The sequence below is a fragment of the Eurytemora carolleeae genome, unplaced genomic scaffold, assembly GCF_000591075.1.
Source record: "Eurytemora carolleeae unplaced genomic scaffold, Eaff_2.0 scaffold356, whole genome shotgun sequence".
Lineage (NCBI taxonomy): Eukaryota > Metazoa > Arthropoda > Copepoda > Calanoida > Temoridae > Eurytemora > Eurytemora carolleeae.
The window spans coordinates 1-52,960 of record NW_019396250.1 but is presented as its reverse complement, the minus strand read 5'-3'; the positions used below and the strand labels follow the sequence as shown (position 1 = coordinate 52,960).

Sequence of the window (52,960 nt, the reverse complement as noted above, 5' to 3'; positions counted from 1 at the left end):
TAAAAGATATATTCTAACTGAACTATGCAGGATATACTATAGTTGATTCCGGGACCCTGAGATACTAAACCTTCAAACCTTCCTGAACCTTCAAACCTATCCAAGGATACAAATCAGGGATACAGGTTCCTCTCCTTCGAGTCCAGTATTAAATTTTGGACCTTGATCCATATTCTTGATTTAGCAATAAAACTCTTAAAAAACAAAACAATAAATAAAACGAGATGATGCAAGTAAGCGAAATTTTATCCTTGAGTAGTTGCAATATTAGACAGAATTACAATTAGAATCGTAGTTCTTCTTATGATAGGTTTATAAGCCCTATGAAAGTTTTTGCTCCCCTATAATAAAACCTCTTTGCGCTAAACCATAACACTTTGAGTATTCTACACTGATTAATGTATAGGGTTGCCTTCGGTTTATATAAATACTTGTTTGACCTTCTACTATAGAGTCAGGGGAGGGGGGGGGGGTTGAACCCCTTTCCTTAACATTTTGGACCAATTAGTTCATTACAATCAATACTGTAGCTATTGTACTTCAATTTATTACATTTTTGAGATTGCGTTTAAAAATTGTTGTAACTTGAATATTTTTATATTTGTTCAATATCTTCTGTTTTAAGCTTGACTGTCTCTGAAAGATTAATAACGCTCATATTTAACGCAAAAAGGTTCAATAATGTCAGTTAAATTTGAAGGATTAAGTTTCTTTATTAAATATTGTTTAAAAAGTCTTCCTTTGTTCCCCCCCTCCCCCTCCCCTTGCTCTGTTTCAAAGAATCCTTGAAAATTTCTTCTTCAAAGTTTGAATTGAATTTGAATTGATTAAAACTTTAAGAAAAAGAGGTTTAATCCTTGATAATATATACTCGCCTCATTTACACTAAATCTAAGGAGAAAAAGTGAGAAAAATATCAATTTAGAATAACATTTTATTTGTTATTGTGCTAAGTCTCACGACTTCAAGAAAGCGGATGAAATTTCAAGAGTGCTTAAATTCCCTTAGGTTATTTTTCTGCCTTGGCCAATAGCCCTGCCTTGGTCGGTTTCAGGCAGTTGTATGGTAATCCTGGCTTGTTTAATTTCAGGCAGTTGTACGGTAGTCCAGGCTTGTTCAATTTCAGGCAGTTGTACGGTAATCCTGGCTTGTTTAGTTTAAGGCAGTTGTACGGTAGTCCTGGCTTGTTCAANCCCCCCCCCCTGCTGTTACATCTTTTATAAACAGAGAAGCATTTGTGTATAGCATCTGTTCGTTTATAAACTTTCAATAAAGAATCTATTGAGCGCATAATAACCTCTCCTATTGCAAGGTCACCCCCGCCCCCCCTCCTCTAATAATAAATAATGTAACTGATAATATTGTCCGCCGAGTCCGCCTGTGTATGTGTGGAAACGGTTTTAACGTTGTTTTATTGCAGAGCTTGGTTTGCTTGAACGGGGATGTGATACGGCGGGAGACGATATCTGCGATGCCAGCAGGAAACGCCAAGTTCCTCATGGACAGCGTTTTCGAGCTGGCGCAGAGGATCAACAGATTTAGGCTCTCAGATGCCGAGATCGGTCTCTTCTGTTCCGTCGTCATTATTACAGCAGGTATAGTTACTATAAGTTAGATATTTATAAACACACACGGAAATTCCTCTTAATATCTGAAAAATGAATTATTCTATTTAAATTTCAACATTTTTTAACTCTGTATTTTGATTAGATCGTCCTGGTTTGCGGAACCCGGAGCTGGTTGGAAAAATGCAGAGTAAGCTGAAGAATGTTCTCCAGAATATCTTGGTTCCCCAGCATCCACAGAACACAACCATGTTCTCCGAGCTCCTCACCATCATTCACGACCTCAGGACCCTCAACACACTTCATACAGAGAAATTCCTACATCAGGCCAAAGCTACGAGGGACGAGGTCCACGCCGCCACCTCTCCCCAGTCCAACCACTCCCAGGTCATGTACGATAGGGACTGGGAGGACAACAACATGGACCAGGACTCTACGGGGTCCAGGAGTCCACAGTCATCAGATAGTCCCGCTACCAGTCACTCTTTCAGTATGGAGGACCTGAGAAGGTCTCCAATGGGTTCAGTCTCGAGCAGTGAGTCCCTTGGGAACTCAGAACCCTTCAGTAAACTTTCTGTAAATGATTTAAAGATCCATGGTGTTGGATCCGTCCTGCTAAACGCACTTACCTCTCCGGCCCTGTCCCAGGTCGGAGGGAACAGGAAAAGAGAAATGTCCAGGTTGAGTGAAACCGGAGCCAGATCTCACGGTGAACTCGGAACCAGCTCCGGAGAACAGAAATGTCCGTTTAACACGAGAAAACTGGATTCTCCAAGTGATTCCGGAATTGATTCACCAAAGGCACAAGGTTCACAAAGTACAAACACGAGCGTATGCTCCAGCCCTCGCTCCAGTATGGAGGAAGCCCAGGGTGGAGAGGAGGAGAGACATGAATCCTTGGAGGAGCAGCATCCACTGCTTAAACGTGCTCTACAGCAACCTCCACAGCCCTTTAACATGGGTGGAGTATCCATGTTTCAGGACGAGGTATATAAACCACACAAAAAGTTCAGACATAGTGGAAGACGGGACGGAGATGAACCCACCTCATCAACTCAGGACTCATCTTCTCCTGGTCCTAGTCTAGTACACACACACAGCATCCTTGCTACACAGTTGGCGGCTCCGCCCTCCTTTAGTCAGACCAGGAGGTCCCCGCCCCCACAGTCTCTACTTGCTTCTACCCTGAGTAGACCCGTCTCGGTTGCGCGAGCGAAGCGGGACGAGGAACGAAGCGAACTTCTGGCAAACCTGATTCTTGACAGTGGAAGATACAGACCTGGGAAATCACAGTCTTTGTTAATGTGCGCACCTCTACCTGCGCACACAAACATTCCTGAACTTTGGGGAGCGCAGTCGACCAGTCGACATATACCTGTCCCTGTAGCTCCCTCCCAACCTTCATCCTCTACCCTGGCCTCTCCTAGACCAGCCTCAAGACCAATAGAAGCACAGAAATCCTCCCAACTAAGGTCTGCCCTGACAGACTCTCAACCTCTAAACCTCTCGGTTCGAACTCCTCCTCCTCCTCCCTCCAACAGCATACCGGCAGAACGCGCTTAATTCAAATCACAAATGTGTGCATACAGATTTTAAATGACTTTATGCGCTCAGCGCTCTATTTATTCAACCAGAAATACGATCCTTAAATGTTTCCAAGTGATTGGCGTCTATATATATTTCTTTAGTGTCTACTATCCTTACCTGGAGGCCGGTAGATATTCAGCCTCTTCTCCTCATAACTTGGGCTATTACTCATTTCATAGAGGCATTAGAGTTGACCCCTCCTAGCCATAGCGCTGGGTGTCGGTCAACCAACCTTACTGTACAGGATTCAAATTGTAAATAGGTTTACTAGGTGTACAAACACTACATACATATAGGCAAATATCAGCCGTACTCGAGTCATTTGGAGCGGTGCAATAATACCCCCCCCCCCCATCCCACCCACCCTCCATAAAATTGTGATACCAATACAAAACCAATTCTACAAGCTCGGCATTTACAGATGTAGCGACAGATATGTATTAAAAACCACATCAGTCTTAAAAATGCAAATTCGGACCCTCTCTTGATAAAAAATTTATTTTTTCAAAAATCTGTAATCTGATAAAACCATGGAGCAAATGTTTAAAATCCTATTTGATGAAATTAGTATGTATTTACTGGCTCACTGTTGTAAGATGTTATATTACCAAAAAACCGTAATAAATTCAACATTAGAAGTCACTTGAAAAATCTCTTCTCTTAGAAATATTAGTTTTGTTCCCGGTGTCATGTTTTTTCTCTTCAGTTTTCAAACCAGAGTAAGTAAAATTTTCAAACATAATTAGAGTTGAGATTTTTGGGTGATGATTTAGATCTCCTTGTCTAGTTATCTATCTCTCCTACAAAGTTCAGGACTCAGGTTTAGATATTGAGTTCTGGTCAGTGCTGAACTTAGATCTGGAGCTTAAGATAAAAATTAGACCTAGAACTCCAATTCTTAATGCAAAACTTAGACCTAGAACTTTAACATTTGTTAAGTAAAGATCTAGGATGGAACTGAACCTATATCTAGGATGGAACTAAACCTATATCTAGGATGGAACTAAACCTAGATCTAGGATTAAACTTAACCTTGATCTAGGATGGAACTAACCCTAGATCTAGGATGGAACTGAACCTAAGTCTAGGATAGAACTGAACCTAAATATAGGATGGAACTGAATCTATATCAAGAATTAAACTGAACCAATATCTAGGATGTAACTAAACCTATATCTAGAATTGAACTAAACCTATATCTAGGATGGAACTAAACCTAGATCTAGGATTAAACTTAACCTTGATCTAGGATGGAACTAAACTTATATCTAGGATGGAACTGAACCTAAATCTAGGATGAAACTGAACCTAAATATAGGATGGAACTGAACCTATATCAAGAATTAAACTGAACCAATATCTATGATGGAACTAAACCTATAACTAGAATTGAACTAAACCTATATCTAGGTTAGAACTAAACCTATATCTAGGATGGAACTAAACCTAGATCTAGGATTAAACTCAACCTTGATCTAGGATGGAACTAAACCTATATCTAGGATGGAACTAAACCTAGATCTAGGATGGAACTGAACCTATATCTAGTATTGAACTGAACCTATATCTAGGATGGAACTAAACCTAGATCTAGGATGAAACTAAACCTTGATCTATGGTTGAACTAAACCTGAACCTGAACCCGAGAGCGGAGAAGTGTGCATGAAGTGTATTTGTAAGCTTGAGAGTTGGATCTATGAACCTGTCAGTTAAATAAATGTGACTAAAGTTGAAACTAGTTTACTTCAAACTTGGGTTAGTTTCTCGATCTATACAATGCAGAAGGACATATAAAACTTTGGAATAAGAAGACGAAAAGAAAATAATTTTAATGTTTATTTGTTGTTTTACCAATATACGTCCTCTAATAAGATGAAATGGGGGTGTGAACACTACACAATTACTGTGTCCCTGTGTTCATTGGACTAATACATATCCTAACTCGAGTCTAACATTCGTGTACCTATTCCACAGTTTTATGGGTTCTGTAGTGTGTTTGAATAAACATGAGAACTGAGTGAGGAGTTTAAACTCGTCTTTGATAAATGAAGAATAAAGTTTACATGTAAAAGTAAAATATATGCGGCTCATGAACCTCCCAAAATGTGATCTACCATTCATTGGAGGGGCATTGAGCCTTTGCCACAAACTCTGATTTTCAAATCCCGATATATATTTCAAACTATTAATTCTGCTACATTGGATATCCAAGCTTTAAGTTTCAAAGGCTTGTGTCATCAGATGGCAAAGATATAGGGATTAGAAAATTTAAGTTTGTTGCAAGGACTTACTGATCCTTTAGACAGTTATTTTGAACAAATTAAACTGGGATTTTAAAATGCTTTTGAAAGGTAAAAGCTAGGACCACACTTCAGAAATCCCAGGAGGGGCGATCTTTACTTGAATGAATGCAGCTGTTATTAGAATTATCGGAGTTATGTGATGAAATCATGAGTTCAGGGAGATATTGAGGACCATTAAATTTCCACGTTTTTGGATTTACTTTAAATATGGCTTGTGCACTTATTGTTGCAGTGTTGTTAAAACATTAAATTGTGTTTATTCATTTTATAAGATTACTGAGATGGTACCTATATGTTACCTATATGTCAGGGCTACCCACAAAGATTAGAGTGTAAAGACGACTTTAAATATGACGATCTCAAGGTTAATTCTTCTGGCTCAAATAAAGTCTTGAAGGCTGAAATTATTTGGCAAAGAAATACACAATCTAGTAGCAGGGAATCGTAAATGAGGAAGCAGACTGTAAAAATTTCGAACAGTCGTCTCATCCTTTCTGGGTAACCCTGTATACGAGGTGGACAGTGCAAAGCTCTACATTAGGATGTTAAGCGCCTAAACATATAATTAAATTATTTTAAATGATTGTGAAGGGCTTGGATCAAATTCTTATTACAGGATTACTTACAGACGATTTCTAAGAATTATTAAAGCATTGTCAACATTATTCTTCTTAATTATTTTTTAGCCCTAAATGTGTATTTTAAGGTTTTTTTAAAGACTAACAACTTGTAGAAATCCAAGGCTGGATATGAGGAATGTTAGAAAGCTCAGGTGTCGTAAAATCTAAATTTTATGCCATTTTGTCCGATGAGCTGGGCAAGGCAAGGCAGGCTGCCGTGAGCCACCACTATTTTTCCTTTCGTGCCACCACAGTTGACTCTTTTAAATGCCATATTTAGGGCATTAAAAGTATGATTTTCAAGAATCCATGGCCGCTTCACGCAAAAAAGCACAACTCAGACCATTTTTTCAATTCTACATTTTTTATAATATATAAAAAAGAGGTCGTTAGTCTTACATTTTAGCAGGTAAACTAGGTCATTTTTCGTAATGTGGGAGCAGGGAAAAATTGTTCAGAGTAGTCAATAAGAAAATATTATAAAAATCACAGTATTTACTGTCATTACTTACGCGTTACAGAATTTATCAACAAAAAACTTGTTTTCACAATTTTTTCTGAACACAAAGTGTATTTATTTTATGGGACGTATTTTTTAATGTTCATATTGCTCTCAAAAATATATATATGAAGCCGTTTTATATGAAAATCATAATTTAGATTTGCAAATACCTTCAATGTACAAAATGGAGTCAGAAAAGGAGCAGTTTCTTCCCCTGTGCTATTCTGTATATATATTGACAAAGTTATAAAGTTATTACGCTGTTCAACGATTGGATGCCAAATCCAGGGTGTCTATATGGGCATCTGGGTATACGCAGATGATATTATTCTGCTTTCTCCTAGCAGAACAGGTCTTCAGGAAATGATGAAAATTTGTAAAAATTTTGCCGAAGCTACTTAACTGAAATTTAGAAATATTCGAATCGAAAAATGTATAACTAAATGCCTTATTTTTTCTAAAGAAAGGATTAATTTTAATGAAATAACCCCAATTTCATTGAATGAATTACCTTTACCATTTGTCAACGGCTTAAAACATTTAGGAAATGTTCTGCAAAGTGATAATTCAATGACCATAGATTGCAATAAAAAACGAGCTATTTTCATTCCAAAAATTCATTCCCTTAACAAAGAATTTTATTTTAACAGTCCTGATGTTATTTTGAAACTGTATAATATTTATTGTTTTAGTTTTTATGGATCTAGTATTTGGGACTTGAGTTCCCAATGTGTTTCAAAATTGTATACAGCATGGAATACTGATATAAAAATTCTTTTTAATGTACCTAGAGATACGCATAGGTACTTGATTGAAAGTATTTCACAATGTTTACATGTAAAAACTATGTTAGCTAGCAGATGTGTGTCTTTCTATGAGACTATTTAAGCAAGTACTAAGCTTTGCATTAGATTTCTTTCTAATTTATGTAAAAATGACCTTAACACAGTTCTTGCCAGAATTTTATTTTCTATTGGAAATGATTGTTCTGTAAATCCTTCGGATCTTAGTAAAATGTTAGTTAAGAAACAAATGAATTATTTTGATGTCCCATTGGAACATGCATAGAAAATTCCGGTTTTACAAGAACTTTTAAATACAAGAATGAATAATTTATATATTGAAGGATTCGATGATTACGTAATAACTGAAATGATAAATATGTTATGTAATGAGTAATGATCAATGTTGTCTATTTGTGCATAATTTTGCATATTTTCCTCTCTTCTTTTGGAAACCTGTATTTTCAAAAATTTATTTAAACAAATTTAAACTACACCATTTATGTATTTATATCTTTGTGTGTGAATAAATCTTTATAATATAATAAAAAAGTTCTGCAGTTTACGTTAAGAGGAATCATCCTTTTTTATATTAACACTTAAATGTAAAGATTTAAATATATATTTTTTTACGTGACGTGACCGGATTTTTAAAAATCACATTTTAAAGGCCCTAAATATACCATTTAAAAAAGTAGTTTTGGCCGGAGGGGTCAAATGTGGTGGCCCGGAAGGGGAAATAGTGGTGGCTCATGGCTGCCGGATGAGTTAAAAACTAATATGTGGCACGGAAGGGGAAATAGTGGCATGGCTCATAGCCGCCTGCCTTCCCCCCACTCGTCCAATCTTCTTAAGAGCAATGACGAATTTTAACATTGTGATTCAGTAAAAAAAAATACCTAACGCCAACGGTCAATAAAAATTGGCTAAGATCAAATCCTTTTATCTGATACTAAATAAAGCTCAAAATATTTATCTTATAGAATGTAGATTGTAGATAGACTAAATTCTCAGATTAATCGTTAATGAAAAATAAGACCGTTTAGAAAAGCCAGCAAGTATTTTCTAAAAAAATGCATTCTCTAGGGATAAAAAATTCTTTAGAATTTGTCTCGTTTACTATGTTTTTGTATAAAATACTGCAAAGCATTTGCAAATCATGAAAAAGTGTAGGTATGCATTGTACAAGGCCAAGGGCAATCGACGTATCAATTTAATGGAAATCCCCACTGTCTCCATGTCAACTTAAATTAATAACTTGGAATTCGTATTTGAAAGTCGTCTTCATTTTCCAAGTTTCTTTCTTAATTTAACTACCATCAGACCCCCCCCCCCCCAGAGATGTTAAACATTTTTAAATTAAATATCTGAAATAAAACATCCAAACCCTGGCCTTTGGATACTCGTTAAAGGGGCTGTAAGTATGAATTCAAGTGACCCTACACGAAAAGTGGGGAATACCAGATTTACAACTTGAAACTTTTACTGCTCAGCGGGGACAGAGAACTCCGGTGTTGGTCTTCAAAATGGAGTTCAAATTACCGTAGAACTGGATTGTACGCTGGCGCACAGAGTGAACACAACTCAGCGGACGCAACATATATTCTTAGGAAATCCACAATATTCGATGCCAATGCGTTTTTATAAATTAGAATGTCGAGACTTCTTGTTAATAAATATTAATGTTTCTTGAATATATAATAGCTCTGAAACTGTTAAATAAATAAGGAAGGATAGGCCCGTCATCATTTATTAGTCAATGTTCTAAAGGGGACTGTTGAGAATGAGAATAGAGAGTAAAATAAAATTTCCCTTGCAGTCCCTATTAAAAGTCTGTCCCCTAATACAACGTTATAAAACGACTCTCTAGATCAGGGCAACCCGTAAAACAACAAATTTGAAGAAAAAACGATTTTTAAAATTATTATTAAATGCTTTTAAATGAATACTGGTTAACAATGATAAAAAATCACAGATTAAATATTAGTGCAAAGTGAGTTTGAGACTAAATATTAAATAAACGGTGTAAAATTGTTTAGTGTTTTGTGTGGTTTCAATACAGAACAGCAAAGCAGATCATTACATTTGGGGTTCGTTAACTTGTTAAATATTAGGCAAGCTAGTATTAAATAAAAATAACGGCATTTTAAAGTAAACCACATGGTATCATTAGGGTATAGTTTTGTCAAATTTATTCTAATGAGGCGTTTTTGAATTGTTATCTTGCCTATGTATTTATTAATACTAGACAAGCAATAAAATGGCAAAAATTCCACACAAAAAAACGAAATTACTTACATCTTCAATCAAATTAAAGTAGGGAACTAGCACTTTTAAATCGAGTACAAGGTTGATAGTTCTGAAAAGCAGAAAAAGCACAGCCTCCGTTAAGCACTCCACCATAATCCTCTACATTTCACCCTCGGAGAGATCGAGTTCCTCCTCCGGAAAGTCGCCGACCTCCACCGTGTTTGGTTTCACGAAGCCTCCGTATTTTGCAGTACACGTGAAATATCTGACGTAAATGGTTTATCTCAAATACTGTCAACAATGTCGAGAAAATAATATCCAATCTAGAAATAGGAGAAGTTGAAAGTAAGCCTTGAGTTTGAGCCAATTATTATAAATATTTAAGGTACAGATGCAATTAAAGGGAATGTAGACGACATTTTATTTGAACATTCATTTGAAAAGTGGCATTGTCGATTCACAATCATACAATTTTCAACTAGAAAAGAAATTCATCAGGTTGTAAGTGTACCGTAGTGAATCGGGCATGTCAATGAGATTAAATGAGAGTAACCATTCCTTTTGCCGCCGACACTTCCATCATTCTTCCCTGTAGGTTCATCATACTGTACCCCAACCCACCAACCAGGCTGGAAATGGACTTTACCAACAAACCTATATTTAAAGAGCATCAGAGAGGAGAACTAGAAACATAAGAAATAAGATACACTTGAAGGCTCCGTTGCAATTGCTTCCTAACAAAGTTTGATTACATTTGGAAACAAACTAACTCATGTAAGCGAGTATATAATTACACATCACAAACCAATTGTTGTAAAGTCAAAATTGTCTTTTAAATATAGGTAAATATGAAACAATAAAAAATGTCATATATTGTCTTTTTTAAAGCACGTTATATATAGATTATAAATATCCTCTGATTTCTCTATAATAAACATGTTAAAACATAAGAAAGGCAATTCAATTAAAAAAATCTGCTTTCAGGTGAAATGACACGTTTAAAAATGTCAGTTTGTAAAAAAAAACAAATTAATATAAAAACCTGATAGCTCCTCTTTTCGGAAGTTGGCCTGGAACACGAACCTAAAATAAAATCAGTAATATATTTCTTAAGTTAATTACAAAACTGTTGGATTTTATATAAATTTTTATCTAATTTTTTCCTCTCTATTTTAAATCAAGTTATTGGTATATGTGACAGAAACATAAATTAAAAAAATGTTAAAAAATATTTTTAGAAATCCTTACCTCACATCTTGCATCAACTACCAACCCTCCACTCTCAATCCTACACAATGAAAACATTCAATATATGATCAAAACAACATAGTTTTTATTTAACAAAAAAAGATGTTTAAAGAGAAGACCTAAAAAAACAAGATTCAAAATCTTTAAAATAAAATAAAAGATATATCCTAAAATAAAATAATAGATATATCCTAAAATAAAATGAAAGATATATTCTCAAATAAAATAAAAGATATATCCTAAAATAAAATAAAAGATATATTCTAAAATAAAATAAAAGATATATCCTAAAATAAAATAAAAGATATATTCTAAAATAAAATAAAAGATATATCCTAAAAAAATCTTTAAAATAAAATAAAAGATTATTATATTAATTTTTAACACAAAAAGATGTTTAAAGTGATGAATTAAAAGAGAATAAGATTTAAAATCTTTAGAATATACAAAAAAATATATCTCATAATTTTTCACACAAAAAGAAAAAGATTCAAAATCTTTAAAATAAGATAATAATAATAAAAAAAGTTTAAAGCTACGAACTAAAAATTCAAGAAAAAGATTCTGAATCTTAAAGATAAGAAAAAGACAATTGCAATTTAGTTACAACAATAAATTAAAAAAAAAACTAGTTAGTTGTTATCTAAACACCTTTTTTCTTCCTCCAGTTCCTGGTTTTCCTTCTCCTTGGCCATGTTTGCCATCTCCTCCTCGTTATACTTCCCCAGCTTGTTCCTCCTGCAAATAATATTAATAATAATATAAAAATAATAATCAATATTTGTTCCCGGGGATGAATAAGTTTATTTTTTTTAACTCCGAATGGTCTGAAAAGTATAAAAAAAACTGTTGTTTACTTGAGATATGCTGCAACTGTATCCTGTTTCTTATTATATTCTTCTTTAGATAATTCAAACTTCTCAACTGCTGCAGTATTCTCAAACTCACCAGTAATTCTGAATAATAAGTAAATATAATATTTATACGAGATGTTTTTGTTGAATTAAAACGATTTTTTTTTAAATGAGCGATTTCGTTAAAAATAAGCGTTTTTTGTGTTAAAAATAAGCGATTTTTTGTTGAAAATAAACGATTTTGTGTCGTTTTTTTGGCAGTCACCAACTTCTTCTGCAATATAAGCGATTTTTTTGTTGAAACAACCCGATTTTAAAAAATATATAAGCGATTTATGTTAAGCGATTTTTTGTCGACTGATTGGGTGCCATCCAACTTTTTCACCCGATTAGGCTACTTTTTATCGCTTAATTACGACTTTTTAATTTAGAGTGCAGAGACCTTAGATATTACAAACTATGAATTCTGTTAGATTGAATAATCTAAGTTTGATATATCAAAGGTTTACCCCGTCAGGTTGCATATATATAGGGATTAGAAAATTTCAGTTTGTGACACAGACTAAATTTCTTAATATTGCCTTATAAAACAAGAATAAGTCTTAAAAATAAAAATCTTACTTAGAATCATCAATGACATGAAGCCTATGACCAGATTCTACAGGATAGGAACCTAGCAGTGCCTCGTTATTGTCGAACTCACAAACAGCCTGAAAATTATTAGTTGCCAATCAACTACGATGGTAAGCGATAATAACAAAATAATGAAGATTATTTTTTATTTGAGTTTTAATTTTTAACAAGCTTTTTTCAAATTACAAGTTTACACACAATTCCAGAGTCTCCAGAGAAGCTTTTTCAATTGAAAGGTACTCTCTGTTTCCATGTTTATCATTGCTGTTTAAAAGCTTGATACAAATTAAAATTGAAAGTTGTATTATTCCGTGGAAATGAAGTCAGCGCAACCATGAAAACAAGATAAGATAAATAATAATAACGTTTACCCAAAAGTGGCCAATACAAGAAGTTAAAAAAAATCTCCTCAATGGAATTATTATTATTTATTAACAATAACCAATAACAACTTTGGGTTAATTTATTTTTCACGAAAAAAGAAAAAAGTGGAGCGAAAACTGTTCATTTAGATTTTAAATAGAATAATTTAGATGATCAATAACCAAAGTATAAAATTAATAAAAAACGATATTTGTTCCTGTCACCTTATCATCTTTATCAAAAAGTGAAATCTTCATATTTGCAGCAGTTCCTCCAGTTATCATTTCTAGTTTCATCTTCAGATCAGCAATAGTTAAACTCTTAATGAGATAATCAGTTTATGTACAGTTTAACCCAGAACTTAGGAGTCATCGAAATAATTTATAGAATGTCGTCTTGACAATTTTGCAATGGGTTTTATAAAGGGATAGCCACTAAGAATGAGAATGTAAAGACGACCTGAAACTTATATACTGTGACGATACCTAGGTTAAATGAAGTATTCTGCCTGACATATAATCTTTTAATGGCTTATTTAATGATTTGGCAAAGAAAGAAACAAGTTCACAGTTGCAGGGAATCGTAAATATTAGGAAACGGACGGTAAGAAATCTGAACAGTCGTCTCTTAAATATCATTCTTTGTGGGTAACCCTGTACTACCATACCTGAATCTTAGTAAGCGTAAAAATAAATAAATAGCCATGAAATATTCGGGAACGGGTTTAAAAAGCTCAATATAATTATTCAATTAAACAACTAAATATCTGCAGAAAACGACATTTCTTCTTTCGATGTCTCCGAAGCTCTATAAAGATATTAATGTTAAGATTGTTATCTATAAAGGCCAGCACTAAAATTCGATTTATATTGATTTAAATTCCGAACATATCTGGAATATTCTTGATCAAATCAAATCACATCACAGGTTGTAGGGCTGGCCTCAGACTCAAGAAGTGAATCGGAGTTTTAAGTCGGTTTCATGTCTTAGTTTTTCAGCCCGGTCTTCTATTAAAACTTTTTTCTTTTGAAAGCAAAATTCTGATTATTTGCCTTGTCGAACTTCTTCTGGCTGTTGAATGATGTGATGTTACTGCTGATGATGACGTCCACCAGAGACTCCGTGATAACGCTGTACTCGGACATCTTAAATCTGGAAATCAAGAATAAAATGTGTATTTAGGTTTATAGAGAATTGGGAACTAAATCAAAGCTTGAAAATATCGTTTTCACACAAAAATTAATTCATTGATGTTTTAATTTTATATTTCTACCACAGACAAGATATATTTTTAGAATAATTATAATCACAGGTTTTATCTTTCATTGAGACGAACACCAAAGATGTCGATAAAACAGTTGGACCACAGTACTCAGTTTGCCGACAAACGCGTAAAACCAATAAAAAATTGAAGATTTTATTTTAAAAGTCTCTAAATTACATTCCTTAGCTTCATCAATCATCATATATATATATACAAATATTATTAACGTAAATGTTTAACGGAATTTATACGATCCGAGCCCGAATTTAATGAATTTGAGCAGCGTTTCAAATCAGTAGAAAACCGGTTTTAATTGAGCCCCGGCTTAAATTTTAGCCGCAGCTCAAATTCTTTAATAACGTCCTCAGGATTACTGAATTCATAAAAATAATNTCAATGACTAAGTGGACCAGAAACATACTGAAGCTAGCATTATATAATATATATATATGGTTGCATCTTGGAAAGATATTTAAAGCTTGAGTATAAAAATTGTGAAGGAAATTTTGCTTGAAAAATCTTTCCAGACAATTAGTTTATATTATATTAGTACATTTATAAATTAATCCAATATTTGATTAAATGGAACATAAAGGAGGTTAACAAGAGAAAAAAATGGCGAGGATAATCCTCGATGAAATTTAGGATTTGTCGTCTTCTAGCACTCGGTGGAATATGCCCCGGTTTAGGATGCCCAGGCAGCAAGCTCCGCCATATCTGGATCTTCATCAACCGGTTTCTTTGCCTTGGCAGCTGCTCTTGGCTCTGATGTAGGCACCTGGCAGTAATTTCAATAATTAATTGATAAAGTTTTTGGTGAATAAACTTTAAATTAAGGTTGGTATGAAAACAAATTCACCCATCTCCCCAAAAAATCAGTTAAACTATTTATAACACTGTTATTTTGGTTCGCAGCGTTATAAAGTTTTTGGGACAGAAATTTTCGCTTTATCGAGAACCTTCGAGATAATGAAGAAAAAATTTAAGTCCAAAAACTTTATAGCAAGTTGTGCCAAAATAATGGTGTTATAGTTAATTTTATGAAACATTTGTGTACTAGTCTTATTTCAATGTCTGTTTCTAGATCAAATAAGCTTTGAATCAAAGCAGAAGTCATAATATAAAGTTGATTTCAATTTCATTTTAATTTTAATTGAAAAAATATGTTGGAAATATCCAAATTTTTTTGGAAAAAATTCGAGAACCAATTAAAACTTTTTTGCAGACGTGCTATAATGTACAGGTAATTTAACTTTATAGCACGATGATTACTCTAAAAATGCCTTTTACCCCTTAAATGTTTTTAATCTAAGACTGTTTTTTAAATAATATCAATTGTATGAATTAGACGTTTTAAGTGATTTCTTAGGTAATCATTATAGATTTATAGATTTGTTCTTATTTTTAATAGCATAAAAAATCGAAGAACACCACTTATATTTTTCCAACCCATTTTCAGACAAATCTGTGTAATGTGTATTTTATTAAATGTTTCAAGTAATTTTTTCGTAATTTTTTATCATTGGTAACATTTTAAATTGTGTTACGTTAAAATGAACTAGTTACCTCTGGTAAAGCTGAAGGTACAGCTGGACCTACATCTAGAAGTTGTTTGTCTAATTCCTCCTGCTCTTCAAGTTCTAGTTCATCTCCTAGTGCATCAAGTTCAGCTTCTAGCTCATCCTCATCAAACTCCTGACATAAAAAACTTTTTCTTAAAAATGCTTGTACAAATCAGAATTAAAAAAATTACGAAAATCTTTAACCATCGGAAATTTTATGACTGAACTCGGAGGAATGAACATATTTTTTTTTAATATTTCCCTCTTGCCCCCCCCCCCTTAACAAAATGTCTAGTTGCGCGCCTGCATCTGACTGCCCCATATTTTGTTAAGGAAAAAAAAACACCTTTTTGTTTGTTTATTTTCTTGAGGTTTTAAACATTTTTTTAATATTTATTTTGATGGTAATTAATATCATATCGTTAAAACTGACGAGGGTCAACCCAGACCGAAATATATTATCAATAAAATGTGACTATATTAACTCAATGAGGCACGGGCGGATACAGGATATAAGCCAGGGGGGTTCTAGATTCTTTTAGGTACAAAAAATATGGAAGTAGGAACAATAAAGAAATTTTTTTGGCCTGAAAAACTCAAAGAGGGTTTAAATTAATGACCAAAGATTAAAAAAAGAGATTGTTGACTGGTCACAAATCTTTTTAACCACTAGCCAATACTTATTTTTGATACAGGGAAAGTAAAGAATGTAAACTGTAAATGCCTGTAAAGATCAAAAAAGCTCAAATCTTAAGTTTTCCCAAAACTAAAATTCGATAAAAACTTCCCGCAAGCTTGAGGATGTGTACAAACAGCTTCTCCTAAACCTATCCATTTTTATATATTAATCATTAATCTAATAAAAGAAGGGAAAAGGATAAGCTTCTCAAAATACAAAAAAAATTAAAACACTATCATTTCGCAAGACAGGATGGAAATAAAAATTCCCAAATAACTTATTTCAGAAAGCACTCAATTTTCCAAAATTTAAAGAAAAAATAATCATTTACACAAAAAATAGATTTTATGCCAATTCTCTCTCTCCCCCCCCCCCCCTCCAAATAATTCTAGAAATAGGAACAAAAATTTTCTGAAATCAGAAACCTGAAGACTTATATTATAATATTGTTCCTTTTATACTCATAAATCAAAATTCAAACAATGTTTCTAATTTTAAATTTACGTGCATATAATTTTCCTAGTAATTTTTTTTTCTCTTAACTTGCTTTATCTTCTTATTATCGACTAATTCATGTACAGTATGTTTCTTTCTTTGTAACCTATAAAATTCCTAGTTCTTTCTTTTTAGACCTGTTTTTGTTCTTTATTTTAAGTACGACATTTTTTCTTATATATGATTTTGTTTTTGTATTTATTATCATAATTCCTTCAAGTAACTTGAAAAATGGGTAAAAACGATTAAATAAATTAAGAAAATAGTTTAGCAAAATAGGAACATTTTTTGCCTCACAATTTTAGCTGGGGGGGGGGGGGCGAAGATACCCCCCCTTTGTACCCACCCTTGCTATGAGGTCCATCATCAACACCCAATTTTAAAAATTAAAAAAGTTTATTACTCACCCCTCCGAAAGCAACCGGATTTGAAATAGCTTCTGAAATCTCCTTTGCTACATCTTGTTGTTCAGCAATATCATCCATCATATCATGAACCTAGAAAACAAAACAATATTTATCAAAAGATAATGGTTTCAATCCAACAAAATCCTTAGCTTTATTTATTTATAACTGAGGGTCTCATTTGTCCTCTAAGTGGCCTTAGAAAAAACGAGTAACCCCGACCCGTCAGCACCCCATTAGAACTTGTTCTTTCTGGTAAAAAGTGTAAACAATTTAATTTGTTCATTTTATACATCCAGAAAAATGCATTTACAATTTAAGAAAACTAATATTTAAAAGTAATTATGAGAAAGCAAATAAAAGAGGAAAATAAATCGTAAAAAGGAATAACAATAATCAACTTCACTCAACCAGATTTTCTACCAACTAAAATATCACAAACCTTATCCACGTCTAAATCTGCATTGGCTTTCTTCAAAGCTTTCGCAGCGTCGTTCATTGTTGTCAAGACCGCCGTATTCGTGTTCGCGGATTCTAATCAATAAAAGATTTATTATTCAACGATACAATATAATAGTAATGAACATTGATAAAGCATGGAATTAAACTAGAAATATTTTTCTTTTATAATTATTCTTTGATAAATATTATGAAAGGAAAACAGACGTTGCAAGGGCAAAATATCTCTAATTTTCTATTTGAAATTATTTTTTTTTCTATCATATCATATCATATCATACAGCTAGGGATGCGTCCAACAGCTCCTTGACCTACAAGGGGTATGCCATCACAATCCCCTAATTGAAAATTTATTATTTTTAATTATATTTAATTGTGATTTACACTTGCAATGCTATAGAGACAATGAAGGATATTGCTAGAATTCAACACTTCTTCTTCTTCATTGTTTAAAGGATACCGGACATGTCCACCATTTAAAGGAGGGAAACTGCAGTTTCATTCAGAAGTTAAAGTAAGTCATAAGAATTCTCATCAAATCACGTCTATCAATTAAATTCAAAACTAACTAACCTAAAGCTTCCCTTTGCATCTCTATAGTTGAGAGGGTTCCATCTATTTGCTGAAGTTGTTTCTCGTAACGTTTCTTGCGCTTGAGCGCCTGAAGTGCTGCGCGCTTGTTCGTCTTAGCATTTTTACGCGCAGCACCGATCTCAAGGTCGATTTTTTTCTCAAGAAAATCCTGCTTTTTTATCAACATTTCTTCAGTTTCTCTCAGCTTTTGAATCGCCTCACCTTAAAAAGTTAAAGAGTTAAAAAAATGAAGTCAGGGACAGAATGAATGTTTACTTTTAATAAATATTTGTATAAACCGGTTTACAAAATTTGCTAAGCGACCCGAATTAACTTAAAGTGTGTACGCTGAAACATTATTCACGAATTGGAATAAAACCTCATCTTTGGCGTAAACAAATCTGGGGATTTAACCAATGATATCAGTTTAAGTTTAATATTTTCCAATCATTTGAAAGTTCCCAGCTAAGACCTCTTAAAAGTTTATGTATTATATTCTTCATTTTATTTAAAGTTTCTACCTGTGGTGACCGGCGCGGCTTTTTCTGATTTCCCGAACAATTTATTGAGGAACGCCATCTTTTATCTGCAAATAGAAAATATAAAAAGGCGGACGAAGGTTATATTTTTCTACATTAAGGTTTGATTGCAAAACAGCTTTATTGTTAAGTATTAAGTACTTAGTTTAAGAACAAATTCTCTTTTTTTAATTAAAAAAATAAATTCAATACATTTGCTTTGTTCAAATCCCAAAAGAAAAAAACTTTTACGAGAAACAATCACAGTTGAAAATAAATACAAGAAATTGTTTATGAATATAATTTACAATTGCTGATTAAGCTCAATGAAGGCACTGTTGTCATAATTTTAAGTGACTTTCCATTCAAATAAAAAGATTCCCTGGAAACCTTAACCTTTTAAAATAATATGGTTTTTCTGGCTTAAAAAAATTGTTTAATTTCTTAATTGTTTCTGAAGCAAGAATTGTGCAAATCACAATTAAAGAGAATTCAATAATTAAAATAAAAGTTTTTAAAACACAAAAGCATAGATATCTCATACTTGATAAGTAAAACTTTTAAGGGTGCCGTTGTAAATCGGAGGGTCACTTGAAATTACGTTTACAGTCAGTCCCTTTGAGCTAATTTTTTATGTTAAAAAGTATATTAATGAAGAGCTGAAATGTTTTCAGTTGTATATTCATATGCAAATTATTCTTTATCAATAGCACACTAACAAGGTTATTGTGACACAATGTTGCTACTTCTTAATTTAAATTGCAAAAACTTTTTTATGCATTTACATTGATGACCAGTATTTCTTGTTAAATACAATTATCGGCAACGATAGTTTGGTAGCAAGTAATGTTGTGTATTGTGTACCCTTAAAGCCATGATTCACATGTTGCGTCATGTACGCTTATCACTATAAAGTTTTTATCAAAGTAAATATTAATATTTAATTCTAAAAAAGAAATTAAGATTACATAAAAGTGAAATGTAGACAAAATGGAAATCTGAAGACTATCTAAATAATTGGAGGTATCTTTGATTGTCTACATATAATTCCTAACATATTTTGTTAGTATGTATTATGAATCATGATCATATTAATAATGATAAATGATAATAATAATAATAATAAAATAAAATAATCAATTATTCTGGTTGTGAGAGGGTTAGGAAAACAGGAATACGTACAGTTGCTGTGTGAATCTCCTTCGAATCTAAATATATTGTATATATTGTTCAATGGTCATGTGATAATAAATTAGCACAGAATTTAATAAAAACATTTAATAAAATCTTTATCTATTTTGTACGTCCAATCGTAACTCATTAACCCCTTGACCGATTTGCCTCAAATTTTGATTGGGTAACTTGGGAGAACCACAGGAATGTTTTTAGCTAGGTTTTAAGATTCTAAATTGTGAGGTTTATGTAGAAAAGCGGTGGGAGTATCTATGAGTACCCTAGGCAATATAATACCCGAAATTCAATCTTCTAGAAAAGTGAAGAAGCCCATTAGGCTGCAAAGATATAGTGATTATATAGCAAAAACTCAGTTCCTTTGGATAAATCTATTTGACGTCCCCACTACTCTAATAAAGTTTAATACCTAGAGCGAACACAGTGTTTGTGTACTGATATTGAATAGCAAACCCAACCACAACCTTCTCCATACTAGGCTTCACACCTAGCTGTATACCAACCTGCATAGGTATCATTATTATTATTTAACCAGTAGTTCAATGAAGTTGGGGCCGGTACTCCTTCGTTTATACGGTGTACAATTGTTTAGCACAGATAAAATCCTCCTAAATTATCCATTCTGCAGTGATGATTTTAGGAATTTTCAGTCTCTCCCTTTAGAGTATCCAAAATGATTTGTGATTATGACTGACCTTGTTACTTTTCCTCCAGACGACGACTTCCCTGTTATCCACATGTCCTGCTAGGTCTACAGCACCGTCATCAAACTCAGCAGCATCATCCCTGTGAATACAAACTATGAAACTGAAAGATTTGAACAAAAATTTACTTGTGGAACGAAGATTGATTACGTTCAATGGAAACAGTTCCGTAACCAGGCTACTAACCAACCATCAAACCAATAAACTACCCCACCAACAACCCAACCATCCAACCAACCAACCAACCAACCATCCAACCAACCAACCAACCAACCAACCAACCAACCAACACTAAACGAGTTTCTTCTGATGTATTATATTATTCAAAAGGTACAATACAAAAGGCAAAATAAACATTTACACCAAAGGATATAATATTAATAGAATATAATATGGCAACGTAGCGACGCAAAGAGACCAGATAAATAAACGGACCGTAAATATATTGAGTTCTAAAATAAAACATGGAAAAAAAGCTATATCTTATATATTTGGTTTGATTGCTTGGTCTGAAAGTGGAAGACGACAATCTAGCTCTTCCATAGGGGTCCCCCCAGCATCTTGAGAGATTGCAGAGAACTAAGATGCTTATCTTTAACTATTCTTCTAAAAAACTCCAATGTAGGAACCTGAGGCATCTACAGAGATGGAAATCCTGGCAGAATGATCTGGGTGCACAAGGGTCGGAACACGAGAGAGAACTGATTTGGCGGATAGAAAGATTGGTTCATACCCACTGACCCAGTGTCCAGGAGAGAGTTGAAACCTATTCTTTCAGTACTTCCGTCAACTGAGCAAGAATTCCTGCAGCTCCCTTTAAATTGAGGATACCAATGAACAGTAGAAGGCCTTTCTTGTCCACAGGGTGAGGGAAGGCGGATATGACATCAGAATGCTTCTAAAGGGGAACCCATCCCTTGCTGGAAACCCTCATACCAAGATATTCAATCTCAGGCTTGGCAAACTCGCACATATAGCAGGGTTAATGCTGAGACAGTGGAGGTGGAGACAGAACTTGGCGGACATGGCAGAGGTGAGATTCTGCATCAGGACTGGCAATGAAAACGTCATTTACAAACACAAAACAGTGAGGAATATCACCAATAATCTGGTCCATCATCCTCTGAAATGTGCAGCCGGCAGCCTGAGCCACCCAAAGCGGCCAAAAGAAGTTATCACTGCTGTCTTGGGAATGTCTTTTTTGGACATAGGCACTTGATAGCAGCCCTTGAGGCGAGATGTAAAATCAGCAATGTTGGTGAGAGGGTGTTATTATTATTATTATTAAACAGAACTTCTGGGGTATTTTTAATCCCCGTATGAAGCCACACCCATCAGTACTTCCCCTTACGATACGTGTACAATCACGCCTGGGGTCGTCTGTTTGTAAACCGCCTAGGGCATGTTCTATTATTGAACCCTGGATGTTAGCGTACCGGGTGTTGGGATTATCGGGAACCTGAGTAAGCCGAACCCCTAGGTTGACATCCACCAACCTACCCACCCCCAGTTGGGACATAGGCCCAGTTCAGAGGGTGGTTTATTCCTTTGTAAAATCAACAATGGCATTCTCAATTACTTGAGTTTGGTCTGACATAAATCATTTGTATTTATATTTCAAGTTTGGTTTCAGCTAAATTAACCCACCTGCTATTTATTTTAATATATTATCATACTTCATTGAGCCCAACGTCCTGTCTGTTAGCACTGCAAACTGGGCACATTTTCCACTGTTACCCCGTACTTATTTTTCATGAGATTTACCAATAGCAGGTTGCCAGACCTGGCCATATTCAGAATTTTACTTCGTACATAATCGTTGATATGCTCTTGAAATAACAAATGTATTTCAAGGCTTATATTAATCTATTTCACACCAGAGATTAGGTTTTTATATACTCTCCTGTTTTCACTGTATTTAAAGTCTTCTACAGATCTAATACACACCATGGATTAGATCGTTAACTAAACTCCTGCTCTGTATCTCTGGTCTTCTACTAATCTATTTTACAGCAGGGATTATGTTGTTAACTACTCTCCCGTTATCTCTGTATCTAAGGTCTTCTACTAATCTGTTGCTCAGCCAGTATTAGGTTGTTACCTAATCTCCCCTTCTCTCTGTATATTAGGCACTGTCTGAGTGTTTAAATCGCTGCAAGGGCACCAGGAGCCATCAGGTTTCTGAGCCATGTGTAGAGGACTGGCCCAGCTAGAGTTAAAGCGTCGAATGACACCTGCAGCTTCCATAGCAGCAAACTCCTTTCTGACAGACTCGAGCTTCTCAGCGTCTAACCACCTGGCTTTAGCAAAAACCGGTGGTCCAGGAGTTATGGAACAGAATGACAAACTGGATGCTTAGGAACAGTAGCACTAAAACCTTAAGCAGAGATTAACATCTGGATATTCAGCTAACAGATCTCTAAACTCTTCTGAGGTTGATAACAGTTCAGCATAAAGTTCTGAAGGTTTTCTGACAGGAACACTGTTTGGTTGCTTAGTCCGGAAGTGGAAGACTACAATCTAGCTCCTCCACAGCAAAGTATTTCTATGGAGACTTTTAATCATTTTTCAATTTATTGATAAAGAAGTATTCATAATTAACAAAAAGAAAATTCCTACCTTGGGGGAAGATATATTTGTCCTTTTGGTAGCATAACTTCAGCTGTAGCAATATCCATATTCTGGTCGGAGGCTTCAACTTAAATATATAAATATAAAAATAAACAGATAAACAGATAAACAGATAAACAGATAAACAGATAAACAGATAAACAGATAAACAGATAAACAGAGAAACAGAGAAACAGAGAAATGAAGAAATGAAGAAATGAAGAAATGAAGAAATGAAGAAATGAAGAAATGAAGAAAAGACTTGGTTGGCGGAGAGGATTAATGGCTGAAGCTGGTTTCTCCTCTATCTCCCCCTTGTCTATTTTCTCCTGCCTGATCCTGGCCTCCTCCTCCACCAACTCCTTGTACCTCGACAACTCAATGAACTCCAGCACACTCCCACTGTTAGTTGGGTTCACCACCTACAATATCCTTCACTGTAAACTAGAAACAAGTAGAAGATCAACTTTATGCAACAATACTGGTATCAGTTTATGAGTTTATGAGTTCAATAGTTTTCATTTTATGCACAAGTGATAACAGCAAATTTATTCGATTAAATGAAAGAAATTCAAAACATTTTTGTTTTCCTTGATAGCTTGATAGTTATGATTGGAAACATACAAGATTTCAATCTCATGTGAAATTAACGTTATGATAAAACTTAAACAGAAAACTTAATTTTATTCCAGTCGGACCCATAAAACAGTGGGATAGAAATATTCTAACCAAATTATAAAATAAAAATTTATAGGTAAAAATTATTCCCCAAGGAGAAAAATCCATGATATTTACAATGTTATTTTTATAATGTATACAAAGAAAAAACGGCAAAATTGAAGATGCATTTATAAGACACACAAAGATGACAGGAAAATAAAAACTACACCAACAACTGTACAAAAAACAGCCACCTACTGACCTTAATGACGAACTGTGAGACCTTGTCCTTGACGAGGGTGTCGAGGCTGTAGATGATGAGCTCCGGGACATGATAGTAAGCGGCCAGCTGGATCTTAAACTTGATACTGGTCGGGTTATACTCAGGTTTACTTAGGTTATGCTCACATCTAAACAAACAAGATTAATTTTAAGTAATTTTAAGTGACCTTTAATAAACAGGATAACATGTCCAAAGATGGAAAATAAGAGAGAAAAGTTGTTGACCTAGGCATTGCTGGTTCAACTATCTTTTCTAATAAGTTTTTATTCTCATTGACTAAAGTGCAAGGTTATCAGTGTCAACCCTGACATCCTATATGTTTTTGATTTGAATAGATTTCAGAAAACTAATGAGCTTCAATCAGAAATCAAAGTATTGATTTTTGATTGTAAAGCTTTAAAAATTACGAAATAAAGTTATGAAGAAATTATCAAACCCACAATTCATGTATTCATATAAAAAGTCCAACAAATTAGTTTTTTCAAGGACAACAATTTCAAGTAAGGAATTGAACTAATAGAAAGATCTTTTAATCATAAGATATTAATGGGTTGGATAAATCTTATCGTATGTATTAGGTTGCTACTTACTTCCTGCAGCGTTGAGATCTTTTAATCATAAGATGTTTATGGGTTGGATAAATCTTATCGTATGTATTAGGTTGCTACTTACTTCCTGCAGCGTTGAGATCTTTTAATCATAAGATGTTTATGGGTTGGATAAATATTAATAAATGTTTCAGGCTGAAACTCAAGCTGGGCAAACCTCTGCTCTAAGGTTGTCACCTAAACAATATTTGTCTAATATCTTCCTACCCAAAATGTTCCATATACAAAATGTTACATGTCAAATCAAATCAAATCAAATCAAATCATGTCAGACTTTAAGGGGTTTTCTATTCTCTACACCCCAGACTTTATCTGAATATATAAATTAAAGAATGAAGCGGAGACTTATTTGTAGCTTGCGATTATTAATTTTTCATTTTGATACTTAATAAATGTTAGTAGAAATATTAGGTAATTCATTAATCTTTCTTTTCCTTATTGGGCACTGGGCACTGGGCAGTCACATATACGAAATGTTAAATATGTAAAATGTTACTTTTACAAAATTCGTGCATAGCAAAATGTTGCCATACGATGTTACACTATGTATACAAAACTTTACATATATGTATATCAAACAGAATGCGTCAGCTGCAAATTTCACCTCTTCAAGAAATCGCCAATTACATATGTTCCCTATACAAATGATCTAAATAAAACTGACTGGGTCTTGGTAAAAATAATTACAAGTGCACAATATTATATATCAAAACATAATACTAAATTTTCTTACGTTGAATAGTTTTAGTTCCTCTGTGAGAAGTTCTGTCGGAAGATCTGATATTTCATTTAAACTAACTGGTTCAGCTGGGGTCACCTAATGTTAAAAACTTTGTCATCTTAGTTACCTCTAACTCTGTTTTATTATCCATTTATCTCAGCAACCTGAGCTGAAAACTTCAGAATAGGATATCCTTAATCCCGATCGGTTAATTAATCTACAGATTAATAACAAGAGGAGAACAAGCATTATTTAATCTCGAGATTAAGAAAAAGAGTGGATCAAGCATTAATCCCGATATCCACCATTCAAAAGTTCCCAGCTCTGATATCTTAGAACTAAAAAATCCGCATTATACCATCAGGTGGTAAAGATTTGGAGATGAGAAAATTAGAGTTTAAGTTGAGTATTCAGAATGAAATTTTCTCAATCCTAGTTGATTTGAGGGAAAATACTGGCGGATATCTCTTCGTTTTCCTCCAGGTTGTCCCAATTAACATGGGAATTCAGTGACGAATTCGAAATCGTCTTTGTTATGAATTAGCATTGTAATACCTAATTTGAAAGCCATAATATTATGTCTGCTAAAGTTTATTTTATGAAAGCGGTAAATGACTGTAAAGATGTGTTAATAATGTATCCGCATAATGAATAGTGAAAACGGACAAAGTTTACTCAATTTACTCTGTTTGTATACTGCAATTTTCTTGTTTTACTAAGTACAACTGTAAGCAGTCAAAAACATAAACTTGTAAACATAGTAGACGAAAATCTTACGGATTAAAGCTTTCTCAGTAGGTATCACTATATTAAATTAAAGAATTACTTTTAAAGACGATATCGAATTCGTCACTGAATTCCCATGTGACACCCTGTGTTTAAAAAAAACTAAAATAGCTACTAATGATATTTTACAACAAAGACGAGAAAGAAAATGGCTAATTCATTCCCATTAAAGTAAGAAAACCGACGAATTCTCCCAAAACAGTTTCTCAATGAATTTTATAATTAGAGTTTTGGGACCGAATTTAAATTTGAGAAAGGTTGCTGAACTACTTACAACTGGTTCAAATCCTGAATCACGAATTCAAAGTTTAAGATTATTGAGGATGTAAATTCAGGATTTGAACGACCTCTCCAAATCATTAAATTCGGTCTATGAATTAAAGGGTCTAGTTAAATATTCTTAACCCCCCCCCCCCCTTCTCGGAGGGGTTTCCTACCTCAACATATCTGCCTATATCCTCCCTACCCTGGATACCTCCTCCTAGATTCAGAGAACTCAAACCAGATCTTTTCCTGTCAATAAAATCAATTTAGAACAACACATACAATTATGTGTCTCCTATATCTCTGTTTGTAAAACCTATACCTAAAGCCCTATTTAGGAAGTGACGAGGAGTGACTAACCCAAACCTTGAACTACAACAGGAGCTGGATCCACATCTAATCATCAATCCTCATCTTCAAGCTCCAGAAGTTATAAAGTACTTTCTATTTAACTCTATACTTAGCCATGTTTAACGAATATTTTACCTTGTTGATTGAAAGCATATTTAGCCTAATTTTATTTTATAACTGAAAGTTTTATCTAAAAAATTAAAGAAAAAAGATTTTAAACTTATATATATGAAAGGAAGCACGCGCAATACCATCAATCTTAAAATGTAACCATGTATGTGTGTAAACATATTTACTCAAAAACATTCATTAAAAAATATTTAACTAGAGGCCTTTTTCAGACCAAACAATATGGTCATGTTTGAATGCAAATCCGAATAAATTCTCTACGATATAAACAAAAGGTTTGAGAAATACTATAATACTGTACATTCCTTAACGTACTGTATTACTTGTACATGGGAACAGTGTACACGTTGTTGTACCCTGATCTCATCCCTCCCCGGTGCATCGACAATATATACCCCTGTTCAGGAGCTGAGGACAATATCGTTGTATCCTGACCCCAGCTGACCGGTTTAAGAGAAGGAAGACAGGTGTTGCTCTGACACTTGTACAAGAAAGCTATACTATAAACAGTAGTTCTGGAGCTACTGCTGTACCTGTACCTCGACGGAAGAAGATTGTGCTTGTACTATATAATCCTGGTTTGACCTGGATAAGAAGGAGACGCTGTACTCTCTGGACCTGTAAACATGAAGCTGTCCGGTTATTGCAGCCATGAGTTATTTACAGGTGTGTTTTATCTCACGTACTGCTGTACCGTTGCTGTACATAGTACTTGCAAGCTTGACTATTATCTACTCTAACGTGTTCAGGACTTGAAGGAGAGTGTTGATAGTGAGTTGAAGATTGAAGGGAGATTGTTGTTCTTAACCGCGGAGTTGACAACCTGTTAGTTGGAGCTGAAGAGGAGTATGCTGAACCTGGGGTGAGAGCCAGATATTCTAAAACCAAGAAACAGATACCCTCCTGGTCTAGTGAGCTCTGACCAGAACGATAACAGGTGTGTTAAACGATGATTTAAAGTGAATTTAAATCTAATACAAACTATTTAAGGAGTAAACCTTTGGAGATAAGGGGATCTGGTTAAATAAACAGTCTCGTCAAGAAATATACCTTCGTGGACGGTGCTCCACGCCCTCAGTCGATGCACCAAATGTAAGCATTCTTTTTAACATATTTGTGTGATTGATTGATTGTAAAATAATGATTAGTTGATGGTATTGCTTTAAAATTTGTTAAATTATATGGAGCTGATTAATATTGTGATTTATTTTTTCAGTTTCCACCGCAAGACGTGCTTTCCTCGTTCCTAGAGTATAAATGAACTGTGGATATTTACAGAAACAAGCGCGTGAGAAATGGGTATGATGACTGAGCCTGCGTCCGGCATTTGGCGTGAAGACCTAATTGAAAATTAGGTGAGAAATGCACACTGTTTGTCTGTCTGGTTTTTTTGTCCGACCATAACTCATGAACCCCTGGACCGATTTGCCCCAACTTTCGATCTTAAAAACCACAATAATGTTTTATGCTTTAAAAATTTTATGTTTGGGGCTTTGAACATTTTTTTTTGCTGGGAAATTTAAATAAAAAGTACAAAATTAAAAATACAGAAAACAAAACAAATGTTTAAACCCCCCCCCCCCTCAGTTTGCACATTTAACTGTTTTCCTCACCTTGACACTGCGGATGAGAGTCCGAATTTATCTGAGAGTTGAAGATATGAGAGTTTACGCCCCGGGAACCTTCGGGACTCCTTCTCCATCTTCTCCTTCTGAGCTATACCACGGTAATAATCCTGCAAATATTATCAAATGAAAGGGAGTGCCCACCCAATTTAGAGGGGGAGAACGACTAGACAATAGACATGGTAGTTGAGCTGAAAATACAATGTTGTAGAGAATACTTTAGAATTCATTTGATACCATATTAGGCATTTTTATGGTGTACAATTTTTAAATAAGAGTGTAAAGTCTTATGTAATATTTCACCAGTCAGCAGAAAAGGTGTTTTGACAAATAGTTAATAACCCGGACAAAACATGTAAAGATGTCTCATTGGTATCAAATGAATCCTAACGGTTTTCCTCTACAATACTGCACTTTCAGCTCAATTACATGTATAGCAGGTCTCTTCCTTTAAACAAACGTCGCAATAAAATAAATGCTTTCCAATTATAAACATGGATATATAATTCATACTTTAACAGACAAAGCTTCTAAGGGTACTGATGTGAATCGGGCATTGTCATCTTTGCATGGAGGGTAACTTGAAATTAGGCTTTTCTAAACTTGTTAACTTTAAGAACTTCTTTATCTCATTTATTTAATATTTTCTTTAATAAGTCAAGCGATAAAAGCCTGTGCAAATAATAATTAAATGGGGGGGGGGGGGCTGTATACCTGGAGAGCGTTTACTCGTTCCGAATATGGGTTTGCTTGCTCCGGCCAACCCCCGCTAGCAACACCTTGATCCTAACAATTCATAATATTTTACTACTTATAATAAAATAAGTAAAAAAAATACATAACTTTAATTTGTTACAAATGTTACAACTTTATATTCAAAATAGAATCTAAGCCTTAGTACTTGTATTTTCTAAACTATTATGGCACGAAAATGTTCTACGAGTATACCAATCAATGCTTCAAAACTAAAGTTAGAAACATAAGCTTTGCACTCGCAGTTTTAAAATCTTTATATCTGGGGCTGTGAAAAAGTATTAAACTAAGTTAGAAAGGCCATACCCTGGGTCAAGGCCTGGCAACAATTAAAAGTTGGGCCAGAGTCATTTGAAGATTAAAATTGTTCATGACGTAGAATTATTGCTAAGCTCTCAAATAAAATCATTGTGTAAATTAATCTTACTGGTAGTCCAATATCCCTGGAGGTCCATCTACAAAAAGCACAGGCCAAGTAGTAAACCTTCTTAGCGGTCATCCGGGTTGGATCTTCCTAGATAACAACGCAATATTGTAATCAAATTAAAACAATTTTTTTAAATGATCTAACATTAAATTGAACCACGGTTAAAATCCACATATCACTTTTCAAAATTTTTAATTATCACGTCATGTTTGGAAAAAAGCGGAAAATCTGAATTTTGGTGGGTTATGTAACCTTTCCCTCCCCCCCCCCCTTCAAATCTTAGTGATAGAATTAGTTATTTGAATAGAAACCGCTACAGAAGATGCTACCCCCTCCCTCAAATCTTAGTGAGCGTATTAACTACCTGACTAGGAACAGCTACAGAAGCAGCCCCCCCTCAAATCTTAGTGAGCGTAATAGCTACCTGACTAGTCTAGCTAGGAGCAGCTACAGAAGAAGCTTCTCCCTCCTCAAATCTTAGTGAGCTTATTAGTTACCTGACTATAAATAGCCAATGAAGAAGCTCCCCCCCCCCCTCAAATCTTTGTGATCGTACAAGCTACTTGGCTAGGAACAGCTACAAAAGAAGCTTCCCCCACCACAAATCTTAGTGATCGTAGCTACCTGACTAGGAACAGCTACAGAAGAAGCTCTAGTGTTCATTGTATGGCTGCAGTGTGGGCAATCAAAACAGTTGGCACATCTAAATATTTTGCTATTATTTTTAACTCTCTCTATGACCTGGTTTATAGCTAAATAATTCTTTGTTTTTTCATTTGTTTATCAAATCATATTTAACCTGGAGTGTTTTATACAAAAATCGATTGAAAATATTAACATTTGAAGATTTGTGAAGTAAAAATTAATTAATCAGATGATTTCAATCTCCTAGCTTTAAATCAAATAGTAATTTATCAATTCTGGAATTCAGCTTTACTCCTACCTGAGTTGATCTCCACAACCTCTGCCTGAATTGAATTGACCTCTACCTGAGTTGACCCCTACTTGAATTGAATTGACCTCTACCTGAATTGAATTGACCTCTACCTGAATTAGCCTCTACTTTAGTTGACCTCTACCTTAATTGACCTCTACCTGAATTGACCTCTACCTGAATTGATCTCTACCTGAATTGATCTCTACCTGAATTGATCTCAACCTGAATTGACCTCTACCTGAATTGACCACTACCTGTTTTTCTTGAGCCTTGCTTCTGCAGATGGCATATTCTCCATACAGTTCGGACAGTAATGACTGTCCACCTCGTGGCTTACACAGAACCCGCATCTACAAAAACACTAGGTTTAACCTGGAGCAGAGACAAAACGATCTTTAAAATAAGAACTTCAGCGAGGCCCATCAAACCGTATAATTGTACAACTACTAGTGGACTAATGTTATGATTTCAAATAGTCCAATTAACATTAAACACCACAATTGTTCAGTTTATACTGATCGATTTTTCAATTTTAACGATGATTGTCAAGCCACTGGTTACAACATTTAATAAACATTTCTAGAATCATTTTTATTTTGATACCTTACCTCAGATCTAGACAATGTCGGCAGAAGTATAAACTTGAGATTGGTTTCCTAGTTCCACAACTACATCTGATAACAAAAAACTTTTTCCCCCAATATATTTAAAAAATGTTTTAATAAATTTGAGAAAGAAATCAATCCCAAATTAACAATTAAATTCAAAAAATTTTCAGATTAACACACAATCTGCTTCCTTAAAATTCATAATTTTGTAGATTTTAATTCATGGAAGTAATGATAAGGTTTACTAACCTGTATAAAACTCTTTCTAGAACCTCACTATCAAAAGGAGACATTATTCTCTGCAAAGTATAAACATATAAATAAATATGCATAATTACGTGAAGAATGAACTGCAAATTCATACTGCTTTGTATCATGTTTACACGGTTTTTTAGTTTTGTACTATTAAATGAGTACATGGACTGCCTTGACAGATTCTGGCAATTTTACACAAAACTTTTGTTCTAAATTCAGGACAAGAATTTCTGTCTCAAACTTCAGGACAAAATAAACAAGAACTTTTGTCCTAACCTTCAGAACATAATTAGCAAGAACTTTTGCTCACATGAGATCCTTATTCAGAGAGTATAGATCAATCTTAGACTTCAGGAATATTGAACTGTATCTCCAGGTTTGGATTAGAACTGTTTCTCAGGGGTTGGATTTGAACTGTATCTAAAGGAAAGTATTAGAACTGTATCTCCAAGTTCAGATTCGAACTGTATCTCCAGGTTAGGATTAGAACTGTATCTCAAGGTTCAGATTAGAACTTTATCTCAAGGTAAGAATTGGAGCTGCATTTACAGGTTATAGCCAATACTAAAATTAAAACTCTATCCCTGGTCCTCCCAGTGGACTATTAGGACCGCTTCCTGAGCTGCTTCCTCCAGAACTCAGTCTTGAAGATCCATCTTCCTCTTTTCTATCCTCCTTCTTATGTTTATGCTTTTTCTTCTTCTTCTTATCTTTCTTTCGTTTCCTGCTCGATTCCTGTCCCCAGGGATCCCCCATGTGTAAACCTTGAAGACCCTGCATGCCAGGGAAGGTCTGCATGCCCGGTAAACCCTGCATGCCTGGCATTCCTTGCATTCCAGAAAAACCTTGCATGCCAGAAAACCCCTGCATGCCCGGTATGCCCATCATGGGAGGCATGAAATTGGCGTTGGCATTTCCTTCCATCAAGAACTCCGGGATATCTAAACCTAAAATCATTCAATTTAAATTAAACTGATTTTTTGCTCAATTACTACATTTACCATACTCTTGTCTCCTGTATCCATGTTGAAAATGAACAGACATCTAACTCCTGTTTTATCTGTTTCCCCTGTATCCACCTACCTGATATTGAAAATGAACGGACATCTAACTCCTGTTTTATCTGTATCCCCTGTATCCACCTACCTGATATTGAAAATGAACGGATATCCAACTCCTGTTTTATCTTTTTCCCCTGTATCCAACTACCTGATATTGAAAATGAACGGACATCTAACTCCTGTTTTATCTGTTTCCCCTGTATCCACCTACCTGATATTGAAGTTGAACGGATATCCAACTCCTGTTTTATCTGTATCCCCTTTATCCACCTACCTGATATTGAAGATGAACGGATATCCAACTCCTGTTTTATCTGTATCCCAGGTTCCTGTTTAATCTCTGTTTTTATCTCCTTCTTCTCAGTTTTCGGAATCACAAACTAAAAAAATAATTTCTGTTTTAGAACTATTTAACAAAACCATGATCAAACTAATAAAGTAAGAAAATCTTGGATCCAAAATTTTAAAACTAATTCATAATACAAACCTTTTAAATCTTGTATTTAGTTGGAAACTATGAAAGATACAATTTAAACAATTTAGTCAGGGGCCCTAGCTCATCATATAGTATAGTATAGTTTAGTCTTACGAAACAAAACGAAATAAAAATGTTTCTAAATAATAGATTTCTGCATTTTCGATATTTACCTGAGATTTTTTAGGCCATGTTGCCCCCATAGAACTTCCCATACTTGGCCCCATCCCCATAGAGGCCGAGGCCCGGCCTAGGGCCGCCAATTCAGGTATTGGGAGACAGAAGGGTCGACGTTTAGAGTAGAGGATGTGGTAGAGGTCAACCATATCACAGCGCAGTCGACTGTCATACCAGAACTTAGAGTTTATCATTCCCCACATCCGTTCTACCATTTCCGGTCGGTCATTCCTAATAATAGAATACACTGCTCAGGTCAAATTTCTTCGACATTACTGATACGACTTTGTGACCTCGTAGCTCCTCTAGTTTTGAATTTGCGTACAAATTTTGACAGTGTTTAAATTGACGTGGTTAGTGGACAACTTTAAACTCCTCTTATTGTACATATAACACATGTGAGAATATCCGGTTACATGTTAGAAATTCAAACATGTTTGTTCTTATCAATAGCTTTTCAGTAATAGGAGTTATGATTGAAAATGAAAACCAGACAGACAGATGGACAGACAGACAGACAATGTAAGATTTCTTACGTTAGTTTAACATGAATCAGAATGACACTCAAACCAAAACATCATGAAAGTTCAAATATGATGTCTGGTACAATTTACTTGGTTGAAAATATTAGAAATTCAAAACTTTCTCAAATCAAATCAAATCAAATCAAATCAAATCTTTTCAGAATGTGGGGTAAATATTAAAAACATTTAAAATTTCCATTTAGCATAAATCTCCATTAAATAAAACGTGACGAGAAAAATATAATTTAAAAAATTGAAGCTGTCAATGGAGAAGTAACTAAAAATGAAATTGAAAAAAAATTGTACGTGTACGCTTTAAACCGAAGAAGAATATACAGTACACTAGAACTCATTTTTTTATTTCTACCATTCAAAATAAAAAAGTGTATTATATAAATGTATATTTCATTTAGATTAGCAAAAAAAAAATAAACAAATTTCGTGATTTTAAAATGTTCATAAAATGTTTCCTAATAATGCCGGAAAAAATGTGCAATTTCAACAAACAACATTATTTTTGAGTGTTGTATACATATTTTTGATTATTCACCTGTGGTTTCGTCCCTTCTCAAACGGAGGATTGTTGACCATCATCCGGACGAGTAGGTGCCGGATCCCGGGATCCGGATCCTTCTCCACCATATCGAGGAGGTAGTTGAGATCCTCAAACCTGCCCTCCAACCTTACATAGTCAACCAGGCACTCCAGGGCAGCCAATCTAGAATATACAATATACATTCACCTTCATTTTTTTAAATTTTTTTTTTTACAGAATTATAAAAAAATTTACTCTCAAACCCCAAATCTGAACTATTGAAAAAGAGAGATTATAAAAATTTCCTGATTTTTGAATGGTTCATCAAGTTTAAGCATAAAAATAAGCGAAAAAAATAAGAAAAACAATTTGAAAATTCTGCTTTGTTAAAAAATATTTCAGTTATTATGGAAATAACCTGGAATCGGATCCATTTTTTTCCAGTGCGGATCCAGGATCCGGATCCAGATCCGCATCAAAATTAATTATTTTTATATTTTTTGTAAATGTTTATGAATAAAAAATAATGGATAGATGAGAAAGGGAACTAACTTCAGACATGCAACATACCTAACATCCTGGAATTGTCCATGCTTAGAATAATCCTTGAAGAATTCAGGATTAGGGGGAAGGTGACCAGTTTTTTGCAGTTTACGGATTGCCTAAAAGAAGATAATAATGAAAGGGAATGTCGACTAAAATTTAAGTGACGCTTAAGGTGAAAAAAAAGTTACAAGTTCGATTCCCAATGGTACCCTTTAAACCCTTTTTTGATAAAGGTTAAAGTTATCCTTCTCTGTCCATCTGAAATTTACACGTGACTTGCGGATTAATACAACGGATTTATCATTTAAAGATCAAAAACTAAAATTTCTTCCATTTTTTATCCAATAATTGGCTAAACTTGGAAGAAAAAAGATATAAGAAACATTTGTTGTTGATCTTGATTTAAGACTTTTTCCTTATATTCCTTTTAAGAATCTTGGATTCCGGAAGGCCGAAATGAGGTGGGAAGATGATTAGAACAGAGAATAGAAATAAAGGGAAAGGAAATGGCGCTGGTCCAGCATAAGAAAGCCAGTCGCACTGCTTTGCAGACGAGTTCGTTAATCCTTACACACACTTTTTTGGTACATACACACAACATGACTACAGTTAAGGAAATTGCAGAACAATGTCGTCAATTATAATTAAGCTAGCATAACGGGTAGTTTATTGTAAACTTTAATCAAATTTTATTCTTTGCATGAAAATTTGGCTTATAGTGTTGACTTAATTATATAAATAATATACTACACGTATATTAAACTTATTTTTAAGTAAACAATTAATAATAAACAAATGTATTCTTCTAGACTATACAAATACCGAGATTCTTATGTACTGTATAAACCTACAGTACACACCATCGGTTCGGTATTCCTTACACACACTCTTTTGGTACAGACACACACACATGACGTTTCCACCCCCTGGATTAGAACGATGAAAATGATCATAAAGGATTAAGTTAAATAAATAGATTGAGAAAACTTACTTTTAAACAAGCAGTAGTAACTGTGTGTCTGTAGCAGGGGAGGAGTTTATCCATATTCAGGTACCTTAACAAAATATATATCTTTGGGTTTACTGTTTTGGCGTATTTGGAAATATATTAGTTTCTCTAAAATGATACACTAATGATATTATTTAATTATTATGGCAATCCTAAAACCACGAATGTAGTTAGACATCAAGCCCGTCAGGCCCCCCCCCCCCCCCCCCCCCCCAGGGGGGGGGGGGGGGTAGTCTGAAAAATATTCACCCCTGCATTTATTCAATGAGAACTATTACCTCGTCTACAGTAAACTCTAGCTTCCATGTACAAGGTTCACTAGTAGTATCTATACAAGGGAACCAGAGTCTAGCACTGTTCTCGTGTCCGTAGGTGAACATATGAGCAGATTTCTCAGCCAGTGTACCCTCACCCTACAAAATATATCAACTTTTTATCATATTTTTTTACTCCAAAAAATGTATAAATTTTTTTTCTAATTAAAAAAATTGACATTACAGAAAGAAGAATTTAATTTAAGGAGGAATTTTAATGCTGATTCCACACTCAACTAACTTTCAGTGGGTACTACAGTAATCTGATTGAAGGTATAGTAGCGTTTACAGGACAGTAATTCGGTTCACCGACATATGGTTAAACGATCTAGGGTCTTGCTCATGGATATTTTATTCAGGTTTTGCTAATTTCTTTTGCCAAAATTGTTTTTTAAACCTAAATCTTTCACTATCACTTATTAGTTTCACCATTTATTTTTCTTCAACGGTTTGGTTGATATTTTGACACTTGGATCCGGATATCAGCATATTATTGCAGGCCCGAATCAGGATCCACAGATCTAGTATAAAGTGGATACAGCGGATCCGGGACTGTAAAAACGACTTGAATTTCTTAAAATATGACGATCCTAAGGTTGATTAATTCTTCTGCCTTAAATATTGTCTTTTGATGGTTTATTTAATGATTTGACAAAGAAAGATTCAAGTTTATGGTTGCAGGGAATCATGAATATAAGGAAATAAACAGACATTACACCACATTCGTCATTGAAGACCATTCTTTTATGGTAACCCTGTATACAGTAAATCATTAACAGCAGTTTATAAACTGACCTCTGGTAGAACGAAGTGAACTCCTCCCAGTGGATCTTCTAAAGAGAATTCTACACGAACTCTGATAGGTTTACCCTCTCCTATCATATTCTGGCTAAACGCCTAAACAACAATATCAACTGATTGTACATAAAATGGATCCTCGCCACGAATTAGAATTTTCTTTTACGTATATCTTTGCAACCTGATATTTATGGGATTAGAAAATTACAAATTTGTGGCAAGTGTTCACTTAATTCGCACAAGCATAAGTGACATGTTCGATGGATTCTCTGTAACAGTGACTTGCAGATTTCAGATCAGAAACAATGGAGGAAGTTGTTAGAAGTGTTACACTTTAACGTAAAAAACGACGATATCTCCAACATTATTTATCAGATAAAGGTTATTTAAACGGTACCTTTCAGAACCTGCAATGCCCTTATAAAATGGTGGGTCACCTAAATTACAACGACAGTCCCTTTAAGTTATTTGAATGAACAAATATTAAAAGAAAGTAAAAGTATCAAATCAAGTGGGAGATAACAATGAAATAAAAATCAAAATGTTTATTTTAGAAGGACAATTATCTGTAACAAACCTCTGATGGTATTTTGATGTTGAGCTCTCCACCGTTAAGATCCGGATCCACCAGGTTACATCCGGATAGATGGTTTTCAGAGTAGGTATCCAGGTCCCTTCTACAATACAGTAATATGTGTATACTAGCTTGGAAACCCGGCGCTGCCCATATTACTCGTAGTTATTCCCTGCGTTTATCTTCACTTGTCTTAAATCATGATTTTACCTATTTTTCCCTATTAAAATCGACCCACTCAACTTTGAACCTAAGAATAATCCCGTGGTTTTCCCGACTTCTCCAATCAAAATTTGTGGCAAATCGGCCAAATAGTCCAAGAGTTATGATCGGACACCAAAACAAACAAACAGACAAACAGAGATTACTACATGTTAAAAGGATCTCATCAACAAATATTTCCCCCCCAAGAATGTTCCGAAAATTTGCATGGAGTTGCAAAAAGTTTTTTTCCAACTTTGGGAAACGTGATTGTTAGAATTCATATCTCCCAACTCGTCAAAACATTTTCCCAATAATTTAAAACCCAAATAGTTGTCAGTTACTGAGCACAGGACCCATGCTGCAAGCCTGCAAGATAAAGGAAACAAGGGAAACGACATTACAATTTTTAGAATATGGATATAGTGGAAGAAAATATCCTTTTCCAATTAAATTTGAATTGGACTCACTTTTCCACATTTTGTTGACAAACTTCTAATGTTGGATCAAAATATTGAAAACTAGCTTCCACTGTCCCGTTCAAACAAACACTAACATTCACATTTTTTAATCAAATTTTAAAAATGTATTTTCGTTATGTTTGATGATAATATAATGATTTTCTTGTCACATCAAATTGAAGTAAAATTCACGCTAGATTGAAATCTTAAATGTTTTCAATCATAACTCTTCTAATTGAAGAACTATTGAGAAGAACAAAAAAGTTGTGAATTTCTAGTAGGTAACCGGATAAAATACGTTTTCTCATAAGTAATGATGAAAAATATGTTCCTGTATATTCTGAGTTGTTTAGCATTGAGTCGGATATGCTTGAGATTATCTCTGGACGGTATCAGGGTCAATTCAACACACCTAGAAAATAAACTTTTAGTTAAAAGTCGAAGCCAAATCCAACGCCAATGTCGGGGCACCCTAATTATCATATAAGATTGTCAAAATCTTAACTCAAAATGAATTTACAACGTCAGGACTGGAATAAGGTTGTATTATAATTATTATTATTATTTTTGCGTAGTTTTCAAAAGACAACCCGTCATTCACTGTTTAATGGTCAAGGTTATGCCTTTATCGAAGTCTCATATGGTTCAAGCAAAATCTGATTTTAGAATAATTAAATAAATAATCAATATGTAATACAATTAACAATATATACAATATAAAAAAAAATATATACCAATATGGAATACAATGTACAATGTAAAATATAAGTTTAAAAACTTACCCAATAATAGATTTAGTCTGAAAATTGATCCCAGTGAGAGATAGGATCTGATGGGACACTCTATAGTGTCTAGTCTCTTTCTCCTTCTTAGTCATTCTAAATAGATAGATAGATAGATAGATAGATAGAAAGATAGATAGATAGATAGATAGATAGATAGATAGGTAAATAGATAGAAATTCATTCATTTATATAAGTAAATTAATAGATGTAGGGGGTGGATAGAAAAAATGAATAGATAAATCGATAGATAACCAAATAGATGAGTGGATATCTATTTATCCATATATGTATCTAAAAAGAAAAGATACATAAATAGATGAATAAATAGTATTAATAGACGGATACAGATTCAGGTAGATCGTGATTCGTCAAATTCAACTTATTTATTTATAAATCACCTGAATTATTTCTTGTTTACATTAGTACCAGTACGTTAGTCTGCTGGTCTTCCATTTTATTCTACAGGGTACAGAGACATGAAATATATATGCTTTGGTTTGATCAAACATAGAAATAAAAACACTCCGAATATCCAGATATTTAGATAAACTCTTTAAGTTTTTCTTTTCAAAACAATTTTAACAGTTTTACATCAGTTTTGAAAAAAAGATAACATTTTGTTTTGTAGAGCAAACTTAAAATATTGTGCAAAATTGTTTTTATCTAATTGCCATAATTTTGTCTCAAATTTGAGATCCAATATAAAAAATGTAACATTAATATTATATATCTTTATGAATATATGCACATTAAACACGGATATAATAATAATAGTTGTAAATACACTGAAGTAATATAAGCTTATTTAGTATTCCATTTTGAAATCTTCAGGTTCAAAGAAGATCTTTTTTTTAATACAGACATTCATAAATTAAAAATGGATAGGTGGGTCAGTGGTGGGCCATGAGCGTCCCAGATTTCCTATGCAGTACAATTTATTGATTTAAGTGATACCTTTTTTTTGAAAAATTGTTTTGTTTAGATAAATCTTTTAATACAAAATTATTGTTTTTTAGAACGATCGAAATTAAGAAAAAAAAATCAACAGAACATGTATTCCTTAAATCAAATATTTAATCAAATCGAATTCATTTTTGAATTTTTTTTTATAGTATCTTCCTTTTCACGTCTTGATGTGAATATTTACTGCAAAGCGGGGGCTCGGGGCTGCATAGAAAATCTGGGAGGCTCATGACGGCAGGGGGTTTCCTCCCTAGTGCGGGTTTTCATGAACCTTTACATTTTACATTGTCCAATGCTAAATTCAGTTTATAACATATAATTAACAATAAACATTTCTGATAGAACATTTAACAATAAGATATAAATATGTTTTTCAGGGTTTAATATTCAGTCCAAGTAAAAGCATTAATTTTAATTTTAAAAAATGTTAAGATTATATAAATAAAATACACCATGGAATATAATAGTATATGAATGCTAAAACCATAACAATATCGAAGTATTTCTTTTAACACATGAAATTTTTGAAATTTTATGTAAAATAATCAGTTTAAATAAATAAATATCAATAACTAAATAATCGATAGTCTTAATAAATGAAACTAAATGAAAAAAGTCTTAGAAATAAAATTATTGTATTTAACCCAATCTATGTCTAATAAAAATAAGTTTTTATTTTAGAATCGAAAAGTGTTATGTGGGTAGCCTACCCTGGTGTCTGATATTAATAACAGTATGTTGTACATTTAAACAACAAGTTTTATAAAAAGAAATAACATGAACAGTGTTGTATTATTATTATGCGTAAAACAGCGTGTAATGTATTGATTACAGTGATGAATTTCAAGAACAGTGTTATGTACTGGGTTACCCACAAAGAATAAAACTTCAGTGATAACTGTATGCGGAATTTATTTGATCTTTTAGCTTGCATAAATGGTTTTAATCATCTGTTAACTTGTTTTATTTCGTGTCAAATCATTTATTTCACCAATGGAAAATAATGTTTAAGGCCGAGAATCAATTTCAACCTTCAGATCGTCATATTTTAAGAGTTTCAGGTCGTCATTAAAGTCTCATTCTTTGTGGGTAACCCTTTATCTACACTGGATTGTTATACCATCAGTATTTCTAGAAATTTCTGGAGAAAAACGTTGATATAACAGAGCTTAATACAAGAGAACAGTTAGTTATATATCTAAAACAGGTTGTTATATATATATCTAGCATAGATTTTTATGTACCTAGACCAGATGTTAAACATCTAGAACAGGTTGTTTTATATCTATTACAGATTGATATACATCTAAAACATAATATTATACATCTAGAACAGGATGATATTTATCTAGAACAAATTGATATATCTAGAACAGATTGATATACATCTAGAACGGGTTGTTATGTATATAGAACAGTTGTTATACATGTAGAACAGGTTGTTATATATCTCGAACAGATTGATATATATCTCGAACAGATTGATAAATATATATATATCTGGAACATAATATATATATCTAGAATGGAGTGTTAGCACACTTCTCTGTTGGTGAGGACATTGCAATAGAAGTGAGACTGGAACTGAGCTTGATGTTAGAACTCACGTTGATGGAGGAAACTAAAAAAATTGAGTTTTTGCTACAAACTCTGATTTTTAATCCCTATTACTTTGCAACCCAATGTCGTAGATCTTAGATATTTGAAGCCATGCATTCTGTGTGAAAAAAAAAATTAAAGCATGAAATACCAAAAGTTTCCACCATCAGGTTACAAAGATAAGATTAGAACATTTGAGTTTGTGGCAAAAACTTAATTCTAACTATGAAGTCTAAAAAAATATAGCACTCGTCCAAAATATTACTTATATTTAAATAGATCCATGTTAGAACTATCGATCAATTTATCAATATCAAAACTTTCTGAGCGATCGAGTGTTCATTCCCAGATTACGAAGATTGACAAAATAAATAAATATTGTTAATAAAAATACCAATTTTGAATTTAAATCAACTACATATTTTAAATTTAACTTTGTTAGTAATTTACAATTTCAAGATTCACATAAACTCAAACGACCACAAAATAAATACATATCGGTTATTCTCGACTTTTGTAAAACTTAAGATTTAATCATTACTTATCTTTCTGAAAAGCTAATGAGAAAGACAAAACAGTTTTGAGCTGGGAACTATAGAATGGTGGATACCGGGATTAATGCTTGATCCACTCTTTTTCGTAATCTCCAGATTAAATATTGCTTGTTTTCCTCATGAATTTAATCTCCAGATTAATTAAAAGATCGGGATTAAGGATATCACATTCTAAAGTTTTCAGCTCAGAACTTATATTATGCAAATAAATAAAGTAAATAGCTTCTTATTATTTGGGTGAAAAATTAAAATTAGATGAGCTAAGAGGTCACAAAGTTATGCCAGTATTTTCGCATAAGTTTTACAGCTTTCCTATCTCTAGATTGGAAACACTTGAATAGAGGAACTGTCTCAGAATTAAAGTAAATCATTATTATCATTTTTATTATTATTAACTTTTATTATTATAAATTTAATTATTATTATAACTTTTATTATTATTTACCTGAGAGCATACTAGGATACTGAGCTAGTTCATGATCAGTTTCATCTCTGGGTAACCATGTCTCCACCAGGACCTCGAGGCAGTTCATGAACAGATCCACGTTCTCCGCGTTACAGTTCGACTTGGTGAAGTAACCGGCAAACCTCCACAATCCACCGAACCCACAGCTCTGAAGGAAGTGAAGTTGTTGCTGAGAGGTGTCTTCACAGGATATCATGTTCTCTAGGATAATACAAATATTTATGGGACTGTATTCCTTAGATTTCAAGTTACCCTCCATGCAATGCCCATTTAACATCGTAACCCTTAAACCCATAATCTGATAAAAATTATGGAAGATAACCTCATTTTTCCGACTCTAAAGTTTATTTATTCTGTTTCTTATGAACAAGAAATTCGCAGGCCACCTTTGAAGAGAAACCACAAATCAAAATAACCAGTTTTCAAAAACAAAAACACCGATTTCTAATTCATACATTATCAGACAAAGCTTTTAAGGGTACTGTTCTAGATCGAGCATTGCCATCTTTGTATGAAAGATTGCGCAAAAATACGATTACGGTTCCTTCAATACTACATTTTATATTAAAGAAATTATATTGTTTGAATTACAATACACAGCCGTGGTGCTCGGCCCTATAAGTTGTCTTGAACGAGTGGATATTAAGGGTTTTATGAATTGACGTTTATTTCTGAAAAATTTGGTAATTTTTGTTGCTTTGATTACCCCATATTATGGAAAATTGGATATTGGCTGAAAAACAAAAATAACCAAAAAGGTTTTCTTAGCAGAGGGGTTGTTAAAGTGATCCTTTTTATAAAGAATATTTGAATAGGCAATAGCCTAGAGTTCTTTCTGTCAGATATGAAGTAAATATCTGTCAAAAGGAATCAAGTTTTCTAATCCTTGTATATATTTACCTATAATTGCCTGTACAGATGCAAGAATGGTTTTATCATGACAAAGACTGAGAACATTTGTAATTTTAGCGTCCAGCAGAGAATGAATTACAGGGAACACCTGAATCAATCAATCAATCAATCATCTCAGCAAACAAACAAACAAAGAACAATAAATAAATCAATAATTCAAGCAACCAACCAATCGTTCATTTAAAAACTTATTCGAACACTGGTTCGATTAATCCATAAGTCAAACTGTCTCTTATTACAAGTTTACAACCAATCAGTCAATCAATCAATCAGACTTTTAATCAGCATTAGTTAAATTTATACATCCATATATCCATATTTATTACCCCAAAATTACCAACAAAAAGGAGAATGTGCCAAATAAATCAAAATGATAAAAGACAAATACAACAAGAATAAGAAGAATCAAACCCCCATCTAATAGCAATCTTGTATTCTACCTTGGGAAAAACTACACTAGCTTCTGCCAGATATTCATAGAGAATCCTAACTTCATATTCGTCTGTAGTATACTTCACTAGTGTAGCTAGAACAGTTAGAACAAGAACCTCAAATAAAAATATATAATTCAAAAACTATTTTTTTTAGTAAAAAGTTATTATGTATGGTTAACAATACTTTCTGAACACAGAAAGTAAACTATTTTGAACATTTGAAATCTTCTGAATCAAATCAAATCAAATCAAATAGGTGTTAATGCTTAAAAGTTAAAAACTAGAGTTTCTTTTGTTAACGAATAACATACTAGAAGAGCTCATGAACCAGTTTATTGTAAACGATAACACAGATTGTAAACAATGCTTTGTATTCTATGCACTAAGCAGTGAGCAGTGAGAAGGAGGGTGACACTTTATCGGCTTTACAGGGTTACCCACAAAGCATGAGACTTGAGAGGATTTTACAGAATTGATACTGTCTGTTTCCTTATATTTATAGTTTCTGCAACTTTCACCTTGTCTCTTTCTTTGCCTTATCATGAAATAAGCCATACAACACAATTTAACCTTGGAATCGTTAGATTTAAGGAGTTTCAGGTCGTCATTACAATCTTATTCTTTATAGGTAACCTTGCATTATTCATTTTGGATCTTGAATCATGATCTTTATCTTACCTGGGTAACATGATCGGTTAGTATCTCGGGGTCCAGTAGGATATTGTTCTCATTGGATACACTTCCCCTAGCCTCCATATTCTCACTTACTAGAACCTGGATACAGATATAAATATATATATATTATCATTGAATACACTACCCCTAGCCTTCATATTCTCACTAACTAGAACCTGGATACAGATATAAATATATATATATATTATCATTGAATACACTACCCCTAGCCTTCATATTCTCACTAACTAGAACCTGGATACAGATATAAATATATATATATTATCATTGAATACACAACCCCTAGCCTCCATATTCTCACTAGCTAGAACCTGGATACAGATATAAATATATATATTATCATTGAATACACTACCCCTAGCCTCCATATTCTAACTAACTAGAACCTGGATACAGATATATATATATATATTATCATTGAATACACTACCCCTAGCCTTCATATTCTCACTAACTAGAACCTGGATACAGATATATATATATATATTATCATTGAATACACTACCTCTAGCCTTCATATTCTCACTTACTAGAACCTGGATATAGATAATCCTCAGCCAATGATTCACTTGTGATGGGACCCTCCTGAGCCAACATCGAGACCACGGGAGTCACAGTCTCACCTGGTTTTATGAATTGTAAACAAAAAATCTTTTAGAGGCATGTCCGATTCATAGCGTTACCATTCAAACTTTATTCTTACCATATGAGATATACTGATTTTCCTCGAGAACTGTTCATTTTTAATATGGGTTCTTCTATTTAAGTGACTAGCTAAAGAGACAGTGCATGGAAAGTGTCAGAACTCAACATGTTTTAAGAAAGAAAAACGACGATAACTTTCTAATTTATATTAAATATAGAGGTTTAAATGGTACCATTGTAAATCAGACATACCAATCTTTATATAAATATTTATATCACTTGAAATTACACCTTGAAGTCCTTTTAAAAGTATCCCACCAACCTAATTCCCTACGTTTTACTCAGTGATTCCGGGCCACTACTACACACCCCTGTTTATGTTTATGTTTATGTTAGGATTATTTTCAGGACTCCTGGCGGAGTCTATAAGAAAATTTCCGATTTTTGTCATGATATTCATAAGGTTGCATATATCACATTAATATAAAAAGTATATTATATTCAATAATTACGAGTATCCAGTGAATCAAGATTAAAAATAAGGGACATTTATTTTTTTCTTTTGGTAGTTTTTATTTTTTCTCTTCCGACATTTTTCTTTTTTTTATTTTTTGACATGTTTTTTTAATTTTTTTCATAAATTATTTTTTTTCTTATTTGGCCTTTCTGTTTTCTTTCAAAGTAATCTTTTTTTGGCTCCTTTTGTCCCAACAAAATAAACTAGATCACTGTTTGCACCCTGAAAAGCCTGGGCCTAGGCAAACTTTTTAGTATCTCACACTTAGCAAAACATTCAGAACATTCCCTTAACTATACAATCTCGCCAATAATGGATTGAATACAGTGTTGTATGATGATTTTTGATGATTTCTGGGGACGAATGAAAAGTTGGGCATCAAAAAGCAACTTTTTTCATTCTTCTTGATTCTTTTTACCCAATAATTCATTGAATTTCCAATTAAAATCATTTATTTACCCCGTCTCAGCTAATGAAAATCTAAACAAAAATGTCCGCTCCGCGCTAGCACATATATCTTCTAGCGGGGAAAATAATATTTTCAAAAGGGGGAGAAAAATAATATTTACCAAGTGCTGTGACAAGAGCAGCTCTATAATAGTTATCACTGAAGGAGTTCTTACTGTTGTCGTTGTACTTGAATAGGTTCAACAGGAACTCAAGCACCTCATTCGGGCAGATCAAATGAGAGTTCCTGATCAAGCAAATTGATTTAGATCGATTAAAGAGTTAAATCAAATGGGATTGTCAGATCAAACAAATTGATTTAGATCAATAAAAAAGACAGATCAAATGAGAGTTCCTGATCAAACAAATCAATTTAGATCAATCCAAGAGACAGATTAAGTGGAAGTTCATGATCAATTAAGTTGATTCAATCTATTAAAGAGAATGATCTTATGGGAGATCCTTATCAAATAAATTGATTTAAGTCGATTAGAGAGACGGATCAAATAAAGTTCACCAAACCAAGATTCAGATTGATTAAAGAGACATATAAAATGCGAGTTCCTGATCAAACAAAGATTCAAATCGATTGAAGAGACATATCAAATGCGAGTTTGAAAAATCAAACATTTCTCACCGTAGCCCTGCCATAGCCTGAGGTATAGCGCACTGTAAAAAATAATTCTGAAGGTTGCTGAAATCATTCTGTTTAATGATGTGCCCGACGGCGAAGCTGCCGAACATGTTCTTGAAGATCAACATCATGGCCGGGGGTCCGTCCCAGGTCTGCACCATCGCGTTCGCTACCTTAGTCAAGCAGTTTGTAGCTCGACATCGGACCTATCCGGGCCAGATTCATTAAATAAATTTACAAAAAATATGCATTTCGGTTTTATAAATTTTTTTTTGATTTGGGTAAAAAAATTATGATAGATCTTTAACAGTCTTTTAAAATAATCAATTTAGAATGCTAGTAATTTCCTTTTGGTGGATTTGAAGTTTTCTATTCTAATTTTTATTTGTCAAGACTATAATAATTTTTATAAATGGATGATGACAACCAGAACTATGTGGCAATTTTATCAATTTTCTATAGTCTATAGAATGAAGAGTTCTTATGAATTCATTTATGAATGTCTTTCCTTGTAGTAGCAATGCTCGTTTTTTATTGTATCTGTGAGAGCTGCGCGCGTAGTTGGAGAAGGAAAGAATTCAAGAGCATTAACTGCTTCGGTCTGTGCCGTTACATCACGCTCGTGTCTAAAAATAATTAATAAAAATAACAAGACAAAATATTCATCTTACAGGTGACCCTTCCTGCAAGGATGCAATGCTCGTGCCATATTTACAACATTAATCTGAACAAATAAGCTGAAGATACCAACGTTTTTCTGACTCGAAGGGCTTAATTTTGATAATTTCTCCATTGCTTCTTATAAGCAAGAAATGCGCAAGTCACTTTCGTAGAGACCCCGTAAATGAAAATAAACAGTTTAAATAAACAAAAACATTGACATCTAGTTCATACTTTATCAGACAAATCTTTTAAGGGTACCGTTGTGAATCAGGCAGCGCGATCTTTGCATTGAGGGTCACTAGAAATTACACTTACAGTCTCTTTAAATTACCTTAGCTGATATTGCCATTGGAAATCCGGTTGTACAATCTCGACGCTCCGGATGAGTGTAAAATCAGGATCCAGCCGGATCCAGAGAACCGGACTGTCGTCCATCTGTGAGAGGTCCATGTCGACTTCCTCGTTGTTGACGAGAGGGATCTTCTTCTTCTTGTTTCTCCTGGATTTACTGTGACATGTGATATCATGTTTACTATTAACTCGTTCTACCTAAACCAAATTCATTTTAACACCGATGAACAGGAAAACAAACAAAAACAAACAAATAAAATAATTTAACGACATTTTCTTGATATTTATAAAAAAAAGAACCTGAAAAGTATGTGGAAATTGTCCATCTAACTCTTGCAGAGCAATCTTGACCGGTCCAACGTACTTTCTAACCCCCTGCTCCATATTGTTTGCCGCGTCCTGGTTTATCTCCAGCTCCACCGTGTTTCGTTTTCGATTGAAAACAAACTTGAGCACAAACTTAGCGTGACCGCCCATTCGCACCCATTGGTCAACAAACACCGTCATATCCTTCCCGGTCACGGAGAATATAGATTTGGTGAACGTGTTTGTGTTCCAGACCATATTGCTCCAAGCTCTAGGGTCAGCTTTAGTTTGACGAGCATTGGATGCTAGAGCTAGTAGTTTGTTTAGCACCTGGAGAAGTTGCTGCTGACCCAACCTGAAACAAAAATTGATCAACTTTGTGAATTCAGAGACACTTTTCAAATTAAAGGATTTCACTCGAGTATGAGAAGATTTCTTGTAAAAACAACAAATGGTCGACAAGGGGACGTCCTTGACAATGCACGTCATAATTTCAATTTATCAGATGAAAATTTAACGTAAGACATCTAGCGGCTAAACAATTGTCAGTACGTCATTAGTAAAAACCGTATTCTGCCAAGAAACATACATTAAATCAAGAATGATTTAAATGTCGTCAATCAATTTACATGATTAAACCCTTCTCGAAGCACCTGTGTTCCATCATCCTAATGACAAGATGGGACTTTTTCTCCATGATTTCCAGGTACTCGGGGGAGCAGGTGTGCAGGTTACTCACAGGGAAACAGAACGGGTTAGCCTCAACCTACATAATAATCAGAGTTATATCAGAGTTTGAAACTAATATGTGAGATAGTGCATATCTGCAACGTTTGATCTTGAAATCTACTTTTTAGATTTGTTTAAATCTAAGGGGCATCTGCTTGATCCCTTAATATTTGCTATCCCTGCTGGATTCAGACCAGTGACACAGGATATAAAAAGATAAAGATGTCTGTTTAGAAGTTCTAACCTCAGTAATAATAAAATTAATCGTAGGAAACTGGAGTTCTTATAAGGTTAATGGTTTGTAATAAGTTATTCAATTAGTTATTCAAATCTTATTATTACAGGGTTACCCACATAGGATGAGACTGTAAAGACGACCTGAAACTCTTATAATATGATGGTATCATGGTTGAATCAAATCTTCAACCATAGATGATGATATAGCCTTTTTGAAGATTGAGCAAAACAAAGATGCAAGGTTTTAGTTGTAGGGAATAAATATGTATAAGGAAACAGACAATATAAATTCCGTTCAGTCGTCTCTGAAGTCTCAGCCTTTGTGGGTAACCCTGTACGTCTAAAACCAAACATCAAGTTCGTGTTCCATCAACGACGAAAATGGAATTATTGATCTGCTGAAGTATGAATAAATAATATGGAATTATTTCTACCTCGGGGTTTTTAGAAGATTCTCCCTTAATGGTGACTACACTGGCAGGAGCCTGGCTGGAGTCTAGTATTATACCACCATATTTACTCTCATATGCTACAACGTCGTTCATGTACTAAACAGATTATTATTTAGCCTTCTGACATGCTTTTGTAGACTTGACCGTTGTAGTAGCGTAGGAAGTATTGTAACTTCCGATGGGGATTCAACATAAAGGACATAAGGGAAGGATCGCCATGTTTGTTTGTCAACATCAGCAAAGTACATAGTAAAATATATGATCAGAGCTGAAAACTTTAGAATGGGATATCCTTAATCCTGATCGGATAATTAATATGGAGATTAAAAATGAGAGGAGAACAAGCAATATTTAATCTCGAGATTAAGAAAAAGAGTGGATTAAGCATTAATCCCGATATCCACCATTCTAAAGTTTTCAGCTCAGATTGTTTTTCATGTAATTAACAACATATCTCTTGAATTGAATCGAATATTTTATGTACTAAGCAACATATCCAGCATATCTCATTACTTTAATGAAGGGGTGTTTATTTTCCTAAAAATCAATTCCACCCCCTTCTAGGAAAACTTTTTTGGCCCCCTACCCTTTCCTAGCCGCGGCGCTCGCCCCCTAGCCCGTCCTAGCCGCAGCACTCGGCCCAGAAATTCTCTTAATCTAACCTAACCCTCAAATAATAAAAAATAAACAGCTGTCGTAGGTCGGATGTTGCAGTAGGTCGGATGTGCAGTATAGCGGATCAACATTACCCTTTAATTCTATCGATGCTTTCTTGAGAGTCACTTAAAATTACATTTGCAGTCCCTTTAAATAGTAAATAAGTACCTACCTGATGAATCATGTCTCTGTACTCGTTGTTTCCAAATGTTTTCTTCACCCACAAACTCATCAAATACTTTGGTATACCTTGATAAAAAATAATAAGTTTAAATTATTTTACTAATACTTACTGTTCTATGCATAGAATCTCTTCTAAAACCCTGTGGATTGACCCGTGAACAAAAACATTTTGCTGTCAAATTTAAGATTTAATCAGATTAAAATCTCCAGGCATTTCACCATTCACCTTTTTTAATCCACCTGTCCGACCATTTCTCCGTGCTAACATATGTACCAAAGAATTGTGTGGCTAGTGCCTCAGTTAAAACTTTCCTATTCAATCAATCAATAAGAAGGAAGAAGACAACTTGATAAAACTGGCGAAATAAAATGAAATATTAGATTTTAGATCTTTTTAAAATTCATTTGTATTAATGATTGATTCCTGGTTTCATACTGCTGATCAATAACAGCTGTCGGATGAAGAATGTTTGTATTGAAGATAGTTAAGGAGGAGTAGCTGTTCATCGTGGGGTACACCTCGTCGACAAACACCTGCTTGTAGTTGGAGAAGGGGAACTGTGTTCCCAGGATGGTCTCGAAGTACTCGAACCCCTCGTGTAGAAGCCTGACAGTGGATTTCAGGACCGGAAGTAGGTGGGGGAGACAGAAATGGGTCACTTCGTGCATATTTGGATCAACGTAGATCTGGAAAGGTCCGACGACCAGAGCAATGTTTGGTGCTGCGGTGGGGGTGTTGACATGGTAGTGGTAGGTCTTACGGCGCATATCCTGGGTGTATACCGTGTCATACAGTTCTCCACATGATATAGCGGTCATACACTACAACATTGTATTACTAGTAAACTGCAAAAGGAATTCAATCTACTTTACAATGATTGTAAACTTGAGCGGGTAATTTTTTTAAATTGGAATTGTCTTCTAAAACTTCATTTTTAAATTTTAAAAAGTTAAAACCCAGTTGACTATATTATTCCTGACCTTAAAGTTAATTTTCACCTACCTGAAAATGCATATTGGACACTCAAATTAGCGGAAATACTTAAAAACTGAACATTTTTTAAAGAAACACGGAAAATATTTTTGCGGAAAGTAATTCGCACCACCAGGAACATCGTTGAGCGTTAATTTAGCTTAGTTGTGCTCTCAATTAGGGTATTACGTGTATTCGGGGATGTAAACTGCATAATTTTTCTTCAACCCACTTTTCAAAATCAAATGTTCTCCCCCAGAAAATGTATATTGTTTCAGAGTATTGAATGATTCTAATGATGATTTTTATACTCTTTTCTCTCTCTTATCCCAACTTAACAGTGATCCGCTAATTCCTTCCAAAATGTCGTCTTCACCCCTTATTGACATTTGTACCCACTAAACTACATATTCTCCATAGTCTTTTACACGTATTTTATTATATCTGTATCTCTGTTCTGAACTTCTATATCTTGCTGATTCTCTTTCCAATACTGTGGTCCCCTTAGAACATCTATTCATTACTCAATCTTCCCAATCACTCCAACTTCCGATTTACCAAACCTTTTATCATCCTCACATTCATTGAATTCCATCCCAATTCCCAACCTATTTTATCTATTCCCAATTTATCCCTGTCTAACCTATTCCAACTTCCTAGTCCTCATCCTAATCCCATTTCTTCCAATCCCAACATTGGTTAACATTCATTTGGGATTTTTACAGTTTGGGATTTTACTTATAAAATCAGTTTTATATTATTGCCGACCTTTTTACATGACAAATGACAACTAGCAAACAAAATATTATGATTTAATGATGTATTATTGTTTCATTAATGCCTTCTTAGAATACCTTTATATACACCAGTTGTATCTGGCGCTTGGATTTCTATCTTTTCTCTACCTGCGTGGTTTTAAATGGTTGGCTTGGTTTAGGGGTGGTTATATCCCAAAACAAGAATTATTAATTTTATGATGTATCAATTCATCGATTTATCATTCAATTTAGATCTATGTTTTTTTATCTTGTAAGTTGTTATTTGCTATTTTTACCCTGAAATCGAACCAGGATTTTAAATAGTACAAGCCCGACCAGTAAAAAGAACACACACCATCATGTAGTGTTGCTAAGAAATCCCACTAAGCCTCTCGCAATTGGCTTACTTTAAGCGAGTTTGTTCTACCTATGTGATCGTGGATTATAAACATTAATAAATCATCGGAATCATAGTGCTCATTAAACAACCAGATAGCAGAGAAGAGAGATAAAGAGTTAGATGGATGGTTATAGATAGATCTGATACAACAGCTACCACCCCCACCTTCAAACATATCAACTTCATCCAGATCATTCCTCCTATCTCTTTTCTTCCTCCCAATTTTACCACCAAACCAAACTAATCTTTTTTGCCTTACCGGCAAAATATATTTTTATTTGCAGGATTTTATTCGCTATATTGAGTAAAAAGAATGTCACTTTTATTTTTCCCTTATATCATCAAAAATCA

The 52,960-nt window shown here is 33.9% G+C and overlaps 6 protein-coding genes and 1 long non-coding RNA gene across 12 annotated transcripts in view; 2 read left to right on the top strand and 5 right to left on the bottom strand.

Moving 5' to 3' along the window:
* LOC111699363 (nuclear hormone receptor E75) overlaps positions 1–4,887 on the top strand; it is a 15,081-nt gene extending 10,194 nt beyond the window's left edge. Inside the window, exons 5-6 of the mRNA XM_023470032.1 lie at positions 1,421–1,595; positions 1,711–4,887. Of these exons, the coding sequence (XP_023325800.1) occupies positions 1,421–1,595; positions 1,711–3,128 (1,593 nt within the window). The 3' untranslated portion in view covers positions 3,129–4,887. The remainder of the gene's footprint in view (positions 1–1,420; positions 1,596–1,710) is intronic.
* A 4,379-nt stretch (positions 4,888–9,266) lies between these two features.
* LOC111699368 (tubulin-folding cofactor B) lies at positions 9,267–25,326 on the bottom strand. Of its 3 annotated transcripts, none has more exons than XR_002764733.1 (10): positions 13,760–14,157; positions 12,932–13,027; positions 12,333–12,421; positions 11,715–11,813; positions 11,509–11,595; positions 10,858–10,897; positions 10,652–10,692; positions 10,168–10,263; positions 9,658–9,874; positions 9,267–9,478 (listed from the first exon to the last, which is right to left on the bottom strand). XR_002764733.1 is itself a non-coding variant. In XM_023470039.1 (10 exons), exons 2-10 carry the CDS (start codon positions 13,850–13,852, stop codon positions 9,769–9,771), a joined length of 747 nt encoding a protein of 248 aa, XP_023325807.1. In that variant the 5' UTR covers positions 13,853–13,859; positions 25,322–25,326; the 3' UTR covers positions 9,267–9,768. The 3 variants fall into 3 exon arrangements, 1 of the variants encoding a protein (XP_023325807.1); XR_002764734.1 differs by having other exon boundaries at positions 9,267–9,458; XM_023470039.1 differs by adding an exon at positions 25,322–25,326 and having other exon boundaries at positions 9,267–9,874; positions 13,760–13,859.
* On the bottom strand, positions 14,376–18,722 carry LOC111699369 (charged multivesicular body protein 4b-like). 2 transcript variants are annotated; one of them, XR_002764735.1, is made up of 7 exons: positions 18,665–18,722; positions 18,144–18,365; positions 17,554–17,645; positions 17,115–17,204; positions 15,538–15,666; positions 14,525–14,749; positions 14,385–14,430 (listed from the first exon to the last, which is right to left on the bottom strand). XR_002764735.1 is itself a non-coding variant. In XM_023470040.1 (6 exons), the coding sequence occupies exons 1-6, from the start codon at positions 18,720–18,722 to the stop codon at positions 14,657–14,659; spliced, it is 684 nt and encodes a 227-aa protein (XP_023325808.1). In that variant the 3' UTR covers positions 14,376–14,656. The 2 variants fall into 2 exon arrangements, 1 of the variants encoding a protein (XP_023325808.1); XM_023470040.1 differs by having other exon boundaries at positions 14,376–14,749.
* Positions 18,769–31,763, bottom strand: LOC111699366 (dynactin subunit 4). Of its 3 annotated transcripts, none has more exons than XM_023470036.1 (17): positions 31,568–31,763; positions 31,319–31,384; positions 30,965–31,060; positions 30,398–30,476; positions 29,774–29,860; positions 29,308–29,379; positions 28,582–28,703; positions 26,662–26,737; positions 25,451–25,534; positions 24,782–24,894; positions 24,089–24,236; positions 23,425–23,588; positions 23,176–23,256; positions 20,548–20,638; positions 20,262–20,355; positions 19,263–19,869; positions 18,769–18,996 (listed from the first exon to the last, which is right to left on the bottom strand). In XM_023470036.1, exons 1-16 carry the CDS (start codon positions 31,735–31,737, stop codon positions 19,802–19,804), a joined length of 1,611 nt encoding a protein of 536 aa, XP_023325804.1. In that variant the 5' UTR covers positions 31,738–31,763; the 3' UTR covers positions 18,769–18,996; positions 19,263–19,801. The 3 variants fall into 3 exon arrangements, with proteins under 3 accessions (XP_023325804.1, XP_023325805.1, XP_023325806.1); XM_023470037.1 differs by lacking the exon at positions 18,769–18,996 and adding an exon at positions 24,700–24,752 and having other exon boundaries at positions 19,327–19,869; positions 24,835–24,894; XM_023470038.1 differs by lacking the exons at positions 18,769–18,996; positions 30,398–30,476; positions 30,965–31,060; positions 31,319–31,384; positions 31,568–31,763 and adding an exon at positions 30,138–30,180 and having other exon boundaries at positions 19,327–19,869.
* Positions 27,857–28,318, top strand: LOC111699372 (uncharacterized). The gene is made up of 3 exons (XR_002764736.1): positions 27,857–27,905; positions 27,959–28,060; positions 28,185–28,318. It is a non-coding gene; the product is annotated as an uncharacterized LOC111699372 (long non-coding RNA).
* LOC111699371 (transcription initiation factor TFIID subunit 2) lies at positions 31,617–51,327 on the bottom strand. The gene is made up of 17 exons (XM_023470044.1): positions 50,903–51,327; positions 50,705–50,790; positions 50,468–50,544; positions 49,621–49,734; positions 48,874–48,986; positions 48,215–48,575; positions 47,895–48,112; positions 47,409–47,526; positions 46,904–47,106; positions 46,389–46,513; positions 45,194–45,280; positions 35,883–35,974; positions 34,916–35,007; positions 34,361–34,528; positions 33,283–33,517; positions 32,909–33,014; positions 31,617–32,520 (listed from the first exon to the last, which is right to left on the bottom strand). The coding sequence occupies exons 1-17, from the start codon at positions 51,295–51,297 to the stop codon at positions 32,144–32,146; spliced, it is 2,967 nt and encodes a 988-aa protein (XP_023325812.1). The 5' UTR covers positions 51,298–51,327; the 3' UTR covers positions 31,617–32,143.
* Positions 36,144–39,534, bottom strand: LOC111699370 (transcription initiation factor TFIID subunit 2). The gene is made up of 7 exons (XM_023470043.1): positions 39,432–39,534; positions 39,031–39,126; positions 38,580–38,660; positions 38,258–38,338; positions 37,590–37,689; positions 37,010–37,111; positions 36,144–36,313 (listed from the first exon to the last, which is right to left on the bottom strand). The coding sequence occupies exons 2-7, from the start codon at positions 39,123–39,125 to the stop codon at positions 36,158–36,160; spliced, it is 615 nt and encodes a 204-aa protein (XP_023325811.1). The 5' UTR covers position 39,126; positions 39,432–39,534; the 3' UTR covers positions 36,144–36,157.
* Positions 51,328–52,960: the final 1,633 nt, after the last annotated feature.

Excerpts from the sequence above, each read along its gene's own strand:
- LOC111699370 (XM_023470043.1), bottom strand. The coding sequence starts at position 39,125 with ATGACTAAGAAGGAGAAAGAGACTAGACACTATAGAGTGTCCCATCAG. Across the intron at positions 38,661-39,030 it reads CAGACTAAATCTATTATTGG|GTGTGTTGAATTGACCCTGA; the intron begins GTAAGTTTTTAA and ends TTTATTTTCTAG. Across the intron at positions 36,314-37,009 it reads TTCACTTCGTTCTACCAGAG|GGTGAGGGTACACTGGCTGA; the intron begins GTCAGTTTATAA and ends TATATTTTGTAG.
- LOC111699371 (XM_023470044.1), bottom strand. The coding sequence starts at position 51,297 with ATGACCGCTATATCATGTGGAGAACTGTATGACACGGTATACACCCAG. Across the intron at positions 48,987-49,620 it reads AATCTTCTAAAAACCCCGAG|GTTGAGGCTAACCCGTTCTG; the intron begins GTAGAAATAATT and ends ATTATTATGTAG. Across the intron at positions 35,008-35,882 it reads TTACTACTGCTTGTTTAAAA|GCAATCCGTAAACTGCAAAA; the intron begins GTAAGTTTTCTC and ends ATCTTCTTTTAG.
- LOC111699369 (XM_023470040.1), bottom strand. The coding sequence starts at position 18,722 with ATGGCGTTCCTCAATAAATTGTTCGGGAAATCAGAAAAAGCCGCGCCG. Across the intron at positions 17,646-18,143 it reads GATGCAAAGGGAAGCTTTAG|AATCCGCGAACACGAATACG; the intron begins GTTAGTTAGTTT and ends TTTATTGATTAG. Across the intron at positions 17,205-17,553 it reads CAGATTTAGACGTGGATAAG|GTTCATGATATGATGGATGA; the intron begins GTTTGTGATATT and ends TTTGTTTTCTAG.
- LOC111699368 (XM_023470039.1), bottom strand. The coding sequence starts at position 13,852 with ATGTCCGAGTACAGCGTTATCACGGAGTCTCTGGTGGACGTCATCATC. Across the intron at positions 11,814-12,332 it reads CATGTCATTGATGATTCTAA|AATTACTGGTGAGTTTGAGA; the intron begins GTAAGATTTTTA and ends CTTATTATTCAG. Across the intron at positions 10,264-10,651 it reads CCGAAAAGAGGAGCTATCAG|GTTTGTTGGTAAAGTCCATT; the intron begins GTTTTTATATTA and ends CTTTAAATATAG.
- LOC111699366 (XM_023470036.1), bottom strand. The coding sequence starts at position 31,737 with ATGTACTCATTTAATAGTACAAAACTAAAAAACCGTGTAAACATGATA. Across the intron at positions 30,477-30,964 it reads GCAAGGCTCAAGAAAAACAG|ATGTGCCAACTGTTTTGATT; the intron begins GTAGTGGTCAAT and ends CAAAATATTTAG. Across the intron at positions 23,257-23,424 it reads CCTCTCCGCCAACCAAGTCT|AGTTGAAGCCTCCGACCAGA; the intron begins TTTCTTCATTTC and ends TTTATATATTTA.